At 41.0% G+C, this 71471-nt stretch overlaps 3 protein-coding genes across 7 annotated transcripts in view; 1 reads left to right on the top strand and 2 right to left on the bottom strand.

Moving 5' to 3' along the window:
- Window positions 1–4472: 4472 nt before the first annotated feature.
- On the bottom strand, window positions 4473–36040 carry shdb (Src homology 2 domain containing transforming protein D, b). 2 transcript variants are annotated; one of them, XM_012864793.3, is made up of 8 exons: window positions 35658–36040; window positions 34626–34992; window positions 30777–30927; window positions 27180–27401; window positions 14958–15035; window positions 14217–14394; window positions 9946–10065; window positions 4473–5995 (listed from the first exon to the last, which is right to left on the bottom strand). In XM_012864793.3, exons 2-8 carry the CDS (start codon window positions 34953–34955, stop codon window positions 5809–5811), a joined length of 1266 nt encoding a protein of 421 aa, XP_012720247.2. In that variant the 5' UTR covers window positions 34956–34992; window positions 35658–36040; the 3' UTR covers window positions 4473–5808. The 2 variants fall into 2 exon arrangements, with proteins under 2 accessions (XP_012720247.2, XP_012720248.2); XM_012864794.3 differs by lacking the exon at window positions 14958–15035 and having other exon boundaries at window positions 35658–36039.
- Window positions 36041–41483: 5443 nt separating this feature from the next.
- Window positions 41484–57466, top strand: ankrd24 (ankyrin repeat domain 24). 2 transcript variants are annotated; one of them, XM_021317609.2, is made up of 22 exons: window positions 41484–41568; window positions 42797–42927; window positions 43865–43953; window positions 44064–44128; window positions 44241–44298; window positions 44464–44534; window positions 44651–44757; window positions 45486–45658; window positions 46073–46095; window positions 46349–46441; window positions 47986–48108; window positions 48207–48326; window positions 48441–48570; window positions 48677–48855; window positions 50821–50984; window positions 51344–52125; window positions 52201–52496; window positions 52642–52875; window positions 54526–54702; window positions 54794–54961; window positions 56388–56453; window positions 57055–57466. In XM_021317609.2, the coding sequence occupies exons 1-22, from the start codon at window positions 41497–41499 to the stop codon at window positions 57121–57123; spliced, it is 3390 nt and encodes a 1129-aa protein (XP_021173284.2). In that variant the 5' UTR covers window positions 41484–41496; the 3' UTR covers window positions 57124–57466. The 2 variants fall into 2 exon arrangements, with proteins under 2 accessions (XP_021173284.2, XP_035997160.1); XM_036141267.1 differs by lacking the exons at window positions 54526–54702; window positions 54794–54961; window positions 56388–56453; window positions 57055–57466 and having other exon boundaries at window positions 52646–52862.
- A 2352-nt stretch (window positions 57467–59818) lies between these two features.
- Window positions 59819–71471, bottom strand: part of shc2 (SHC (Src homology 2 domain containing) transforming protein 2) — an 18406-nt gene continuing 6753 nt past the window's right edge. The window contains exons 3-13 of one of the 3 annotated variants that reach the window (XM_036141268.1): window positions 68892–68952; window positions 68246–68365; window positions 66772–66825; window positions 66580–66631; window positions 66309–66435; window positions 65650–65830; window positions 64897–64990; window positions 63624–63791; window positions 63188–63534; window positions 62930–63081; window positions 59819–61204 (exon numbers count right to left, since the gene is read on the bottom strand). In XM_036141268.1, the coding sequence (XP_035997161.1) occupies window positions 62953–63081; window positions 63188–63534; window positions 63624–63791; window positions 64897–64990; window positions 65650–65830; window positions 66309–66435; window positions 66580–66631; window positions 66772–66825; window positions 68246–68365; window positions 68892–68952 (1333 nt within the window). In that variant the 3' untranslated portion in view covers window positions 59819–61204; window positions 62930–62952. Of the gene's footprint in view, window positions 61383–62929; window positions 63082–63187; window positions 63535–63623; window positions 63792–64896; window positions 64991–65649; window positions 65831–66308; window positions 66436–66579; window positions 66632–66771; window positions 66826–68245; window positions 68366–68891; window positions 68953–71471 lie in introns of all 3 variants that reach the window. The other 2 variants (XM_012864789.3, XM_036141269.1) reach the window with 2 other exon arrangements.

The following is a 71471-nucleotide window of genomic DNA, read 5'->3' on the forward strand; positions in this document are numbered from 1 at the left end:
CGACAGGGATGTGTAAAATCACCAAGAGAAGAGGCATATGTAACCTGGTAAAGTTAGATATTTATGTCTTTCTTTGTTGTACATTTGAGTCGTGAATCTTTCGTGGTTTCATGAAACGCTGTACGGCTCGGTGGCGATCACAGGTGTTCATTCCTCCGATCTTATCGGGCGGATTAACAGCTGCCGTCCCCTGATAATCGTTGGCACCCGCCAGATCTGTCATCCCAGCACCCGTTCTGTCTCTGATGTGACAGACAATGAAACTTCCCCCTACATAAAACCCAGAGAGCCCTCGGATGAGTTTCAAAAGGTCGAGGCAATTTGTTCGAAACACAGAGATATAAACAAAATGAATAGAATACACAGGAAATGTTTCACTGTGATGCAAATCAGCTGAAAGCAAAAACTCAAACGCAGTCACCAGCTAAGCGCTAGACAAAAAAAATCAGAGGAACATGAGCGTAGTATACTTGTTTGATTTTTACACGCTGCATCGCTGCTGTCGTTATTATTCATATCCTTCCCCAGGGAGGCTCGTATGAAAAATGGGACTGTATCAGCCCCCACCCTGCATGTCACCATCTCACTCTTCCTCTCTCTTTAACACACACACACACACACACACACACACACACACACACACACACACACACACACACACACACACACACACACACACTTGTTTGGAGTCTTGTTGAGGAAGTAAAGCCAAGGCTGTTCCTCCCTTCCCTCCCTCATCTAACTGCTTGCCCCCCCTCCTCCTCTCCTTTTTTCCCCCCTTCCTTCACTTTTTCTCCCCAACAAAGAGTGATCCTTCTCGTCTCCTTTCCGTCACGCGGGTAATCAGCCTCTGCTATTTCATTTGGCTCAGTAATGAAAGCAATCCCAGTGCTTTTCACAGCAGCGCAGCCCAAATAATGAGCGCTGCCTTACCCTCCTCCTCCTCCTCCTCCTCCTCAGCCACACCTCACCCCCTCCCACCACCAGTCCTCACCCTCTTCCTCCCAACCCTGCTGTTAATGGATGGAGGAAAGCAAATGTGACTGTGTGTGTGCGTCTGGGCACGGGTATGTGAAGCACGTAATCTTGCCAAGTCCTTTGTGCCTCTTTTCTCCCTCACTGGACTGTAAAGGAGTCTATTGTATAAAATTTGATCAGCCAAGCTCTTAAACAATTTGGAAATGTTTCTCTCTTTAAATTAATCAAGCAGCCAAACATGTTTCCCCTGCATTAGTAGTTCCCAGCCTTTATTGCATGTGACCTGATTAAAGCAGCCTCTGCTATAAACATTCAGACTGTGTGTCTATAAATTAACTTAGTTTTCCTGACAATATAGCACAGAGTGGTTTGAAAATCTGTGGTTCTTCTCAGAGGGAAAATGCAAAGCATTTTATTTATAGCTCAACAAGGAAAAGAACTATAAACAACAAATTTTGATATAAATCTACAATTAGGTCAAACGTGTGCTATCGCTACATCATATTGAATGTTACACGGGTGTGCTGTATGAGTCATTTACTTTTTTAGGACAGAACGCAAATGTAATCCTTGTATGGTGCTAATTGATATTTCAACTATTTCTGACAAACAGAATATTCAAACACCATCTCCCAAATGGATTACAAATCCATTCAGAATCTTTTTTGCATCTCTTGATGGATGTTTTTGACATTGCTTCTGGAAAATTTAAGCTATTTCAGGTGGAACCTCCTCGGCCATTATTCGTGTTTTAGTGCCACCCACAAACTGTGGCTAAGTCTCAGTATAAATATAATTTTGGTTTCCATTTATCACTAGCCTTTAGAACATTGTCCCCGTTCAAAGCCACACAATGTGCTAAACATGCCTTCATCTTTTTTGTAGTGAATCTTGAGCCACTTTAAGAAACGGCGCTAAAAATATGATCTAAACATACTTTTTCATTTAAAATAAGTGATCCATACCACTCACTGCTTTTGATTAAAATGCTTTCCACATGGCAAGTAATTTACTGCACCAATTGGTGTAGAAGAGCAATAGAAAACCAGCAGGCCCAACAGCCATGCCATGCATGCTGCTGATTTGGTGTAATTAAATCATTCGTTACAAGATGTGTGTTCAAAACAATAGTAGTAAAGTCATTCATTCTGAGAAAAAGCAGGTGTTAAACAGATGGTCTTCAAGTGAGGAAGACGGCAGCAAATGTTGTACACGCTGGTTAAGGTGCATTTGCCTCTGAAAATCTGATTAAAATGGTACAGTGTGGATTAAAAGGATCAGTCAAGAGGGAAACATGTATAAATTGAGATGTTAGCTGAAGAGTTGTGCAATATTAATTGAATGGATTGAATTTTAGACTTTAGACTCAGCCAATGTCCAACTGCTGGTTCATCAAAGCAGGCCTTGAGCCACATGCGAGTACTGGAACAATTAGAAGAAAAAAAAAAAACACATGAAGCCCAACTATCAGCAATAAGACTATGGAAAGTCCCATTGTTGGGAAAAAAAAACTAAAAGAAATGTGCTGTAGACATTGCAATCTGTTAAAGTTATAATTGGTAATCCTGTTCAGAAACACTTTTTGTAATACTGGGTAAAATGACCCTTCCACCCTGATAGTAGTTAATACATTATGAATTCTCAAAAAGGTAAAAAAAAAAAAAAAAAAAAAAAATTGTTTTCTGTGGGAGCTGCCAGCCTGTAAAAACTATAAGCAATCTCTGCCGTTCGGTCAGAAGGGCATGGATTTGACCGAGTTTTGTTCCTGCTTCCATATCCCCCTGTCCCTCAAGTTCCAGGGAAATCGCCTTATCTATTGGTTATCCCACATGCCAATCATTGTGATGCGTTCACGTAACACCAGTGTCCATGCTCATTCCTTTATAGTTTCCGCTTGCTGGCTGCACATGCGCAGTTCTAGTGTTTTTGTATCCGGTTAGCGTAGCAGTTAGCTTCAGTGTTAGCTGTTCATTGTAGTTCCATTGCTCTCACCGTAGACTTTGAAAATGGCAACAACCGAACTGTGTTCATGTTTATGAGAAGAGGAAGGTCTCAGTAGAAATAATACCAGAGTGGATTTGGGAGATTTTCAAGACACAATCCCAATGAAGAGCGGAAGAGTAAGTAAGCCCGTCTTGCGCATGCGCAGTTATTCCAAAAGGGACTTGGGGAAACTTCTGAAAAAATTGTCGACCCTAGCTTTAAAGAACACATTGCTTGGCATAAAGAAAAAAATGGTGCCAGATTTGATGAAAGCAAGACTTTTATTTTGGATCTACGAGTCTGAACAGTTTGTCGGGCCCTCAAGAGCCAGTGTCCTACAACCTTTATATGCAGCTCTGCTTCAATAAACCTGACTCGAATATTAGCTCATTAGCAGAGTACTGTAGACTGCAATCTAATGAGGAAGTCAGCCATTTGATTAATGTGTGTAGGGCAGGGGACACTTCTAAGAGTTGCACCGAACCTCAAGGAAGGAGTTTGAGACCACCGAATTCAAGCCTCGGCACAAAGTGAAGCACGGTGGCCCAGCTATCATGATATGGGAATGTTTCACATTCTATTGTGTAGAGCCGGTTTATCACAATCCAGGGTTCATGGAAATTTTGGATAAAAAAAAAATAAATACTCGAAGAGGTCATGCTGCCTTATGCCGAGGAGGAAACACGGTTGAAATATGAGTGTTTTAGCAAGTGGTTCCAGACCAAATCATTAATGCTTTGGAGTTTCCAGGCCAATCCTAGGAGCTTAATCTGATGGTAAACTAGTGATGTCAAACATGACCCTTGGCAAAGCAAAACCAAGAAATGGCGTGGAACTGTGGAATGCCAGAAATTGGTCGACTCCATGCAAAGACGTGAGGCAGTTCTCAGAAGCAGTGGTTATTTCCATCAAAACAGACAAAAGCCCCTGGCATGAAGTTTACATTTTTACAAGTTACTATTGTTTATTGGGTGTGTTTGTTTATTTTTCAAAAAGATGAAAATACACCTTTTAACAAAACAGGTATTTTCTTTTGGTTTTATTTTTTGACAAAAATAACTTCCCAATGCGACACTAAAGGCTTCCAAACACTGATTAAACAGAGCCAAAATGCTCCATCTGTACATTTGTATCTTCTGTTGTCATCTCCCAGCAAGACAGTTAAAGCCAATATATGCAGGCTGTCAGTTCTTCCACTGCAGACAAAACACGGGTTATCTTTTAAAGGCAATGCTTGTGTCAGCTGATGTGATTTTTTTTTTTTTTTTTTTTTACCTCTACTATGTAACCCAGCTATTTGGTTTCATAAAACTGCAGGGTCACCTGATTTCAACTTGCCTACCAGCTAGTTTTCATTCCATCTTTTCTTACATTGCCCTGTTCTCATTCTGGTCACACAAACGTATGTAAAAACATGCACAACTCCTTAACTCTGTTAATAAATCCCTTCAAATCATGGAAACGACAGATGTTTGTGCATTTTAAAGATGTAATAAATTTTAAAAAAAAAATAATCTTTGAGATATTGAGCAAAACAGTAAATCGTAGTAAAGTAATAAAAACTTTTGGTTTGCTATAATAAATTTTCATACTTCACTTTGTTGCAAATACAGATAGAACTCAACTTAGTAGGTCAAATAGAGTAACCAAAGCAATTTAGACATCTGGATAAGGAAACAATGACTTCAATAAAACTGCTAGCTCCAGTAGTGGGAAAACACATTTACCTAATACCAATTTAAACTTAAAAATACTGCAGCATTTCAACCCACTCCAGACGGCAAGATTCGAGAACAGCTTACATCCATCCATGTGATGAGTTGGCAGACAAAACTCTGTAGGAAGTGAGAAAATGACCGAAAACACTGCCAGCCTTTCTAGGTTTTTAACGTCTCAGTAAATGCTGAATCTCTGCCGTGTAATTTGCAGCTCTGTGTGCAGCGGGATCTGATTTTAAAGTCGGTGTTAAGACACCGGCAGAAAAAATGGCTGCGCAGGGCAAATGTAACTGCAAAAAGTGCAGACAACAAGAGTTAAAACTCACTTTTATCAAGTACCAGGACAATGCATTTTTTTAATACAACAATCAACAAATAACACTGAAATGTGTCGAGCGATGCTTAAACCGTACAAAATAGGCTGCCTTGAATTCAACGGGTGTGATTTTGTAAAAAAAGAAAAGAAAAAAGAAATCTGAACCATTATTGGTGTAGGTAAAAATCATTTGTCTTTAAAAATATCTTTCTTTCCATTACAGACTTGGCCTTTAAACAACAGTTTCCTGTCTTATTTAGTCCAATTCACTGATTTTATTACGGGGAATGAAAAATTAGCCCAATTATCAGTTTGCAGGGTTTCAAACCAACAGTTCTCTGTTTTAAGGTTGTAAAATGATTTAGGGATACATGGTAATAATTTACAATGTATCTTCTGCTCGTGGGTAAACTAAGAAGCAGTACATTCACAACGTGCAGGCTTTCTCGCAGCGACCGGGCTTCGAAAACTCAGCGCGTATCCAACGACTGAGAAAGAAAATGAAGTGAAGCAGATGCTCTGAAGTAAGCCCGCTTGGTTAAGCTCATAGATGAGGAGTTGCAGCAAAGGTGCTGATAGCTCTGGTACTGCATTTGATGGGAATTGATCCCCAAGATGTTATACACTTGGCACAGATGCAACAGCTGAGAGCATAAGTACCTCGTGTGCTGAAACACTACAAGTAATCCAGTGGAAAAAAAAAAGAGAGAAATATGAATCAGTTTCACTCCGCTGAGATTTCCAGGTCCAACATTCCTGTTTGAACGTCATGAAAATGAATCATTGAGGTCCGCAGGACAGAGTCACGGCCAATCAGAGGGTCTGCACCTGCACCGGGAAGAGCAGGGACAGATGCTCCGCGCCTCGTATCGGGAGTTTATGCGTGGTGTAAAAGTGGACGGCCTCGGGAATGGTGTCAAAGGGCGGGCTGTTCTGTCCCAGCACGTACTTCCCATCTTTGCACAGGGAGAACTTCATGTGCATAAAACCCTGGCAGCTCCTGTGAAGAAGAAAGAAGGAAGATAAATTTGAAGAATGAGTGGATGGCATCCAATAAAATAAATAAATAAATAAAAACAGAAACAAAGTGTGAGGGGAGAGGGGAAGCATGAAATGAAATTGGGAGCTCCTAACGTCACACAGCCTTCCACGCATTTGGTCCCTTGGCGGTGTGTGAGCCATAGCCTGGATTTATGTTTGCTTTTTATTTCACTCTGGGAACAAGAATCCAACAAAAACCTAATAACACTGACATAAATTAGGAGGAGAAGCTTTTTTTTGTTTGTTTGACGGATGAACTGTGCAATAACACATAAAAACACAACACAAACGCCAGGAGGGAAACACAAGGAGGCTGTAGACTGTGGGAGAGGCTTCGCTGAGAGCTACAGCTCCCCGTCAAAATCCATACAGCCTTGAAAGGACTGCTCCTTTAAGAGTCATCCAGCCAGCCATTATGTATGTCTAATTATAGCAGCAAAGCAACCGAGTTGCAGCTGGTCAGCAAAACTGTCATTGTTCGGTAAATTCAACATCAAAAGCATTTGCTGTCATGGTAATTATAAGGAATTGGCACAGACTCATTGCACCTAACGTATAAAAGAAACCCAACATCAATTTGTTTTCAGTGTCTGCACTGCAACTCTTTCATGACTTACATGAAAACAATCTCCAACACTCATTCAAGTTGTTGTTTACATTTCTTTGTAAGCTGGAACAGTTTTTACATTTTGTAATTTTCCAAGGGAAGATCAAAACAATATCCAAAACATTCTGATACTGTATGTATTTGAAGAATATAGCTGGATTGTGTTGTTTAACTATAAAACTCCTTGTATAAAAGTTTTATTGACATAGCAGTGGTATTTATAGTAAACTAACCAAGGAGGCAGTTAAAGCACATTGTTAAAGACCAAGATGTCGGTTCTAGTTTTGGAGAGACGTTTTTTTTTTTTTTAAATACACTTCTTGGCCTCATTTAGGCATTTGTTTTGATGACACAAGACAATTTATGAGAGATAAAATGATCAAGATTGTTCAACATCAGTGAATACATTTATGATTATAAAGTACACAAATTCAACAGCATCTTAAAAGTAAACAAGGCAGTATCTATTAAGAAGACCAAACAGGGCAATGTAAAAGTAGAAATAAATCACAGGTTGTTAAAAACACAGATTCTGCTGTTTTTATGCTCGCTGGTCAATGTTGTGTTTACTGACTCTTATAATCCTCCAACAGTTTATTTTCTTGACACAAATCAAACTGATCTGAAGGTGCGATGTCAAACTGAGCCTCACTTTAATATAAAATAGTGGTCATTTCTTGCTTTAAAAAAAAAAAAAAACTCAACTGGCTATTAGGCTTTATTTATGGCTAAGTGGATGAAAACTTTGTGGGGAAAAAAACTATTTAAGCATCCATATACATACCCAAGTTTCACAAACTGTACAGTAATCCATAGTTTTATCACTTAGTTGATAGGGACAAATATATATCACATGTCATATACCATAGCACTTGCAGCCATGGCTAAGTTGCAATGCTCGTCCCTAGAAGAGCCTTTACGAAAGTATTACTTAAAACACATAGGTAAAACACACTTAGCAAAATCCTATAAACATTTCCTAGTAAATTAATTGTGATCACATGACTGACTTCTTTTTAAAAACACGTTTAAGTTCATATCTGAAATGTCCCCAGTATGAATCAAGTTTGAATTCAGAACTCAACGGGAGCTAATTTTATGCAATAACATGATGGTTAATATTGGCAGAGATGACTCAAAAGCATAACACAGAGATGTTGACCTGAACAGGCAAAGAAGGAAACCTTTGAAACATGCAGGCAGAGGCAAACTCTGTCAGACTTTTGAGGAAAAAAAAAACACGTTTTCCAAGTCTGACTGAAAAGCACAGGGAAAAAGTGCTCACCAACTAAATTGCAGAATACAGTCAGCAGGTTTAGAAAGCTTATATGATACCAATCGAAAGAAGAAGCAACTCAGATACTTATTGATTTTTGGAACTGTAGTTTGCTTGTGTTAAACTTTTACAACTTTAAATGCAACTTGAAGACTGCCGTCTTGGCAGATATGGATACATTTGCACATTTGCTTATTTCAGCATAAAGGATGTCATAGGGCTTCTAAGGTATTACAGTGCAGGTTATTATAATATTTTGGAAGAGAATTTGCCTCCATTGCTGATGAAAGATATTCCTTTGCATAGAGAGCTTAAACAATGTGTTTTTTTAATAAACTTTCCTTTGCTTCCTCACCAGATCTGACTTTTTCCTTTCGGGTGACTGATTTTCTCTTCAACAGAAGCAAGTTACGTTTGCCACTTAGTTACTAATTTTTAACTAATTTATACTTTATTGGTGTAAAAACACAATCACTGTCAGACAATGTTGCAGAAAGATATAAATTGGACCCATTGGAAAATGCCTTGACTTTCCCTGTGAATTAACTTGACATTTACATTTAGCTGCTTACAATTTGGCTCAACCCAGTTCCATTTTATTCAATCCCAATCGAGTCAATAAAATCATTTATAAATTACAAATTCAAAAAAAATCTATATATTGCCTTATCCTACCTTACATATGTTACAATCTCTCTGCTTTGGCAGATCCTTCACATACATTACATGATGATCCAATATTATCTAATCACCCACCCCTGCACCCCCCTTTTGTTAAACTACATGTAAATAAATTCTCTGGCAGAGAAAACAATGTGATAAATCTGATTCAGCAGTACTCAAACTGATCACCTGGAAGATCTTAAAGTATAGAAATGCAATTATTTGTGTTGTCTCTACAACATGTAATGGTATTATAAAATTACACAATTCAGGAAAAAACAATAACTGTGTGCTGCAATTTCTTGTACCACTCCCTGTTTAGTAAGAAAATGTCCAAACAGTCTCTTAGTATTGAAACAATTCAACACTAAGGACGACAAATAAGTCAAGTCTCTTAAACTGAGATATATTAAAAATATTGGTTGATTTAGATTTTTTTCTGCTTAGCTCTCACTTCGACTGTTTGGTCTTCCGTTCGACCCGAACTGTTTTTAGTTGTCTCACATTATAAAATCCAACCATTATGTGGAACTTTTTAACCTTACGTTGGTCCTGCTGGTTCAGGCAACAAAAACATTCAACAGGTCATAAGATTCAAAGATCTTGACAAATTAACTTCTTCAAGCCTCATGGCTGCCAGTTGTGAAAAAGTCTCAGCATTGACCTTGTCCCAGAACAAACGTGTGTGTGTGTGTGTGTGCGTGTGCGTGTGCGTGTGTGGGTGTCAAAACTACTCCCCTTATTTAAATGAGTAACGCATGAGCTTGTTTATATGTCAGCACGACACTCCAACTCCACTCCCCTCATTCCCATTCCTCCCTATTCCCTGCCTAATTCCCTTCTTGGGTGTCCCACAGAAGGTAATTCATATTCATTAGTGATTATGTGGAGGATGATGTGTGCACTGAAGTGTGCTCTACCTGACTGATTACCACTTAGACGGCCCGCTGGGACTACGAAGGAAGGCCACCGAGGGGGAGGCCAAGGATGCCGAGAGGACAGAGTGATGAGGGGAGACCGGTGCGAGGTCGGCACAATGGATCACGATTGTAATTACAAGGGAGAGATTTGACCAGATAAGCAGTATTGTGCCTCGCAGGCAAGCATCAGAAGAGGACTCGGTGTAGCAGTGATGTTAAGCGAAGGCGATGGTAGATGGGAGAGGAAAGAGTGAGACGTGGAGAGGTGTTGGGGAGTGCAATATGTGATGAGGGGTTCAGGCGTCAGCACTTGTGCACATACACACAATAGAAGGAAAATGATAATGCGCAATTAAAGTGCAGAGCTTGTCATCAGAGATTGATGATGAAGATGGCGAGGCGTTTAACGGCGTCTTGTTTTTAGGTGTGTGTGCGTCTCTTACCTGAGAGACAGGGAGAAGTCAGAGCGGTTGTTCTGACTGTTTCTCACCAGGTAGCTGCACTCTTTACACAGCGTCAGCAGCGACTCTGCCTCTGAGCGCGACAGTGAGCCGTGGTACCATCTGTCGGAGCGCACGCACACACACACACACACACACACACACACACACACACAAACAGCATCAATAAGATATGCTAATGAGGAAACGTGGCAAACAAACAAAAATATATCTGTACCTTTCACTGATGGATGTGGAACATAAAAAGCTAAGAAGCTGTGGTGTTAGGTGCTTGTTATTCCCATTCAGTATTTTAATGTTTTCAATTTAAGTATTAACTTAAGTATTTTTATGAAAAAACTATTTTTTGTCATGTCACTCTGTCATAATGGCCAGATTTGTAAAAACATTTTTTTTTAAATTACTGCTTTGTCAACAGAGTCCCACACCTGAGCTGCGGCTCTCCTGCAGTTGGGCGATAAGCTTTACATTTTCGGAAAAAGGATTAAATGGTGTGTTTCGTGAACGTGTAAGCATTAGGATATTGTTTGATATCATAACCCTGCTTGAAACCTCTCCACTATTGTTTCTTTAACAAACCTTTGAGGTCCTCAGAGAACAGATCAGTACAGAAATTCAATTAGATAAAGGTAGACTGTTTCTTCATTTAGAGACTTCTGATGGCAACTGGTTACACTGAGTAAATGGTTACCACAGTTTCCAGGTTTTTATGTGCAAAAACTTTACAAAACCAAAACTTAATTAGGCGCTACTTTGTGTTTCATTGCGCATAATCTCAACAAAATCTATTAAAGATTATTGTTGGAAAGAGTCCAAATGTGTTGAGAGAGTGAACAGTGTTTCACGGCATTGTAAATTGTTAACTACCAAAACAAGGAGCATTCACTGAAGACTGAGCGAGAGGACATGCCCACCACAGGTTTACAATTATGTTATACTGATTAAAACTCTGCTGAAACCACAAAGCCCCAAAGCGATTATAACGGAGTAACGGAGCATGGCAACTCTTCACGTGAACGTGTTCACACGACCACATGCTGCGTGTCTGCATTTACATCTGTGCTTAAGGCCTGTTGTACTCAAGAGTTTCATTAGGAAAACAGCTCTTTATGTGCACAGAGACGGGACATAAATTACTCCAATGATGTTTGAAATTAAAGCCAAGGTAAATGTGAGTCTTCAATGCTTCGACTTAATTAGTCCAACCTCTCCCAACTCTGTTAGGTTGAAACAAGTAGCAGCTTCGTTTAAATTTGTTCCAGCCCATAATAGATCAAAGCAGAGCAATAAAAGTGTCTTTGGTTTTTTTTTTTAATGGGCTTCTTTCCACCGCTCTGTCTGCCCTTACATGTTCGTGACCAGTTTTGCATGAAATGTATTAAACGTGCCCATGAAAGTAATGAAACATTTACCGCCTTTTCTGAATGTAATTGCATGCATAAACACCTGCATAGACAGCTTGTGTGGGGCTTTTAACCCAGGGCTAGTTTGAAACAGCGACCTTGCAAATAGGAAGCAGTAGGGGGCGTGCATGACCTCTAAGCCCATCCTTGTTTATGTCGGTCGGCGGCAGCACTAAACCCAGAAAGCTGTCCAGTGCACCGCGTTTAAAACAGAATCATTTTGAACAGGTGTTCTGGTTCTGGAATTACACCCGTGTAAGCACCGTGATTAATATGAACCAATTAAACCAGAGTTCAGAAATATTTTAAACTGATTTTCTTTTGCACCAGTGGCCTTTATTTGACATGAAGCCGACAGGAAACAGGGTTGAGAGAAAAGGGGAAGACGTCCAGGGACTCGAACCCAAGACGGACACACCTAGAACTGAGGACATGGGTCTTGTGCTTTGCCCCTGTGCCACCACTGCATCCAGGTTGATTATGTCTTTCTGAACAAGACTTACTGCAACTGTCCCAAACACAATAACAAACATTCTCGCTGCTGCGTACCCAGACCGAGGTAGCCAAAACATGGAAGCATCCGTCTTCAGCCGCTGAATGCGCTGAAGCTCTCTGAACTCTGATTATGTTAGAAACTCATATCCTCCCAGCTGCTGCCGCTTGTTGATTGTTGTTTTCCTCCTCAGCAAGTCAAGCCAATGTAAGGATTCTTCTCTGATAGCCTAAAACAACCTAAAAAAAAAAACGTGCTACTTCCTCCAAACGCTAAGCCACAAAGTCCAGGTGCCATTTGGAGGTGTGCACTTTTCCCCTCATTTTGGAACCACTGGGGTCAGCTAATCCTTAATCCAGGCCAGATTAGGCCTGTAATCCAGCAAGCCTCACAGATAGAGAGCAGTATGCACTGAACTGGTGATTGCAATAGTTCTTAGTTCTTGCTGTAGAGTTAATTTTTTGTATTTGCTGAAAGGACCTAATTGAAACCAATAACTGTTGGTGCACTTTTATTTATTTATTTATTGAGAAATTTCTTCATTCTGTTTTTGTTTTCAAACCAATTTAAGTTTGAAAGTAACAATAATACAAAGTTATTGCCCTTTCAGCCAAGGTGTATAAGCAGAGGTTTCCAAACTTCTTGCCTCACACAGTGTGACTTGCACCCGCAAAAAGATGTACACAAAATACAACCCTTTGTCTGGAAAATTGTCTTTTACTCTGAACCAGTAAATAAGTGAGTTTTCCGTGTTCTACGATCTTCACCCATCTCACCCTCTCCCCAGAATATACCCTCATCCTTGTTGCCACCGTTGTGTTTACTGTGGCATTCATATGTCTACTTTAGGAATGCTTCATCTGCCTGTTTGTCTCATTTTTAAGACAGAGGTTTAACCAATAATGTACCTTTGTGCAGCTAATAAAATGTTGGTATATTAATAGCATGACCTAAGCTTTGGCTGTTGACCTTATACTTTTAAAGACTTTCTGCTGACTTGCTCACTTTTGTTGGACAGCTGGATTTTATAATTTGGATAATATTAACTTTTAGTGTATGCAAAATAAGAGCATATGTCTCAAAATAACTTGTTTATCATAACAGAACATGCCTTTTACACCTTCCAGACTTTAGTTGTATTTCTATATTTTGATGTTCTGTTTATATGCAAGCCCTTTGCAGCTACTCTGGAGACTCGTAAGTGACAAAGCTCCTCTTTTCATCAACAACCTTAATCCAAATCCAAAGCAAAAAATAAATAAATGTGTCCATACTCAAACTAGTAAGAGAGACCACTGCTACTATCCTCTCTCAAAGTGACCTCCATGGGCTGACAGAAGAAGTGCTGTCCTCTGAAGCAAAGAGACGGGTGCAGTCGAACTGTTTGTTTATGGGAGGCAAGCAGGTTCTGTAAGCAATAAAGACCCATTTGTGGATTCTGATGGATCCTTTTGGGGTTCGTAACATCAGACCGTCTTACTGTAATCTTCTTTTGTAGTTTAAAAAATGCAAAATTAGATTGTCAAAATAACTTTTCCCTTGACATCTAAGTTTGAAATATAATGTTTAGGACTTTATCACCATTCAGTTTTATAAAATGAGTGTATTTTGATCTTTTCCCTAATTGAGTGTAGTTTTTTTTTAAGTTTGCAGATTAGTATTGAATGGACTAGAGTCTGTGTGTGCGCGATACAAACATTATAAAGGAATAATATTTGTTGACAAATATATAGCAGGTGTAAGGATCTTGGACTTTGCAAAGATATTAGGCCTTTCTGACGGAGTCTCACTGCAGCAGATTGTCCCAAATGACATAGATGATATTGATCAGGTACTAAGGGTTAATGAAAGAGTTGCTATTACTTGGATAATGGTCAAAAAAAAATTAAAAAAAATGAAACACAGAAGGAGGAAAATATGGATTTATTGCAACCGATATTGCAATTGCAATATTTAACAAAAATATATTTTCTTATGTTGTGCAGCCCCACTTCTAAACAGCATGATCATGTAAGGTAGCTAATGTTTGCTATTTATCCCCCCCCCCCCTTTAAATCAGTCTAATTTCATAAACACGGTTGGAAAAGACAGCTGTATGTGTAAAAAGGCTTTGGACCAAAGTTGGTTCTTCCTAACTAAATATGAATGCAATCCATTTGAGTTTAGCAAATAGGTGTTAGAAAAGTAAAGTCAACTGAATTAAAAGGCATTAAAGGCAAGTTTTTTTGTTCTTTTAAAATAGGTGAAAAAAAACTTTTTTACAGCCCTAAATTCATTACAATCTAGGTTGAGCTACATTTTGGATGTGCGATTTGTGATTTAGGGTTTCTGTGTGTTCCAGAAGACAGCATACATACACCTGTTTTTCCAGAGGCAGAGTGGGGTCTACTCGCTCTCCCACCATGGTGGGGCTTTCATGAGCTGTTCGGAACTTCAGCCCTCCTCCTGCTGCTAGCGGGCTCGACCTGGGACCCGCGGGACGCAACCGCTCTGTGGGCGACGATGAGCGGTCCCATTCTGTGCCATCAAACTGTGCTGTTGGCAGACGGGGGGGACAGAAAGAGTGTGTCACGTTATTTACATGGCAATATGATCAAAGGGGATTAATCCACTCAAGCAGACGGGAACAAACATCAGATAACAGACTTCTGCACAACCACATAAGCAGGAAAGGGGAGGGGGGGGGGGGGGGGTTGGGGATTAGCTGTTGGAAAGGTCACATTGCAGGTCAGCAGGTCAGGGTCTGAATAGACATTTACCAGCATCGTCACATTTTTTTTTAATCATATTTCCCTACATTTGGTCCATGGCTCTGTTTCATCATGCAGCGGCACGATTTTATTGATTCCACAGCAAAAAAAAAAAAAAAAAAAAAGACACAGACATCCTGATCACAGAGAGTCTTTACACCCCTAACGCCAGCATTCAACAGTTGCTACAGGCAGGTGGTGCTGATGCAGACCACAGAGGGAACAGCAGATGTAAAACAACAGGGTCGCCGAGGTCCTGACACACGCATGCGTTTGTGTCGAGCAGATAAAGAAAAGGCGATGATGTGGGTGAAACGGGGTGCAGGGATGTTCAGGGTGAGAGGTCACCTTGCTCTCTGACGGGGGGTTCCTCCTCCAGCTGACCTACTGGGGCAGGCCAGGGCAACTCCGTCAACTCCCTCATTTCTAATAGAGGAGGGGGGGAGTGGAGAGGAGAGCAAGAAAACAGCAGATGGGCTTTTACAAACGTTCACCAAAAAAAAAAAAAAAAAAAAAAAACGAGGCAGGTGACAGAAAAGAGGTGATGATTAAGAAGTGAGACTGAACATCAGAGGAGGATTTTAATGTGAAGCAGAAGGAGCGAGCGAGACGTGAGAAGTGGAAGAGGTAGAAGAAAAGGGGAGCCCTGTTGAGAGCGGAAGTGAGAGGCGGTTCAGGCTGCATGTGTGGAGATGACATAGCCGTCAAGAAACTTAACTCTGCGTCTTGTAAGGAAAAAAAAAAAAGAAAAAAAAAAAAGGAGCGGTAATATAATCTAACCCCTGTACCCTTGATAAATCCCACACAAGAAAAACACAGACTCAGAGCCAGTATGTGCAGTAATAAATCAAGACAGATAAGGCTAAAGGAGGCAGGAGATAGAGCAGAGGGATGGGGAGCGCCAGCATCGCATTTATTTATAGTAATTTCAACTTTAGACGTCAAGAAGTTGTCTCTTAGAATTACATGTAATGAAAACAAAAGTGACTTCAAATGAAAGTCAACCCACAGCAAAGTGTGACAGAGGAACTGAGGTGTGTGTGTGTGTGTGTGTGTGTGTGGGGGGGCATTCGTCTCATTGTATTCACTGCACAGCAACAGAAGGTGCACTGAGAGAAGGAACTGAAAATAGCTCACGATACACCATGGTTGACTGCTGTAATACCAGTCATTACTGCTGCCTTCTGCGCACACACGCGGACAGGTAGCTACATTATGTATTTGTGTCAGTGCCACAATGTAAATCTGGCTCCCGCTCTTCGGGAGCGCCGAGTTGCAAAACAAATAAAAGGAACAGAGGGGTGACGTCTTAATGAGCCGACTAATCCAAAGACCCCCCAAGCCGGGCGACATCAAAGGCCAAATTGAACGGGCGTTTTGAGACAGACCCAGGCTGTACATACATGTTCCTCTCCTTCCCCTGGTTAATTATTGAGCAGGCAGACACACTCTGCCACTTTCCCGAGCTCTCTGTGAATTATTGATGCATGGCGCAGCACAATGGCCCCCATCTGGAGCGAACTGCACCTCCGCTGATGCCAGGATTAAAGTGTGGCCTGGCGCTCCTCGATGGCGGCAAAGCACGCAAAACACGGGTGTACGCACAAACACCCCTGGGACCACCACTGCCTCCCTCTGCTGTTCGTTAGCTCACCGCCACAATAAATTTCACACCTCCAATTCCCAAGAACAACAGAGAGAGAGAGAGAGAGAGAGAGAGGGACGTGGAGAAAGATGGGATTTAAATGAGTAGCACACAAAAGCAATGGCAGGGTAACCAGAACATTTGTGAACATGGAGTGAGCCAAGAAAATGTATTGTTGTTTAAAAATGTGATATAAGACCTCTGTGTTAAGGATTCAGATTGTTTTTTATCTCTAAACTGTATTGTTCCATGATCCTCTATTATTGAATAAAAAATGGTAAATTTCAGACTGGGTGGTAGACTTAATTTTCATGAATAACCTCATTAGAAATTAACTTGAAAAAAGTAAAATGATGCAACTTCAGTCAGTCGAAAGCAGGTTTATGATCAATGACTGCTTAGCTTTACATTAAATAGTGTGATTGAGTTCTGATTTTCATGAAATATGAGAACATAAAACATATAAAGCCTAAAATTGCACAACATGACATATGGAGTTATTTAGACAGACAGCACCATTTAAATAAATAATTCATTTAATGACCAAGAGTAGAGTCCTCCAAGAAGTTGCCAAAATAAATCATCTCCTCCCTATAGGCATGCTCACACATGCACTGTGACTATCAACTTTTCAACACATTTCCAGGAGGGCTTGAAAACTGAGTCATTCTTAAATGAAAACATCTTTTATGGACTTTATAGGTTTAGCTCTTTGTGAATCATCTTCAAATTACTCTAGTATGAAATACATCAGCTACTATGAGCAAATGTCACTGCTTTTAGACAGTCAGCTTCTTCTCAGTCTGAATAAATTATCTAAAGAACAACTGGGTTTCCCCTAAATGACCCTTGGCCCCAAAACCCACCTGGTCCCACAACCCCCAACACACACTGAGACAAAACAAGCTGCTGTTACAAAAGGTAGTCGTTTTATACTAAGCAACATTCAAAACTTTACTATGTTATGTGTCAGGTTGCAAAGTGTTAGAAAAGTTTCCATGGACTTTGGGGGAATTTACAGATATTTAAATTCTTATCCTAACAAAAAAACAAAACAAAAAAAATGTTCTTCAAAATTGTCTAAGATTGGAGTAGAGGGAAAAAAAGTTATACAAGAGGCTAAAAAAAATATCCCATTTTAGGTAGCTACCAGCTACAACTCACATTTAGCGTCTAATTTAGCAACTTTCTCTCCAATAAATCCATTGATGCACAGACAGCTTGTACTTATCAGTGTAAATGTGCATCTGTCCAAATGCTTGTTGACACAAACAAGTCAGGCTGCCAATGAAATGGCAGGAACTCAATGGATTAAGATGAGGTGGAAAAAAAAAAAACTTGCTGAACTTCAAACTGAGCATCATGATGTAAAAGAGAGGGAACTTCAAAGACTTTCAACGTGGCATCATTGTTGCTGTCTGATGGCTGATCTGAACATTTTAAAATCAGCTGATCTACTGGGATTTTCATGTACAACCATATGACAGGTTTACAGAAATTGTTCTGCAGCTGTACAAATGAAAATGCCTTTTAGATCCCTTGGTGTCAAAAGAGAACAGACAGAAAAGTAACAGTAACTCAAATAACCACTTGTTAAAACCAAATGATGCAGACTACCTGAATACACAACTTGTGAAACCTTGAAGCAGATGGGTTACATCAGTCTAAGACCACACGGGGTGCCTACCTGTCAGCCGAGAACAGGAAACTGCAACTACATTTCACACGGGTGCAACATTAGCCCCATTTACACTACCCTTTTTAACCGATTCATGCCGAGTTCGGACCGAGCTTGGATCAGTTGACCGTGCCGAGCTTAATTCTGACGACCGTTTACACATCACCCTAGCATGGTTCCTTGGTTTCTTCGCCTCCTAGTGACGATCTGCGGTACTACTGCTCTCTAGGATTGAAGGAGGGAATCAAGCAAATAAAATTGTGGCGCCCGTAACATTCAGGAAGTTATGCTTGGTTATAATTGTGATATTTCCTTGTTTTATGGAGAGTCAGGCAAAGAAAGCAAACTTAAATTTACTTGACAGAATCGGCTTTTGGGAAGTGGATAAGACAAACGATAGTCTAATCAGAGCTTACAGATGCAGGAAACAACGACAGACGTTGAGGTTCATCACACTGCTAAGCAGAATCATCCCTGGAAATAGTGTGTCACGGTAGGGAAGCTAGTATTTTCATGAATGTCTTGAAATGTCAGCTGGCTGTAAGGAGATGACGCGGTCTGCTCATGTGCTCTTTGTTATCAGAGAACCGAGCTAGAGAAAAACCGAGCCGAGCCCTATTATTGAACTGGTCTAGATTTAGCGCGGTTTGGTTGTGTCTGGCACGGTTCAGTTCAGTTGCGTTCCATTTACACTCGATAGTTATCTCAGTTACTGAGCGGACTGATCTCAGCACAGTTACAAAAGAGTAGTGCAAATGGGGCAATAATGTCAACAATTACAAACCAGAAAAATGTTGCCTGGTCTGACTAGTCTTCATTTCAGATGGTAGAGTCACAACTTAGATCCACCCTGCTTTGTTTCAGACTGGTGGCAGTGGTGTAATGGTGTGGGTGTTATTTTATTTTGGAGAATTATTTTGGGTATTATTTTACTTTGGAGAACACATTTTGTCCTCCAAAGCATATTTTAAATGTTTGTACCTGTACTGCTGCTGACCATACCTTTTTGGAGCACAGCACCCATGTTTCTGATGGCTATTTCCAGCAGCAGGATCATCCACCATGGCACAAAACTCAAATCATGATAAACTAATTTATTGAGCAGAATAGTTATGCTCAAGAATTTGCAAAGCTCCTTTGGGATGTGAGGGAAACTACAGATTTGAATTTTGGATCTGTGGCTGAGAAATTTGCAGAATCTGCATAATGTCATATGGATATGGAGCGACATCTGGAGAATTTTTAGAACAACTTGTTAAATCTATGCCACGAAGACCCTAGTTAATTATGAAGAAAAAAAGAGGGTCTAACAGTGACACTTCATGAAGTAGCTGTTGAGCAGAGCCAGTTATTAGGGCCGCTACATCTAAACTTGATGACAGCACTGTGTCCCAGTATGTCCATCTCTTGCATTAGCATACATTTTGCTTGCATCCTGGAAAAAAAAAAACATGTCTTAGGAAACAAAAAGTGGAATACATTTACAATATAACTCATAAAAGTCCCTCTAATTTTTTTTAAAAGAAACTAATTTTGCATGTTATCCAACTTTATTAATGAAATTGTGACCCACTGAGACATGAACCTCAACTCCATTGCCATGTTAGAGCCACACGCCTGCAGATCCAATGCTCAACACTGGCAGTTATTTCTGAGGAGGAAACATCTGGCTCATTCCCGTCTAATGAAAGCCTCGTTTCATTCAAAGACTGTTTGTGTTTTGAGCCTTTATCATCAGACGGTAAGGCTGACAGTTTCTGAACACAGACATACTTACTCTGAAATTTATGTACACTACAAATATTTTAATACTAAAACAATGAAGTGTTCTTTTTTTCCCTCTCATTTCAACTTGAGCTCTGAAACAGGAGACAACAATTGGCAGTGGCATGTCAAAATTTTTAGCCTGCTGCCTCAACTGCCTGCATGGAGCTGCTAGTGATTAGCAGAAATTATTGGAAGGGGGTTGGAATGAGCGGGCTTATTTGTGCTGTGGACGGAGAAAACATTGCTTAAGGTGATAGATAACTGACTCTTTGGGCTCACCAGCTGCTTTATGTGCGTTTAAAATTGTGAGAGAGCAAAGACAATAGAACGGCTACGTTCGGTCGATTAATGAAGACATCTGTCTCTACAAATAGCCCCGGCATCTCGTCTCCGCAAACAAAGACCTTCTGTCACGAGAAAAAAAAAGAAAAGCACTCATTTGTGCTGACAGTTACATGAAAAGGCATGAGCATTTGTAAAAGTACATCTTTAATATTCTGAAGTTGCATAATTTTAAAGCACCATGCATGCTTTCTTTGAACAAATTTCACAGACATTCATAACTTATTGAGGTCGCCTTTTACATTTCACTTTTAAATATCATTTAATTGATTCTTCAACTACTTCTCCAAGTGGAGGATTACCCTCTTGTTTATTTTTTTTTTTTACATCTCCCACTTCTATCATCTCTTTTGATATCTTCCATATGAGATAGTGAGAGTGAAAAACAAAGACATGGCTTTCTATTTTAAGTCTGCAAGGGTTCTGGCTGAGAACAGGGGGAAAAATGAAATCAGAAAAGTGACACAGGGTAAAGGGCTAGGGAGAGAGAAAGCAAGATGATGACGAGGAAAAGAAGGTGGGAGAAGAGTGAAAGGGGGGAGACCTACGGTTGTGCCAGTAAGTTGATGAGTTGCCGGTCAGATGGCCCAAGGGTCTGCTTAGAGCCGCAGAGAGCACATCAAGCCAGAAATGGAAATCTAATTTTCTTTTTTGTTTTTTTCCCCTGCTAGCATGTTCTTACACACACAACCCCCCTCCCCCCTCCCCACACACACACACTCACACAAATACACATGATGGAACAACAATTTCTTAGAGCACACAAGACAAAGCTCTTACTGACGCACCAACCCACAATACTTAGCCGTTTTTTCCCAGCGCCTGTATAACCAAGATTTCAATAATTGAAATATTAAACTGATATTGTTACAAGAGGAAAAGCCAAGGATTTTTAATGTTAAGTTTCAGATGCACCAGAAAAATAGCACTTGGGTTTGGTAATCTAAGAAGGACAATGTGATAATCCTTTTAAATAATATATTTATTACATGAAAATTCTGCAAATACTGGTAATGACTTTAAAATGGCTATCGCAAGCCGTTTCGGTTATTAAAGTTGTTGGTTGATGTTGCTGGTCACCTCGCCATCTTTTTTGAGAGGCTCCCTACTGCCGTCGCAGAGCGCCACCATTTTTACAACCAGTGTCAGAAGTTCTGGACGTTTTGGAAATTTCTAAGAAAGCTAAACTTAAGGTCAGTAGATGTAGTACCTGCAGTTTAATTGCCATCCCTTAGGGATAAGCGTAACATTGGTAGATGTGAAACCTGGCGATTTCAGGAGTGACTTCTGATGTGTACGTCCAGCATTGATTGTAAAAATGGCAGTGGCCTGCCACTGCAGTACGGTACTCTTGTCTTTTTTTTGGGGGGAAGGGGGGGGGGTATAAAATGAACTTGATAATGTCTTCATAGTTTACCATAAGAAAGAAAATGTAGTTACACAAATCCAATGAATACGATCTACCACTAGAAAGTTGCTAATGATTTTTCTGATTTGACTATCAAAAACCCTCATTTTATCAACTTATAAAGAAGTCAATTTAAGAGTTGAGTCTAGTGTGAGATGGTCAAATAGAGATCAAAACCACAATCAACTATATCTTTAAGTTTTTAACATTATATGATTAACTCCTCAATATCTGAGTACTGAACTAATAACAGAAATAAACTGACACATAATGGTTGAATACAGTAAGTACATAATAGCAATGCATGGGTAGAAAATAGGGGTAGTTTAATAGGTGAAATGACCCAGAACCACCTTTTCACATTTAACTTATTGCACTTCTGTAAATAAAAAAGAAAGTAAGCAGCCCCTGTTCAGAGTGCAGGTGTACTTTTGTGCCAAGGACAGATTGAATTACAAATTTGTTATTTAAATCAAACAAACACCAACATGAAAACCAGTGATTTGCCTTAATTCCTTAATCAAATTTCTAATTGACTAAACAGAGGAAAATGTTTTAGTCCAAAACCTGAGGCGTTCAGGTAGATAGGCTTCCGCAATATTTGGCAACATCACATCACATGTTGAGATTTCACAACCCACAAAAAATCTAAACTTAAAAAATGGATACGTTTAAATAAAGACATTACTTGTTGAAATAATATTATGCTCTACAAGCATTTCTACTCTTATGTTTTTTACTGTCATTTCTTTCATGCATCAATTGGTATCTGAACCTGCAAGTGTTTTTTTTTTTTTGTCTTAACCTTCCTTTTTTAGACACACGTTCATCATACTGCAGAGTTTCTATGAATAGTCCCGGTCTTTTGCTTTTTCCTAATGAGCAGCTGCAGTGGAACAAGTGGAGGATAAGTGCTTCGCTCAACAGCAACATACCAGTAATTGCTAGGGGTGGCAATGTTATTCCTTCTCCTCCTCTATCCAGCTGGTTTCGGGCTGTACATCATGGGCTCCCCTACGCCAGCACTTACTTGCATTGGCTCAAAGCTTTTGTTGTGGTCTATAAACCTTAAAAACCTTAAAAAAAACACCTGAAACACCCACTCATCTGTTCATTAGGTGCAGCCATCAGGGAACTAATAAGACGGTCTCTCTCATTAGATCCCTAATAACGCAGAATGGCTGCAGGGCCGGTCGTTTAATGCAGAACCGTCTATTAACATCCAGGAATTAATGACTGCTGTAATCTGAGCTAGATGGTGACACCTGTTCTTAGTGTTTAAAACAGTCTATAAGTCAAACCCTGAGGCATGCAGGGATCATCTTCACAGAACTGCTTAAAGTAAACTCCATATAAAAAATGGAATAGGTCTAAATAAACTAATAGACTCCAGCTATGTATATATATATATACTGTGATAGACTGGCGACCTGTCAAGGGTGTAGTGTACCCTGCTTCTTGCCCAGTGAATGCTGGAGATAGACACCAGCAAACCCCACGACCCCATGAGAGATTAAGCAGGTCATATATATATATATATATATATATATATATATATATATATATATATATATATATATATATATATATATATATATATATATATATATATACACACACACACACATAGATAGATAGATAGATAGATAGATAGATAGATAGATAGATAGATAGATAGATAGATAGATAGATAGATAGATAGATAGATAGATAGATAGATAGAGTCTTAGTTTATTTAGACCTATTCAAAAAAATAGCCACAACGTACAATTTTTCACCCCAGCGATTACATTTAAGAGTGGGTAAACCACAAGAATTATAATCACAGAGATTCTGTAGTGATGCTTTTGCATGAATAAAATGAATACCACCCCCCCACACACACACACACACACATCTTCGCATGTGCCAACATGCACACGTGCTCCTTTTACACTTCAATGAGGAACGTGGTACTAATCATAGCTGTAAAAAAACAAAAACAAGTTGGAAACCTACGTACGCATGCATGAGCTGGAGAGCAAGTGTTGATGAGGGGCTGCTGGCAGATTGTGATATCCCCTCCACCGCCCCCGCCGTTTGCCCACCCGCGGCAGGTTATCTGAGTGAGTATGTCACATCAGCAGGGAGGGGAGGACCGAGGGGAAAGTCCCGTCACTGCTGGAGCGATGGTGTGTATACGTGTGAGAAAGTGTGCCTGCGTTAGGGAATGACTAATGGTGGCCTGCCACAATGGCCCTGAATCCCCACCACCACCACCCTCCTCGCCGCTCAACTCACCACACCTCCTGACCATTAATACTCCTCCCCGCTGAAAAGCCAGGCCTCCACAAACATCCACTCACCTGCCAACAAAAACCAAAACATTGACCGTCCCTGTTCACAGCCTCTCTCTATCCTATCCTCCGTATCTTCCCATCTGCATCACTAAACCGCCATTCTCATCCCTTTGTTCTGTCTTCTGCATCCATCCGTTCTCTGCGCCGTCCTTTCCATCGCTTCTCACCCTCGCAATGTGGGCCACGCTTAGCAACGCCGACAGGGTCCAAGGGAATATGGCTTAAACGCGAGAATGGAAACACACAGTTTGCGTGTTTACACTTCAGTGCCTCGGTGCGGCCAGATAGACCGCAAGCCGGCTCGAGCCGACTCCGGATTGGGGAAATAAAACAAAGGGTCAGGCAACCCGGGCTACACGATTGTTTTCCTACACTTCACGCTCTAATGGCAGTATGAGTACTGCCCTGCAGTGATGCATAATGTATATGGCACAAAGAGGAGACATGAAACAAGAGGGAAACACGGAGCTACAGCGAGAGGGCGTGCAAATCAGGTGAGAGATGACTTTGGCTCTTAAACGAACGTCCATGCATCTTCATTCGAAATTGTCTGTTCTGTCCAATGAGCCACAGTGCCTCTTTGCTCCTCTGCTGGTTAGGCCGATTTGAGTTTTAATGCGAAGAGAATGGATTTCTGTGTAAAGGCGCGGATATTCAGACAATGCTGTGCTGACCGTGACTTTCCTATTAACACAGGATCAGTCACACACGTGTAGGCATGTAATTAAGGGAGGGGAGGGGAGCCGGAATGGAGGTGAGCAAGAATGAGGCGAGGTTGATTTATTATCCCATCACCTTGACCTTGGTGACTTGGAGAAACAGCTCAATTAAGTGGACTTGGCCTGGCATCCTTTACACCTACTTTACACCTTTACACCTACTTCCTGATGATTAATCCATCAAGTCCGTTTGCTTTGACCATCCCGTTACTTTAAAAATACTATAAAATATTTTTCACCATATTTTTTCCCCCTTCTGAGAACTCCCGCTACACGGATAGCAGCAAAGCCCCCGTCAGTCCTAATGAACATCTCAAAGCTTGTTTAGACCATGGTCAGCCACGTGTCTGAGCACCAGAAATCAATATTCTTCCAGAAATAGCTCACATCTAAAAAAGAGAGAAATATAGGTCATCTGGGCTTAGACAGTGAAGGTCACAGCACTCCGTTCCTAGTTAAAAAAGCTGTTAAGTGTAATGATGGGGGAGGAAGTTACTTTTTTTTAAAGGTCAGGACAGTTAGAATATTATTTTCACCGTGTACTATCAGCAGAAAGGCAGTCTGGGAGCTCAAACGAAGGGTCTGACCTTTCAAAGAAGCTCATTTTGAGGCAGGATTTAACCATTCAACAATTCAATAATTCTACAGAGCGAGCCCCTTCAAAGACACGTTTTCTGAGATACCATAGAGTTTTCAGTCATTGAAAGGATTTAAGAGCCTTGGTCTTTTGTTGGCAGGGATTCAATCTTGTGCTTTAAGACACTTTAATACAATGGAATATTGTCAATAAATGCAGAAGGGCTTTTTGTGAGAAAAACTGAGTATTGATCAAGCTTGGCAGAGCTAAACTAGATGAATAAACAGCAAAAAAACAACAACAGTGAAATCAATGAATGAACATGTCCTTGTAACTAAAGTGCCTCACAAAAGCATTCATTGCTTTTGAACTGTTTTTATGTTTTGCAACATTACAGCCACATATTTTTCCATGCTTATTGGAATAGTATTAGATTAGTATAAGGATAGCACAATTGTAACAAGGAGAAAAACATGCTTTTCATTTTTATTTTATTTTTTTTACAAATACAACTCTGAAAAGTGTGTTGTCTATTGAGGTTCAGACGTTTAAATCTGATACCCTCTAAACAAAAATTAAACTGATTGCCTTCACAAGTCACCTAATTACTAAATGTAGCACGTTTGTGTAATTTAATCTTAGAATAAATCCAGCTGTTCTGTTTTAATTTCAATTTATTGAACTCCAATTCACAACAAATGTCTTCTAGAGGCACTTTACAAAAACGAATAAGTTCAGTGAGCACCTCGGAAGTTTGTTAGAGAACGTTAGAGTATCAACAAGCATCATGAAGACCAAGGAGCACAGCAGACAGGTCAGGGAGAAAGTTGTGGAAACTCTAAAGCAGGAAGGCTATAGCGTTATGTCAAGCTTTGGGCATCTCACTGTTCAATCAATTATCCAGAAAAGGAAAGAGTACAGCACACATTTAAGGTTTAATTAGCTGAGTTTCCCTAGATAAAAATAAATCTTCTTACCAACTGGCATAATAACCCGAACCTGACTGCACTATTTGATAAATAGGATAAAATTGTAATGTATATAATTGGCTTTAAATCCAACTGTATGGTCACACTGAATTAACTACATTTTTGTACATAAATCAGATTGATTTATTCAGTGCCTTGAGTCAAACTTTGTTGTGAATTGGCATCATATAAATAAGCTGAATCGAACCACTAGCTGTGCAGCTCTAAAAATCTGGCCTTGAAAGACGGGTCCAAAAAAAAGAGATAGTTGAAAGAATGCCATGAGAACACTGCAAATCACCCTGAACACACCATCCTCGCAGTAACCCATGGCAGAGGCTACATCAAGCTGTGGGAATGTTTTTCTTCAGCAGGGACAGGGGAGCTGGTTAGAGTTGATGGGCAAATGGTCGACACTAAAAAAAGAGCATTGCTGGAAGTAAACCTGCTAGAGGCTACAACAGATTTCAGACTGGGGCGTAGGTTCACCTTCCAGAAGAACAACGTCTCTAAACATAGAACCACAGCTACAACGCAATGTCAAAGATCAAAGCAGATCCAGTTGTTAGAACGGCCCAGTTAAAGTCCAGAAAAATAAAATTGAGCATTTCTGGCAAAACCTGAAAATCTTTTGTTTGTAGAGATTCTCCATCCAAACTGAGTGAACTTTGGCTATTTTACAGCAAAGAATGGACAAGAATTTCCAACTTCAGATCTTCTACAGTAAAGGTACCGAAAGGAGATTTGACAAAGTATTGACCAGGGGGGGGGAGGGACACAAATAAATGCCTGACTTTCTATTATTTGTAAATTAACTTGAACACAAACTATCCCTTTCCTTCCAATTCACAATAATGTATTCACCTTACACTGATCTATCACATACAATTCTAAAGAAAAACAATGGCATTTTAATTTTAATGTGAAAGAAAGTTGGAGGAAAAAAATGTCACAAGGTTTGTGATGTATGGGTATGAAATTTCAGGCAAACATTTTCTGGGGACCTTTGACATTTACAGACCTGCCGCAAAGGGCAGATGAGCGCATTGAAATGAGCATCATCTGGCCTTTTTCATTAAACATGAGCTTTGTTGTTCGCATTCTGAGCATGTAGTTGTTCTTCCTACCTGCAAAGGCTTTGGAGATGTGGTCCTTCTTCCATTCCCAGGGTTGGTCGTACTCGTCAGCTGGCCTCTCGTCGTCTTGCGGCAGCCTGCTGGCCTCCTTGCCCTCCTCGTGAAGTTCTCCGTACACATGACCCAGGCGCTGCCCTCGCTCGTCTTCATACGGAGTGTCATAGAGCTGCATCCCTCCCCGCGTTCGTCCACCCGCGGGGGTTCGTTGTAGTTCTGTCATAGCCCAAGCAAAAACAGGGACGATGAATAAATATAAAGGCCGTCGGTCATGGATTTCTCTGACGTGTCATGTTTTACTAGTCAAGAAGAAAAACGGCTCTCACTAAATATTTGTTTGAGGCAATAATAAAACAACGGAGAGGCTATTCATCATTCAAAATTTAAAGTAAATAAAAAGCTCGTTGATCTCCGACATGCCTAGAATTAGAGAAATTAAAATAATTATGTTTGCACAGCTTGCAGCCGGCTCAGACACCAATGTGGTGGGCCTTAACAAGGAAGTGGGCTTAGAGGCCGAGTGGGAAAACTGTACTCTCTCTCTCTCTCTCTCTCCCCCATGTCCATCCTGCATTTAGCCAGCAGATATCCAGCATGGCTCACAGCAGCATTTGTGTCTCCTTGCTAACATTTCCATCAATTTCTCAGTGGGGTCCAGACAACAAATGGTTCACAGCACCTGCACATGTTTCGTGGAGTCAAACGTGGCCATGAGATAAAAGGCTGTACGACTGCAGTGGTTCTAAATGTTGCCTCTGTAAGCAACAGGACTCTCTAAATCTCCAACAGTGTTTTGAGCAAAAGAAAATGTACTTTTAAAAAAAAAAAAAAGGTTGCTGGAACTGTAGTAAAATAATATTCATGTCAATGTCTTTGTGCAGCACTCTGCGTTTGCATAAAAATGGAAAAGGACTAAATATAGGGTTAGCCGTAACAATACGTTGCTTTCAGGGGGCCGGTTATTACCATGGTGACCGAAAGGAAAGACCCTGACGGAGAGACCCTGAGGTTATAAAAAAAAAAAAATGGTTGAGGGGAATTGAAGAGGAAGGAGGTGCAAGGCTAGGAGGGGAGGGAAAGAGGAGGGAAGGATGAAGCGCTGTAGATTCAAGAGCAAAGGGAGTAGGAAGAGGAAAAGGAAGCCAGGATGAAACGGGTGGAAGAAAAAGGCACTGAGAGAGAGAGAGAGAGAGAGAGAGAGGGAGGGAGGGAGAGATGGCATGAGAGATCGAGGAGGGCAGGGGGATTGTGGTCTGTCAGCATTTGATGTTAAGTCATAAAGACAGAAGCACAGCAAGGCTGAACGCTGCTCTACCTGCGCTGGGAGCTCGTGGTGTCGCAGCAGCATGCTGACGGAGAGGAGACGAAGGTTGAAGGGTAAAAAAAAAAAAAAGATTGGAGGAAATAAAATGAGAAATTGAAAGGAGACACGATGGAGGAAATCACAGCCAGGGGTTCGAGACTGTGGGGAAAGACAATTTGACGGGGACTGAAGATGGAGGGAAGCTATGACAGGAGGGATGGGGAGTGTGTTTAGGCATGCAGATGTGTGTCAGCGGGGGGACCGGTCTATTATCTGCAAGAACTGAACTCACGAACCATGACAGAGCGGAGAACATCTCAAAATTAAGCCATTTTAAAAAACCACATACTGAGTGAGTGATAAATATTATTCCAATGTCAGACTTTGCTACTGCTTTGATGACTTTTTATGAGAAAGAGAGTAAGATAGACAGACAAAAGCAGGCTGTAAAGTGACACGCTCAACTCAAAACCCATCACCACTCTGAATCTAATCTCTCAAAGGGCATCAACCAGGTGACATAAAAAAAAAAAAAAAAAAAAAAAAAAAAAAAAAGGAAAAAGGCTTGCCTCAAGGTTGCTACAGATTAGGCTCCTTTCACTTATTCCCAATATTGTGACCTCCCTTTCACTACCAAAAGGGCAGCAAAGTGACAGCGATGAGAGGGCAGAATATATAGAGTAGACTTTCACTAAAGGACAGATTAAAGAGACAACCTCAGGGGGCAGGGGAGAGCCCTCGAGATGGAGAGATGGAGAAATGGAGAGAGGAGTAGCGGTGGTGGAGGGGCAAGCCTTTACACTAACTGACTGGGACAGAGCAGGGAGAGAGCGCTGGAGGAAAGGGTCTGAAAAAGATGTGGCAGAGAAGGAGGAGAAATGGAAAACGATGGCGTCTGTGATAGATGATGTGGGAGCAAACTGCAAGGGCATAAAGGGGGTTTGAGCCTGGACTGTGAATAAACACTTCATGACGCTGAAAGCTCCCTCAGCTGTGGTCGACAGAAATCCAGTGGAGTGAGGCGTCGAAACACTTTATTGGTGAATTGTTCACCAACTATCAATCTGGAATTAGAAAGACGGTCTAGTCAGTCCTCTCATAAGCCAAGAGGGAATCATTAACATGCCTCGTTTTGCTTATCAAAGAAACCCCTAAAAAGAGACCATCGTCCAGCTCCACATTTTATTCATGAGTCATCTTCAGATTCAATAAAATCTCTGACATTTAAAAGCAAAATGTCCAAAAGTAGTCCTTTCTATTGTCCATTCATTCAACTATCATCAGTTATCTTTCATTTATGACCAACATCTGATACAAATAAGATGAATCACATAAGACCACAGGAAATCTATCAGATCAGTGACCATCAAACTATGCATTGCTTCCCTTTAACAACAACCACAAGACATCTTTTGTAGAGCTTACCAGCACAACATAAAATAGAGTATTATTCAGTCTACTTTTTTTTTTTAGATTTCTAGTTGAATTTAACTGGAGAAGCTTGGTTTTCACCTAATCCTTCCACTTATTTATACTCTTTCACGTATTTATACTCATTCTTTCCTGATGGACATTTAAACTGGACATTTTAATTTCCTTCTGAGAATGATAGCATTCTGGTTATGATCTGATTATGGTAGTACGACATCATTAAACACAAAGATAAATGCTTATAAAAATACAAGAAGATAAAAACTATGGTTAGTAAAACCAAATCTGGTAACATTAAGTTATTTTAAATTATTTTATATTTGTCAGGTTCCACAAATAATGTCTTCTTTCCTGTCTGCTATGAATCGCTTTTTTTAAACCTTCCCTCTTGTGCAACTCTGACTCTGTTGTAGTGAAGCAATGCACACGACGACTCGGCTAACCACAGACTTGTGCACACACACAATGTGCAGAGAATAACTACATTAATCCCGACAAATTTACAACCTGTCCTGCTTTTTTTTTATTTTAAACAGCTTTTCCCACTATTTGCAATCGACGGTTTTGATCAATAATATATTTCCAAAGTCTGTTCAGCGCAACTAACCCTACACTTTTTTTTTTTTTTTTTTTTTTACCAATATCCATGTTGAATTTTGTTGCACTGGTCAAGCTGATCAGGGTCAGAGGTTAGTAGCAACAGGGTTGTATGGACAACGGACCTGAATCCGGAGAGAGAAAATGCTGCAAATCACAGAAAAGGTAACCGTAAAACAGTGAAACCGCTTCATTTGTACCAACTATTGTGTTCATTTTCACTGCTCACAACTCTTCTCCACCTTTATGAGCCCACTGACCTGTTATGACCCTTTGAGCTTCATATGGCTCCATGTAGCCGTTATTCTCGCAGGGGACAGGACCGAGATCTGGGTCTGGTCGGTGTTCCAGTCGAGCATCGAATGGATCGGAATAATCTGTGTCCCCTGCCATCGGGGCTGACGGCACCACCTAGAAGATGAAACGAAAACCTACTAATGAAGCAGAAGCGATTTTAAAAAAAAAGGTAAAGCTAATTTAAACCCGAGTAAGAAAAAGGGAAAGAAAGAGCTGACTCATTATAATGCATTCGAATCATTCAAAGAACTGCATAGCAAGATAAAATTCCAAAGTGGCTCTAATTAGTTGGACTTTTTTCAGCTTTGTGAGAACCACACTAAAGTTTTAAAAGCATCATTATAGTTTTTAGAATAATTAGGAAAATGCAGCCAGTCTGTTGATGTTAAATTAATTAATGCAGTCCTGCGCAGACAACTCGTCAAGACTCAAAGTTGCAGATCTAGAACTACAGACTTTTAATCAAATCTTAAGATAATGGTATTAAAACATGCTCTTAGTTATAAAATGAACAAAAAGACATTTAAAATTTTGTAAACAATTGGCCCGTGATCAGTGTTGAACCCTTTGATCCATTTACTGTTTAAAGACACTCTGCATATCTTGGTTGAAGCCTTCGGCGGTGAAGGAGAGCCCATCCTGACGTTTTTTTGTTGTTTTTTTTTTGCTTCGAATGGAGTGAACACAGATAAAAGAGGGAGATATGTGGTAGGTAGGATTTGTTCCTCCATGCAAGCACAGGAGGGAAAAAGCAGTGGTCACCTGGCAGAGCGACAGCAACACAGCCAACCATATGGTCACACAAACACATGCATAGACAAAAACACGTGAGAGCCCGCTCTAGAAGCGCGTACATCCTTTGTCTCTCCGTCTCCCTCACAAAGGAAATCACTGCAGAAAGGCCCACTTCCCAAAAATCCTGCTAAACACGTTCACGCCCTTGCAAAAAAATTATGTCCTAATCTCTCTTTGATTCGGTTACAGGTTATGTATTGATGCACAGGAATCTGTTATATTAATTAGGTGGTTGTTCCCACGGATCATGGGAAATTATGTGCATTGGGGGGGGGGGGGGGGGGGGGGGAGAAGGGCAGTCAGGAGCGCTATCGACTTTAGTAGGAGAATTACTTAAATCCACTTCAGGGTTTTTGCCCTTTCTAGCACTTTCCACGAGCTTGTTTGTAGATTAAACCGCTACGATGAGGACCCCGGATAGTCTCCGACTTACTCAGCGTTTTTGAGTTAATGTGTAAATGATGTCCTTGCAAAGCCCTTACTTTTGCACAAATTGTTCTTTTAAACATCCTCCTTATTTGCTCCCAAAGGTTGAGTAAGATTGTCTTTTATCGTGCATATGACGCAGAGCGAGTAAAGAAGCACACTCCTGATGACAAAAACAGCACTAAAGCTTGAGAAATACCTTCCCGTGGCCCTTGGAACATCTCCTAGCGGTATAATGAATGTGGCCCTGCAACATGTGCCTGGTGATGGTCCCTCTCAGCTTGCAAAACCAAACCTCATCTATTATTTATGGACAGACATAAACTCAGGGGACCATGGTCCCCTCTAACTCAATGGTCCGCTCAAGCTATCCATTTTCCCCCCCTGCGCCTATGGTAGTAAATTTATGTGGTGTGTAGGATGTTACGTGATTTATAGAAACGATTCATATCTTCTGACACACATTCCCCAAGAAGTTGTTGATTGAGCACGATCATTAAAGTTGTCACAGTGATAGAAACGGGATGAAAGAAGTGGGAGTTTTTAAATCTTTTGGTTGGCTTGTCTTTATGACTCCAGCCCACTTCATTTAACAAAAGGAAGATCTTATTTGACACCATCTCCTTTGTTCTTTGCACATTTGTAAAGAAGTTAGAGAAGCACAGAGAAGTCAGCAGAAGCTCGATTTTCTGCTTAACTGCTTAGGGTTGAGTAGCCAGTTGGAAACTCACAAAAATAACGTCAGAAAAAGCACAAAATGCTTAAAAGGAAACAATGTTTTCTCTGGAGGCATGTCGGCTGTTTATTCAATCTACAGAGAAACAGGCTTTATTGGGAGTTGTTCTTTTTCTTTCCATTTTTCCCTTCAGAAGTTTTGTCTATGTTTCTGTCTCGTTTCGAGGAACAAAAAGGTAAAAAGTCTGCTACATGATGGCAATTCGTGCCGACATTTCATTCTCATTTGTCACCGTGGATAGAACTAACATTCAATTTAAACAATCGGTCCTCTCCATCAACAATTTCTTAGTCAAGTTTTTCTACTTTCAAAATTAGAGGTACTGTGTGGAACTAATTCGGTGCAGTCTGTAGCTCGTGTTTACTTCCTGGTTTTTGAGAGTTCCCAGGGTTTCCAAAACAGAGTGCAGATTTTGGTATTTTATCTTGCAAACATAGAAGCCAGTAAGAGAAGCGGATCAGAAATAGAACATAATACAACATATACTTACTCTGTTTAAGTAAAAATTCAGTGATGTTTCACAGCAGCAGCAGACCGTTGTGGAAACGTCATAGGCTGTTGCGTATATGCTGTTCCAATTTGAAACACTAGGTGTCATTATTACTTATTTCTCCTTTAAGCTTCAGACCCCATGCTATTATTGAACATCCTGGATTTAGAAATGTTGGGGGCCTTTTGAAAACTTAGATTCAGTGTAAAGGTCCACCTTTCACAATGAACTACACAGAGACTACTGTGCAGAGACGGTTTGTTCATCAGGGCGATGCACTACCAAAGAGAGAAAGAGAGAGGAGGGAATTTATAAGTTAAACCAATCAATCTGCATTAAATGTTACATTGAGTACGTCGCCTCCTGTGTCCCACCTCTTTTTGGGCGATTTCAACATGGTTGAATATCGCCCTGATCTCTCTCATAGACGTTCACGTTAAGAACGTTTTTTTCAATACGCAGGCTCTGCAATGCATTCTCTATGGCTTCCGGGAGTGCTTGCACTTACGTATTTACGTCATACAGTACGTAGATCTGCTGGATTACTGTCAGGTGTGAGAAGAAGAATGTCCGAGTATGAATAAAGTTTGATATAAAAAAAAGAAAGTGTGAGAAATGTACTGGAGCATTTAAAACCACACCTACAGCAGCAATAGAAGTAGAAATGGGAGAAATGCCATTAGCTTTAAGAAGAACAAAACTAGAAATAAATTATTGGCTTAATTTAAAAGGTAATAACTCAGATCATCCAACTTGGGAAATTTTAAATCCATGTTGGGAAAAAGAAAAGAAAGAAATGAGGCGTTTTGGATGGACAATTGAAAATAAAATAAAAGAATTTAAAATAAATGATTTAGAAATTACTCAAACAACACCAATATCAATTATACCACCATGGATTTTACCAGAAGTGACAGTAGATATGACAATAATGGAAAAGAAACAAGATAAATCCTACATAATGTTAATTGTAAGTCCAAACTCACAAAGCACTGATGGGAAACAGGGTTTACGTAGCTGTCAGTTTACCCATTAGATGGATCACTTTAGCTATCACTGCAACTATTGCCACCCGCTGACACATTTGGCAGGAGCCGCCACTGCTACTGTGTATATAGAGCACATGCTGATTGTGCTTAATCCTAATACTAGTTGCTAAAGGAAGTTTAACTTCAACTCTGTCAACTCTGCTCCTGATATAATTAACTGTTGATGGAAGGAAGGCTGGAAAAATATGCTTGAATTTTTTTCTAATTATTTCTAAGTGATAAAAATAAGTAGGTCAAACATTCACAAAATCTGGACATGTGAAATCAGCTACAAATCTCTGATCTTTAAAACAAAAGCTAAGAATCTCTGTCTTACGGGCTCCTGTTGATCCTCCAAAGAAATGGAGCTGAGGAGAATCTTGGTACGTCCCAGCTCCTGGGAGTCCACTTTGATCAGCCTGTGTTTAGGAGACTTCACGTCCACACTGGAAGACTTCATAGGAGACCCGTACACCGGTGTGGAGGGGTCGAGAGTCCCAGATTCCTCTCTGGACCTGCTCTCGGCATCCTCATAGGGATCCTCAAAGTCCAGGTCTCTCTGGAGGCGGTAGGCTTTGAGGAACTCGCTCTCTGTGTAGTCTGGTGTAGGTGGCTGTGGGGGCACCTTCCTACCAAAGCTTAGGTAGTCCTTCAGCCACTTGGCCATGGCGCTTCAGCTTCCAAAATTGGTGCTGGGCAGACGACTGTGTGCGAAATGTTGGGAGAGAACAGATTGGAACAGATGCAAGGTTATTGCTTGACCTTATTTCAGATGAGGCTGCATAAGATAAGAACTGCTCTGTGTAAGGACTGCTGATTAAAAAGAAAAAATCTATTTCTATTTTAGAATCGGCCACATTAATCCTGAGATCCTGATCCTTTCATGCCAATTGAACAGATCTACCTCCTCCTAAGCACAGAGCAACAGTCTGTGTGCTACTGCGTGCCTCCATGTGACATTAACCTACGGAGACAGCTGGGCTTCATGGGCTCCTTTTGTTTCAACCCTGGGAGCAGAGCGTCTGGCAACTGGACTTTGCCCAAAGGCTTCAATTACATCTCACTCCCCTGCAATAAAAGTCCGACGATAGCGCGGGAGTGTAAACATACAGACAAAAGAAAGACCAAAACAAGATTCCTAAAAAACAAAACAAAAAAACTCATCTACAAAAGATAGCTTCTCAACTCCCAAACTTTGTGCCATAAATGTTACAAACGCAAATCAAAGTTTAGTTTTTTTTATTGATCAAACTGGCTTTGCTCAAGCTGAGAGAAAAAAATAATGCTTAAACTTCAGTTCCACAAAAATCACCAAAACATTGACTCTAAACCCCGCAGAAAGCTGCGCTCCGAACGCGCAATAGCTCACCACGCCAATTCAGTCCCTCGGCCACTTCGGACGCACAAATCCGCGTTTCTTCATGTCACTGACGATTAAAAGAAAAACACCCAGGAAGGGCTTGTAAATCCTCGCCGTAAAGCTTGTCGAAACCTCAGAAGGATGAGAATACAGGAAGATTCTGAATCCTTTCTTCCAGGAACCCGAGCGCACCGAAATCCATCAGGAGTTCCTTCTGAAAAAAATAAAAATGTGCGAGTGAGGAGAGAGCGACGACAGCTCCGGGAGAGAGGAACAACTCAACCGAGCGATTAAAGGGGAGGCGCTTCATTCCCAGAGGAGTATCCTCCTGCTGCCTTTCGCAATCAGCCGAGCGTTCATTCATTCAGATGTCTGTACACATCATGCGCCATGCAACAGGAAGCAGATCCCCCCTTTTTTCAGAGCCATAATGAGTGCAAGCAAGTGGCGAACAGTTGGAAAGAAAACTGAGTCTACTTGCAGGAACATTCTTCAAAAAGCTGCAAATTATTTATTTGCATGACATCACTGGCGGGTTTTCCACGCATAACGTCAGTAAATGTCATTGTGTTTGCTTTGACGAGACAAGCCACGAGGATAGGTGTGGAAAGGATTGTGTAAAACAGGGAGATCCGGTCATTAAAGCAAATAAATAAATAAATAAACAATGCACAGATTAAGATGTGGACATAAGAATAAGACAATATGTCAAAGGACTGTTGATCTGTCCAGTCTAATTTTTTAAAAAGAGGGTTTCTTTTAGTGCACCCTCTTTCCTCGATGTTTTACATTTGCCCACTTATCTTCTCCCACGCGTCACATTATCCTTTGTCCAGCCTGCTAAATTGGATTGTATGCAACACTGAGTCAGGCCCATCTGAGTCTGTTAAAAGATCGTAAATGCCTTTTTTCTTTACGACTCTTGTGAGCTCACTTTCTCCCAGGGGGCGGGTGACTGGATGAGGTCATGGAGCTAAAATCCACCCCCCACCATTGCCATCACCACAGCCATCAGCATTAGGACATTCCCGCCATGCATGCCTTGCATGTTATCTGGAAACCAATGCTCACCAAGAAAAGTAATGGTTCTATATAAAAATAAATAATAATAAAAAAAAAACCTCTGGATATCTGATATGTGATTAGGCTAACTACTGTTAGCAATATGTGGTGAGAAACCCTCCAATGTACAACTCCAGCCTGTAGAGACTTTTCTGTTTATTCTTTCAGGTTCAAATGGGGAAAAATGAGTAGCTAAAGAGCTAAATTATGTGTAAAAAACTTTTTTCCCTCCTTTCTCTTTGTCCTGTTGTACTATTGTTTTAAAATGTCTAATTCTGTGGTAGTACTTGGAAAACTGCATATACCACGGCACACGATGCCTTAGAATGCTTTCAAATGCAAAGCTGTATGTTCCAGTATGACTGTGTTTTCCATGGCATACTAAATGAATAAAATAAATTGATTCATTGCATACTATGTTACCTAGACACAGAGACATCCTTAAAAAAATAGAAAGTTGTAATAGTTTCCCCATATGTCAGCAAAAATCCCCTTCTTGCTTTTTCTCTGCCATAAAAGATTTTCATTTTTTTTAATGGTACATCTTTGCATGTTGCAGCAATCATTCCCTTGTTGCCCCTTTCCCAGCTGAGAAATTCTCAATCTTTTATCCGCTCTGCCCAGCACCTTCTTTAACACTCCCCCCTTCACAGAAAAGCAACGTTGAGGTGAGGATTTCATTTATGTTTCTATCCTGGCCGGGGTGAGAGTCGGAAGTTTGTGGATGAGAAGATTGAAACTAACCAATGGATGGAAAAGAAGGGTGGTTGCAGGTCAGGCAAAAAGGAAAATCAGCAGCTCTCAAAGCAGAATAAGCAGGCGCGGAGTGTCAGGCAATCAGATTTTCCTTTTTATTATGTTTTTATCATGGAGAAAGAAACAGTCTAATTACATTTCTTTGAAAGGCAACAACACAAGAGTGCTGAGGAATGTATCAGGGAACTAACAACACGGCCTCATTATAAAAGGCTAAATATGGAAGTGACATTTCCCATGAAGTACAGGCTTAACTGTGATGCTGATGTTTTATGGAATCATTAATATCCCCAGTTTTTTCTCCCTGGTTCAGTGGGAGGTAGATATTAATTACATAATAACACACAAAACAAAAGTTGTTTTGCAAAGCTTAAAATTTTAATCAAACTGTGCCAAAAAGATGAGTTGAAGAAGAAAGAAAGAAAGAAAGCAAACCCGGGGACTGAATGATTTAATCTACCTTGCACTTACTGCCCTCTTTTGGTTGTTAATGAGAATTGCACATATCCTTTTAAAAATAAATTCTTGACTGCAAAACTTTGGATAGAACTCTTTAAATGAGGTTTGTTGTTGCATGGTATTGCACTAAAAAACTAAATTGAATGGGATTGAGATAGACATAATAAAAAAAAATAATAAAATAAAAAAAACAAATGCGGCCTCTTTCTTCTTCTGCATTATGTCTTGAGATTTCTTGTCAGTTGGGGCTATGTGAATAATTGTAATTACAGAAGACTGTTATGTGTTCAAATAAATTGCAAATATATTTGCTGAATGCACAGATTAGCAACAATTGTGGAGTTTTGCACTATATAAAAACAGTTTCAATTTCTAAAGTAGAAATATCATTACTCCCTCAGCAGTCAAGGAAAAAAAGAGAAAACATATTTGTATCTGTATCATATCTGTAAATGTGGTCTGTGGATTCTCGGGAACTCTAGAATAATATTGAGCATTGAGCTACAACTATACCAGTCCATATTTAAGTTGTTTTGCCTGTTTGTGCTGCAATTTCATAAACTTTTTAAGCATGTAGTATATGACACAGATTCAGATCTGTTAAAAAGCTAAATTTCTCCCGACCTTCATACAGTGCCTTGCAAAAGACGAGGCACTGTCTGTTTCCCATTTATTTTAATCTTACAGTCACAATCGTCATAAACATTTTTGTCATTGCAACTCAGGGTATCTGCACACCTGTGTCCCTGACCTGCTGCTGTGATCTTTGGTCTTTTGGTCTGATTCTGGTTGTTCATTAATATTCCCCAACAAACTTCTGAGGCCTTCGCTGGACTGCAGTATTTAGATTGCACTCGACAGACAGTAACTCTACAATATTTCCCATTAGGCAACTTCTGAGCTTTTTGATTGCACTACATTTTATTTAAGAGTATCAATGTAAAAGGGAAAGAACTCAAACACCCACAACACTTTTCAGATTTTAATTGTGAAAAAATCTCGTGCATAATTGTGCTTCCAAATCTTAATTCATGTATGTGTTGAACCATCACTTAAAATCCCAATAAGATGTATTGAAGTTTGTGCTTGTGATAAGATGTGGAAAACATTTCAAGAGGTATGAATAGTTTTGCGGTTCACTGTAAAAAAAAAAAAAAAAAGTACTCCAAGCGTGACAAATGTATACTTAATAGGATAATGTAAGATTTCCTTACGCAAATATATAAATAAAAAATTAAAATAAAATAAAAAAGTCAAAGCATGCTGTAGCTTCTGCTTCTCAATTGAATGAATTTGACAATTTCACTACTGCAACTGAGAAGTCAAGCAAACAGGGTTTCTCAACAACAACAACAACAAAATGGAAGCATATGTGTTTTGAAAGGAAGATACTTTAGCGTTTCGTAAATATATTTAAAAATGTATGAAACAAGTCAAATGCCAGAATTGTAACATTAAGAACTTGGATTTTTTGTGTGTGTGTGTGTGTCCAAAACCTGTTAGTTTATATATTTATTGTTTACTGTTCGACTCTGATAACTAGGATGTCACTTTCGAGTCAACTTTTCTGTCTTTTCTTCAGTTTTTTCCACTTACCTCCCACTTTCTAACATCCCGGGCCCAGCTGTTCCACCATTGGTCAAACTCACAGTGACGTTGTTGACACATCCCAGCATCTCGGAACCCAGGAACTTTCCAGGCTCTAACCCAAACTGAGCTAATTAGCGTTTCAAAGTGAACAAAAACAACACGTTCTTGTTATTCGGTGATAAACACACACTGACGGTTTAAACACCCGGTTTAAAATGAAGAAACAGGACATTCTTCGCTGCTCGTGCGTCGTAGTGGGAACTCGACAGCTGCAATCTATCATCGCCAATCAATCGCTGATCCGGCGATCTGCGCGCTTCTGATTGGCTGATTTTGGACTGGGGGCGGGCGCAGTTCGTCTGTCGGCCAGACAGCAGTGAATTCAGTATCTGACTGTGAGCAGTTGGTGTGCCAGTGAAACCCCCATTTGGGACTGCACTGTCCTCCACAGGTAGGCTGCAGGTTTCCATGTTAGCTTATGCAGATGATTTATTCCGTTGGTTGTAATAATTTAATGTTTAACCTTTGTTTGGTTGGTCCCTTAAAAACGTTGGTGACCCTTATATGATTTGGCAGTACTGTGATGAGATTAAAATGATAATTTATTGAAACACCATCAAATACATTTTTGATTAATGACGTTTTTTTTTGTTTTTTTTTTTGGTTTGTTTTTCAGCAATCCAGCCCAAGACATTATGAAAAGTCTCAAAGCAAAGTTTAAAAAGAATGAGGTAAGAGGCATCTCTCATCGTGGAGAGTGATGAGGATTACAAGTGGGTATACAGGAGTGTATCTCTTTCCATGAAAGTTATTCATAACTTAACTTACAAACTAGTTTGCATTCTGCAATTTATAACTATGACTTGAGGGGGTGGCATTAGGATTTAGTGTCACTTAACAGCAGGAGAGCAGGACTGCCACTAGACTGCTGCTATAACCAGTGTTCTCAGGTAGCCTTCAATTATTAACACGTAAGCCATGCAGCCACTCTAAAAGAAGTCCTGACATGTCTGTTATTCTTTTCTTAACCTTTGGGGCCACTTTGAAAGCAAACAGCAGATGACGGAAAAAAAAATATATAGCATTCAGCTGCAGGCTGTTAGACTGCAGCCAGGCCTCTATACAGGCTCACAAATCAATAAACCCCCAAATTTAAAGGTATCCTTCCCCTAAAATGGTTTACTTGCTTTGTCGGGATGTGTTATTGCTTATGCTTTTACAGAGACCAAATTACAAGTTTAGTGATCACAGCCATTAACAAGATTAACCGATTCGGGTGAGCTTGATTGATGGTCTGTTTAGGGCCAGATATGCAGACAGATTCAGCACCTCTGCCACCCAAAACGGCCGAGCAAAGTCCAGCTTATCCCACGTTTCTCTCCCCTCCACCCCTCTCTTTTTGCTGAGTCCTCGATTCACATGGGCCTTGCTCTGTAGCTGCAGAGAAACAGATCTCACTATGCTGCAGGAGGGAAGTGGCGATTGGGAGGGGGAGCACTGTGCAGGACTTGACAAAAACTAATGGGAGAGGAGAGGGGAACTGCTACAGAGAAGAAGGAGGCAGGGGAAAATAATCAGGTTAGAGAAATGAGGACAGGAGGGATGGGAGCTGCCGTGGACGGACCGGCTGTGTCGACGCGTGCGGTTGGATCAAGACGAAAGGAGGCTGCTTCCGAATGTGGACAGAGGACGCCGCTTGGGGATGTGTTGTGAAGGCAGGGGAGGGACAGTGTTGATGTGTGTACATGACAGTTTATAGATCAGCAGAGGTAGGGTTTAAAAATAGCATAGATTCTCTGCTATGCAGGTCTCTGCTGTGATGTTGCTCTGACCTCTGGAAGGCTTTTTTTTTTTTTTTTAAAAACCCATTGATTTTCCTGAGAGAATCTGAAATGTGACGTAGGCATGTAGCATAGTGGGAAAATTGTATTCTCCAGCAGTATTTAGTTGGGTTTGACCCCCCCCCCCCCCAGCTAGCCCTATGGATCCCCAGCAGCCTGTTTTTAGCCTAATGAAGCGGTTGTGTCCTTGTCTCAGCCTGCTGCCGCTGCCAGTAGGTATCCTCTGTCTCTGTTTATACAAATCTTAACTGTTTGTGTAACATATTTTGATTTGTAAACTGCGTTCTGTAACCAATAAAACTGGTCGGAACTGTTAAAACAGCAAAAGTTTCTAAACAGCGTATCGGACATCGGGAGGCACAGTGCTGGTCAGGTGTTTATGTACACTCATCATCGCATGATTGCCTTAGTAATTTAGGGCTTTTAATGATTCATTTGAACTGATCGTTTCTTCAGGGTGGAACAGTCATGCAGGAAAAATATTTTGTTTATTTTAAAAATCAAGAATGTAGTGCACAATTTTGAATTTATAGATTGTTTTCTCTCATCTACACAGGGAGAAAATTATACTTGTCCCCATTAATATTTGGTTTGTTGTCATTGAGTAGGTTAAACCCTAACCATCCACTCTTGTACCCATCTATACTGCCGTGTACTGGCTGTATAATTGACCTCTCCTGTTTAGACCTGGCATTTAACCATAGTCTATTACCTTTCGAGGAAGCTAATCATCACTGCTTTATCCATTTCCGAACAAGTTCTGGTATGAGTTTGGAATCGTTTTCCTGTTGGAACATCCAGCTGTTATTTTGTCCATTTTGCGCAAGGTATCAGTACTACTGGCAACAACACAGACCCTCACAATGATGCCACTAATACCACGCCTGACTGATGGTACAAGGTTCTGAGGTTTGAAAGCCGTATATTGACTCCTCTAAACATACGCCTAGCCTATTGTGGAAAAATAGCTACATCTTTGTCTCCTTGCATCAGAAAAGTTTCCTACCAAAGGTAATCGGCTTGGCCCAACTGCATGTTTCAGTCATGCTAGAAGGGTTCTGGGCCAGTGGCCTATAGCTTGATCAACACTTTCAGTCCATGGTGATGTTTAGCCTCTACCACAGTGGGTAGAGCAGCTGGTGTCCCAGCACAGTCCAGTTTATGACAGACTTCCCTTTCATCAAAGGTGGTAGTTTTGGTCAGGTAATTGAAACTTGGACACAGTTGGGTGGTTTTGATGGGACAATGATCCAGAAAACATCAAAATTGGTCTTAGAATGGATAAGATAGGCCAACTTTAAACCTCTGACATGCATGCCTATAATCAGTGTGCGTATGTAAACTTCTGACCACCACTGTATAAAGTATGATCTCAGTTTTCGATGGAACAGTGCCGACCTGGGGGGGTGATGAATCTTTCTTTTGGCTTTCCCCCCTTAGAGTCAAGACTGGAGCAAAGGTGATGAAAGGCTGCTGCAGGCTGTGGAGCAGAATGAACCCGACAAAGTCTCTGCCCTCATCGTCAAGAAAGGTCTCTGTCCAACCAAACTGGACGCTGAGGGCAAGTCTGCGTAAGTTGGACGCTTAATCGTTATCTCATACAAATGTGAAAAATGTTGCTATTGGGGTTAATTCTTTCATTTACTTAGACTCTACATATGTTGTATGTAGAGTCTAAGTAAGTACTCTTCATGCTGTACTCTTCATGCTGTATAGCATATCATATATTCCACATATTATAATGGAAACTTTCATTTTGCGTCTAGTAAGAAAAAACATAATTACCTGAGCACAAATCTTCTAAAAAATAAAATAAAAAGTTTAACAAAATAGGTTTTTGCTACTACTGCTCACTACTTACATTTGCTTATTAAACCTGTTTTCTTTGGGGATAATAATTTGGAGATAGAATTTCTTCCTTTGTTGTCAGTAGTTATTCCCGCCTTTAGTGACCATACACAGTAGCTAGCAATAGTATGAATGTTTCCCCATTTTTAGATTTAGAACAACATAAGATTCTGCATAATTGAAAAGTGAACAGAAAAATGTTCATGTATTTCAAATGTTTTTTTCTTAACAAAACTAAATTTGGTGCCTTTACTCTGACACCCCTGAATAGAATCCAATGCTGCCGGTTGCCTTCAGACGTCACCTAATTAGTACGCAGAGTGAACTTCTGTGGGATTTAATCTCAACATAATGACACATTGTGAAAATGAATTTCAAGGGATATGAACACTTTTCCATTCACTGTGAACCTTATACATTTCTACAGCATCTACATTTTCTCAGGAGTTATAAAAAGCCGTTTAACATTTGTCATAGATGCCGTCTCAAATAAAATGTTAACAACCCAATATTAGCAAATTCAAATATATCTTTCCTTGTAATGTGGAGACTAAAGGTTGCCTGTATGAAAGCTGTTAGGTGAAAGAAATCAGGAAGATGGATAAACGCTGACTGTACTTTTCATATAGTATGCATTGACTTGTTTGTCTTTTCCGGCAGGTTCCATCTCTGTGCATCCAAAGGCAGACTGGATTGCCTGGAGGTAATCATATCCCATGGAGCAGATGTCAGTGTCACCGACGGGACTGGTATGATATTTGATTATGGGAAGCACATAATATCCTTCAAGCAAAGGATATCCTTTGCCAGATATGTAAAAGTGTATTTTTATTTTGTGTCCGTAACCGACTGACTCCAGGTTGCAGCGCACTTCACCTTGCAGCCAAAAACAGCCAGCCAGAGTGCTTAAAGAGACTGCTGCAGGTAAGACTCAGTGAAGCCCCAGATGATGTATAAGTTCTTTAAATCATACAAAATAATATTGCCAATTTTCTTTTAATTTTTTTTTTTTTTTTGTGTATGTGTGCTGCATTAGGAGAGACTAGCGGTGGATTGCACTGACGGTATCGGCAGGACAGCATTGCATCATGCAGGTATTTTCTGCAAATATCAAATTCCTCTTTGTTTATGGTCATACAATTTTTGCATCCAAGATTAATAAGACTTTAACACCAGTTGATCAAATAAGATAATAATGCTGTAACATTGTTATTGTTGAGTATGTTTTATTTATTCTTTTCCTGTTTTTGATCCCAAAGTGATCAATGGCTGCTTGTCCTGCACTGAGACACTGTGGGACTTTAAAGCCAGCCTGGATGTCCAGGACAGTGTAAGTTTGAGGACTTTGGCTACACTATGCGTTGTTTGGTCTTGTTAATGGATCTATGCAGTGTTGAGTTTAAGTGTGTAATTCTCTAGGTGATGCTTGAACTGCGTCTTTTTTAGGACGGGGCGACGCCGCTGATCCTAGCGGCCCAGATGAGCAGAGTTGAGCTGTGTTCATTTCTATTGGGTAGAGGTGCCAATGCAAACATAAGCGACAACCAGGGAAGGTACTGTTGCTGTTCCTCAGATTCTACCCCCAAGACTGAGAGTTTAGTGCGGTAGCAATAAATATAACATCTTTATCTCCAATAGTCAGAAACAGGATGCAGGGAGAGTGCCAATGCTATACTTAACCACTTAGGTGTATATAATGCAAATTTGAGGAAATGGAGATCCAGCCGGTGTCATAGACTTTTACCCTTTTTACAAAAAGCAACTTGGAGTCAATAATTTGATGCAGTTCCCCTGAATAAAATGCATAAAATAAAAGTAATCTGTTTTTGCAACATTATTAAACTGACTAAAACATCTGTATTTTGTATACTACAAACAACACATAGTATGTGTCTTCGTTTTAAGGATTCTCAAAGTTTTGAGACTGACCCCACTGTGGATCATGAAACTCCTTCCTCAAATGATCTCTCAGGATATTAAATATAATTTTTAAAACGATTTAAAAGGCTATACCGGCTGCTCTGACCCACAAAGCAAAAGCTATCAGATGATGGTCTTTGCCCAGCAAAGAGCATCATTCAAAATGGATAAAAAAATTCTAGTATTGCTGTTAAAGCAGTTTTTGCTTCCATGATGCTGTTTATTGTTCAGGTGAGTTAGAAAGCTGTGACATCCTGTCCAAACTGGGGTATTTTAAGTGTTACAAATTATGCTTTTTTTTTTACCTCTTTAGTGATATTGTCCTACCCTGTTGTTTATTACATTTTTCTTCGGATTGGAGGTCGGCATTGATGCTTGCCTGCGAGAATGACAGTGTTGAGACTGTAGAGGCTCTGCTGAGAGGTGGCGCAAACACAAAGCTGGTTGACCAACTTGGGCATAAAGCAGCTGACTATGCCACAGCTACAGGCAACCAAAGCATTGTCCGCATGTTGCAGGATGGAGTTCCCCCAGGTACAGTACAAGGCCTTTGGGTTTTCTTTTTTCTTTTTTGCAAGTTTTGCATTGGACATAACTCATCCCCAGACAGCAGCTGTAATTGGTAGATTAGGAGGACAACAGTTTGATTGTAGAGTGGGGTAACAAAAAATGAAGCAACTTCTTCCGCCCAGTGGGAGTCGGCCGACATATGAAAACCGAGGTGACTAACTGGATTGTGCCTAAACAGATCGGCCTGAAAACAGGATGATGAAGAGAATTTCATTAGGCCTAAATTTCATTATTATTTAGTAGATTTGCTGTGAGATTCCTGAATAGGCCACACAAAGAGGAAATAAAGAGTGCAAGGGGCAATATACTGTTTGTAGTTTTATTTAAATGAAATTCTCACTTTTAGTTCATTGTCTTTTTTCCCCCATGCTTACGTAGTTTCTGAGGGCACAGGCGAGGAGGTAACGTTGCATAGTTGTAGGTTGCAGCACTGCTTCCATCTATGAAATCATGAATCATTTTTTGGCCCATCATATTGTGCATGGTTTCCAATATGAGGTCATCTTTTTCAGTGTGCTGCTTTCCTTTTATTGGCTTCCTCTCCTCTTTGTTGCTGGGACCTCCTGGTATCTTGGTTTTCTTCCATTTTTGCTTTGTTTTAAGTTGAGCTTGACCTCTGCTTGTTGCTGACCCCCACCCCCCACCCCTGCACAGCCCATTCAAATCCCCTCAGGTGCTTCATCAGTGCAAGGGGGGACCACCCCCCGCAAACGGAAAGCTCCTCCACCGCCTCGCTCTCCTCTCCAGGTACTGTAAAGATCATTTCGAGGAATATCAAACATTTATGCGTTTTAGCACATGCTTGGCCATAAAGTGCATTCATCATGTCGCCGTGCTTTCCTCTATATTTGCACTTAAAGTATAGATGTTTAGAAAGACTTTAGATAAACTTATCTTTTATTGCAGTTGAAAAACGTGTTTTGGATAATTCTGAAACCATGTGTACCTTAATAATTACCATCCCTGCTGCTAATATGTAATGCACTGTTTTACCTAAAGGAGAGCACTTAGTCTTCTCCGATAACATTTGGCAAAATATCTTTGACTAATCCTCCTTGCACAGTCTCTCTAGATCACTCAGAACCCTGGGTGTTTTCTTATGGTTTCCTCTCTTCAGTTCTCACTTCAAGTTTTCTGTTGGACTTGGGTCTGGGATTTAGATGGCCGTGGGAAATGGTTGATGTTGTGTTTGATGAACCATTTGTGAGTTGATTTGGACATGTGTTTTGGATCAATACCCAGGTGAATTAACAGTGACAAACTATTCAATTATTCAGTTAACTAGCATACACCACAAGGGTTTTACTTGAATGTCCGGCTATTTCAAAGAGTGCATGATGCCATGCCCTCCAGCAATGTTCTTAGGACCTTAGGAAAAGAAACAGTCCCACAGCATTAGTGATCCTTCACTATGGTTATTACTGGGCATGAGGTGCGTTTCCTTTACATTTTTTCAATCACTCTTCTTTCTTTCAATAAGCTCACAGTTCCAGGTAAAGTCACAGCAACATTTGGCAAACGCATATGTTTAAATAGCTAAATGTGAACAAAAAGTTTTTTTTTTTCCACTGACATGCCTTCCAAACAGTTTTAAGCAGTTTTCTACAGGTGAGCTTTGAAACATTTTTTTTAACCTTTTAAAACTTAAAATTTAAAACTTTCAGTTACTGGTCTGACCATAGATGTTATTTTTTATCCTTTCCTGATTTGTGAAGATTAACACACATCTGCCTACTTGAATTATATGTTTTTTTTGTCTTTCCCATTTTGAACAAGGGCTAAAATAAATTGGCTTCTGTATCAAATCAATTTTTATGCACTTTGGAAATAGGAAGTCACGGATTACTAATTAAAAGTCACAACACAACCTGGTCATCCCACAAAAGTATAAATTAGACAACATCGTCATTTAGGTTTATATTATAGCAATTGTTAGGTGCTGCACAATTAGTTCATTTCCAAATTAAATTACTTCTTATCATACAACTGTTTTACACCTATTAAATTTACTCAGATTAAATTTTAGATTGTTAAAACATTTTCAGTGTGAGATTATATCTCTGAAGAGGAAGATGAATTTATTTTAAGTTTTTTTTGTTTACTAGTTGGGTCAGTAAATGTGGAGAATGCTGTATAAGACAACCTAAACATTAATAATTCATCAACTCATGTAATATATCGGTTTTACCTTTTAGTTCCTCTGGTAAACAACATTATTGTCTAACATATTTGATAGGCAATTTCATCTTTCCATTGACACGTTCTTTATTTTTCTTATTCTAATCCCAAAGATCCAGGACCTCTCAGCAGGACCTGCCAAATCTCCGAGCCCAGCTTCCCCTGCCAAGTCCCCCGAGCCCCAGAAATCCCAGTCTCCATCTCCACAGCCCCCTGAAACTCAGCAATCCTCTCAGGTAAAACTTAGCTTTCACAAACTTTTGATACTTTTTTTTTGCATTCTTCATGCTGTATAGCATTCTGTTGGATTTCTGTGTTTGTATGTGTGGATTAGGCGGAAGATGAGGAGGTGTTTGAGGAGATCCGACGGCTGCGTCTTGAGAGAGGCCGTCTGCTTCAGAAGATTAAGGCCCTGGAGCAGCAGCAGCAGAGCGCCTTGTCTGCTTTGGAGGAGGTACAGATTTATAGAAATAAGTTGTTCCCTTTGCTTCTTTTCTTGAGTCTGTCAAATTTATACCTAACTTAATAAAGAATAGTTCTAATCCCCAATTACATGCATGTGCATTAGTTGTCCAAACTAAAGCAGCATCTGAAGGAGGCAGAGGCGGAGAGGGACAAGCTGCTGGAGGAGCTGAAGGGGGCCCATGGGATTGGGACCAGTGACTCAGAGGATCTGGATGAAATGCTGGACTTCCCTGGTATAGAGTCACCAGAACTTTCCCAATCTAGAAGTGCAACACGGATAGACTTCCCTGCATCAGTCCAGTCTGGAAGCTCAGTGATCTACTTTTGTTTTCCCTGCAGAGAAGCTCCTCTCCAAGCGCTCCAGAGCGTCCCCGGCCCAGGATGACGCCTCCTCACAAACGGACGCAGACTCCAGCGGCCCTTCTCCAGCTCCTGCAGACCCGGGATCAGTCGCAGAATTGCAGAAACAAATAGAGGAACTAATTTCACAGAACTCTGAACTTGTTCTTAAAGTGCAGGTAAGGCAAAATGGCACATATGTATCAAATAGCTGCCTTCCCTGTAACCCACCGCAAAACATCTTAAAGGCCAATAAAATACATGAAGTGGCTATAGAATAATTTCATGAGGGCATGGAGATAGTCATTTAGTTATTGAGAGATTAATGTTTGCACAGGTTAAAATAGAACAAATCTGTGTCAGATGGACCATTTTCATAAATATCGGCCTTCAAAGGATCCTTCTGCTTGCAGTGAACAGAATGCCGTATCGTTGATATTTGTGTTCAGGTGATGTTTGTTACTTGTTCGCCACTGCAAATGTGACCAACAGGGATCCAAGCTCAGAGTTTCTGATTAGCTTTGCATGACAAAAGACATGAGAAAAAAGAGACAGGAGCTCAGAGGTCAGGAGCAGAGGAAGGAGTCTGAAATGGATAGAAATATGAAGCAGAAGAACTCTTCCAGAGGCCCATAAGCAAACAGTGAGGTGACTTTGGACAGGGACGGGTGGGTTACTGCTTTAAAAGGTTCAGAGGTTCCTGAGACATGTCAGGAATAACATTTTTACTTCACTTTTAGGAAAGGGAATTTTTTGGAAACGTAACATAAATATATTAGTTTTTGAACTAGGCCATTTTTGCTCTAAAACAGTCAAGGCTGTAATAACCTCATGGATTTTTCCCAACCAGAAAAAAATGAGGGGTTCTCGTGATAGAAAGGGCATAAAAAAAAAGTATATGAATATAAAAACTCTAAATAAACATATCTTTGTTCCAGTATAAAATGGCAGAAAAGACTTCAAGACTCAAGATGCCCTGAAAGTGCAAAAATGATAAAAATTTTACATTTTAACTTTTATGAGAGTACATATTTTGCACCTAATAGGTAAAAGTGTAACTGTATTTTAAAAAGGCCTCAAAAGATAAATTACCAGAACTTTTTCTGAAAAGAAGAGTGGCCAATAATCCAGCCAGAAATATCCCAGAAGCCTGATGCTTCCACTATGCCTGTCAAGATTTAGGGTGTTTTTTGGACTTTCTAGAATCCGCCCTGTCGCCTCTCAGCCACCATCCTATCAGCTCTGTCCTCTCCTCAGCCACCACTCCTCTCTGCAGCTCCACCTGCTGCACTAATTAGAGTCAACTCTGTTCACCTGCCTACACACACCTGCCTCTTTCATCCACGCTCTGCCACAACATATCGCCTTGCCTCATGTGCACTGCCGCCTTGGCACTCTCAGTTTTCTGTGTGCTCAGCCTGTTGGACTCTGAGTCTTTGCCCGTGTTCATCCCTCACTGACGTAAGTTCCAGTGCCTGCATGCTGCTCAGTTTCTGCCCTGTTTTCTGTGAGGTCCAGCTGCCTGTTCGGCCCGTTCTGGTGGGTCGCCGATCTGCACCTTCTGTTCTGGTCCGCTTCCTGCCTTCATCATTCTACTCAAGTCTGTCACTGCCTGCATCTCCTGTTCAGTATTGGTTCTGCCATTCACCCCACCTGCATCCTTTGGCCTGCCTGCCTCATCTGCCATGATTCACATTCTGCAATAAACTTAAAAAAAAAAAAAAAAAATCTCTGTGTCCGGCTGAATATCTGGTTCTCCAGCAGCATTCATTACAATGCTGGTGGTTTCTCTGAAACTTACTAATGAACATGGAATCAGTTGTTAGCGAGGGAGTTTGTGTTTATTTGAGCTTTTGTAGAAAATCTTGATTTAAAGGAAATCACAATAAATTTAATGTGATTCTTTTGTTTAAATATAATTGAATATGTGCTATGGAATAAATAATTTAAAGCCCAAAGACTAAAATGGCATTCATAAGTGTGAGAAGCCACTGTTTGGTATGTCTGCAGTGTTTGCCAAACATTATTCATCACTTGAGCAACAGTAGAAGTCCATTCCTCTGTGTCCACAAACAAAACAAGTTTTGTTCCTAAGAGAGTTTAATCACCGTATTCTAAGGTAGTTGTGTGTGTGTTGTGTGCAGATGCTGGAGATGTTTGAGAAAGATGACACGGACATGCAGACCACCGGCCCAGATATGGTCTCCATGGCTCAGTACGAGACTTTAAGGAAGGAGTTTGAAGCCCTTCAGGAGCGCTTTGCTCAAGCCCAGGCTTCACTGGAAGCTTGCAGCGTGTCTGACGAGCAGTGAGATGCCTTTATTTATTGTGTGCTACAAGTAGCTTAGAGTAGTCATTTATTCTTAGATCTGAACATCTGCTAAAATCCCAGCCTTGTTTTCTATAAGGCCTTGTTGAAATAGTAAGGGCATATGTAGATTCAGAACATGTTTTTTCACCTTGTCAGTTGAACACAGCTACACCAGGTTATTAATGCAAAGGTATATACTATAAATATTCCTGTCTTAATAAAGAGGATAATCTTTGATTACAGCTTTACAAATAAAAACGATCGTAAGGCTATAAATTGACATTTAACCCTCTGTAGTGAGGTGCTGCATGTGTTCCCTTCACTTTTTCCTGCGTTTACATTATCCCCTCCTGTAGGAGCAAAGGCAGCTTCCAGAACGGAGGCGAAGATCCAGAAAGCACGGCGGCTCTCAAAGAAAAGCTGCGTGGGTTGGAGGAGCAGCTGGCCTCCTCTCGGTCTGAGCTGGAGGAGCTAAAGGAGCAAATGCGTCTCGGAGTGCTTTCTGTGGAGTGTGCCGAAGGAAACGCCGGCGCAGCAGCTGCTGGGGCTGAAGAAGAAGAAGAAGAGGGTGCGAGCCAAGACGCGCAGCAGCTGAGAGCCAGGGTGACGGAGTTGGAGGAGAAGCTCGCAGAGAGGCAGGGCGAGGCTGCGGGTCAGGGCAGCCGGGACAGTGACACAATCAAACAGCTGAGGGAGAAAGTGAAGGAGCTCCAGGCTGCTCTGACCCAGAGAGAGTCTGCGCTGGAGCAAGAGGGAGAAAACAAGAGGGGAGAAGCAGAGACGGTAAAGTCCCTCCGCGAGAGAGTTGCTGAGCTGGAGGCAGCCCTGGCAGAGAGCAGAACAGCAGGGAAAGAGGGAGCAGCAGCAGGAGATGGGGAGCGGGTCCGACGTCTTCAGGAGCGCTTGGCTGAGTTGGAGGGAGAGCTGAGGCAGTGCGTCCCCCGCTCAGAGCTGGAGGAGGTGCAGGTGACCCTTGGACTCCAGTGTGAGCAGCTTGCCAGGGAGAGGGCAGACGTGGCCCGACGGCTCAACAATGCCCTCCTCGAGCTGGAGAGACTCAGACCTCCTCAATGTGGCAATGAGGAGGACGACGAAGAAGAGGAGCAGTCAGAGAGCTCAGAGCCCTCCGTCATGTCAGGTTTGCTCCTTTTTTCTACATTAAACGCACTCTTGTCTGGCGACAGTTCAGCTTTCACTGCATCTGTCCGGCCAGATCGGTCCAGGCGAACTCTGGCAGCAGTGACGGAAGAACTGGAGGTGGCGAGGCAGGAAGCCGCTCAGGCTCTGGATTGCCTTTGTGCCGAGCGGGAGGGCCGGGCGCAGGACGCCCTGCAGCTGAAGGACGCTGTGCCACTTTCGAAACATAAAGAGGCGCTGTCTGCGGTGTCGGAGCAGCTCGCTCAAACTCTGCAGGAGCTCCAAGAGGAGAAGACACTAAGAGCTCACGCTGAGGAGCAGGCGGCTAAGCTGCAGGACGCCGTTCCCAAAGAGGAACACGAGAAGGTCAAGGTCAGTGCAAAGCAGAAGGCAATAAAATCTGTCACGCTGGTAACTGCTTGTGTTTTTGTTTCATTAGTTCCTGCATAATATTCAAATTCTCCCCCAGACAGATCTTCAGAGATTATGACATCCAACCTGTTTTCTTGTTTGAAAGGAAGAGCTCCAGCGCGCCCTGCAGGCCAGTGAGAAGAATGCAGCAGCAGCACAGGAGGCTCTCGGCGAGAAGGAGACGGAGCTCAGAGAGCTGAAGTCCCAGAAGGCAGCAGAACAGGGTCTGATCTCCAAGGAGGACCACGAGGCCCTGCGACTCTCTCTGCAGGGAGAGATCAATGCCGCCACAGCACGGTTCAACGACCTCACCAGGAAACATGAGAAGACGTGCACGGAGGTTAGTGCAGTATGCTGTTGGGTCCGTCATCAGTTCTCTTCAATGCCTTCTCAAGCCTAAGTAGATGTTATTGTTCTGTGACATACTGAGCTGTGCTCGTTTCAGGGCCTCTTTATAGCCTTTATATTATTCATCTATTGTTTTTCCTCTTCATTACCTGCCTTTGTTACAGTGATTACGCTTTGATGTCCAAACCTGGTGTTGAATCAGCATTCTGAACTATTTTGCAACATCTTAGGCTTTGGTGTTCTGGTATCAATACTTGATTGCGACAGAGATTTCCTACAACTGAGTCTCAAACTTATAAATCCAGCTGTTCTGTGCAGAGCTTTAGAAAACCACTGAATTAAAGGTTCTCATCCTGAGGACCTAGGAACACAGCAGGGATAAAGGAGTGAAAACCGTTGGTTGGGTTGTAAAATGTTTCACAAGGTTTGGGCACACCACAGAAAACTATTCAATTCATCACCTGAAAATGGAAAGTCTGAAACAACAACAAATACACCAAGCCATGGTCATCTACTCAGACAGGCCTGGCATGTAGAGCATTAATCAGAGAAGCAGTGAAGAGGTCCGTGGTTGGGAACTCTGGAGGAGCCTCACAAATCCACAACTCGGGTAGGACAATCTGTCAACAGGACATGATTTAGTTGTACAGTCCACAAACCTGGTCTTTGTGTAGCCATTTTTAATAATGAGCCATACGATATCCCATTACAAGTTTGTCACAAGACGTATAGAGAGCACTGGTGCTTTGGTCAGACATGGGAAATGATATCTGGTGGAACACTAATACTGCAAATCCATCAAAATAAAACAACCTCAGAGGGAAAGATGGTGCTGGTAGCATCAGGCAGGGGAGCTGCTTCTCCTCTGCTGGGACAGTGAAGCTGCTCAGAGCTGATGGGAAGACGCACGGAGTCAAATACAGGGCAAAACTGGAAGAAAACCTGGTAGGAGCTGCAAAAGATATATCATTGGCCTGTAGAGAAAGTTTCCAGCGGAGCATCGATCCTAAAATAGTTTATATCAAAGCATATTCATGAGTTAGAATGACTTTTTAAAGTTGAGATTCAAACACGACTGGAAAATCTGTGGCAAGACTTCGCTGTTCACAGATGGTCTGCATCCAATCTGATGGAGCTGGAGTTATTTTTGAAAAGGATAGGCAATAATTTTACTCTCCACATGTGTAGGTAGGTAGAAGAATATGCAGAAAGATTTGCAGCTGGACTTGCACTGAAAGGTTGTTCTACAACGTATTGAATCAGCCGTGCTTAGTATGTGTATGTAGATGCAATTGTATACATAAATGCAACTTAACTTACACTTATTCATTTTTTTCAGCAAAAAACTCTAAAAACATGGATAATTTTTCCCACCATTTAAAAACTGTGCACTACATAGTGCACCATTGTTAAATAGCGTTGGTCTTTTCATATGAAATCGGCAGTAAACATACGCTGAGGTTTGTGGTTGTGATGTCACAAAATGTGAGCAGAATCTAAGAAGTACATTGATATCTTCTGCTTGTGAAGATGAACGAATCCTACAACTCTAATCAAAAAAGAGGCTTCACAGGTAGAAAAACGTGGATTGGTGACTGGAGACGGTTTCTTTATTTGACATGTGGGGGCCCTTCTGGTCCAGGTGTTCCAGGTACAGAGGGAGGCGCTATTTCACAAGAGCGAGAGGCAGGCAGCAGAATCTCAGATGGTTGCGGTGCAGAAGCAGCTCTCTGAGCTACAAGCCCAGTCCACCCACATCCAGAAGCTCCACAAAGACATCCAAGACTCCCAGGGTCTTGTGAAAGAGAAGGACCGCAAGGTAAGAGACTGCAGCTCCAGTCTCAACAACCGCTGTTCAGGTTGTGGTCCCAAAGTTTATCGTAAACCTGTTTTTGTTGACGTGTTGTTAGATAACAGAGCTTTCCAAGGAAGTCTTTCGGCTAAAAGAGGCCTTGGGAGCTCTCTCCCTTCCTCTTGGAATCCCATCTGCCCCCTTGTCCTCTTCCACTCAACATGGTAATCCAGGACAGCAGGTGGCGCTGCAGAACAGGATTGGCATCCTCACCCAGCAGCTGCAGGTGAGCAAAAATGTGACACTGGTTGTTTGATGTGAGGAATGTTGATATAATTCAAACAGCGTTGTTGTATCAATGTTAGGGATGTTCCAAGTACTTATTTGTTGCCCCCCAAAATAATCCAGTGTATGTGCATGATAACTCAGTCAGTAGCTACGTTTACATGGACAAAAGTCATAGGAATAAAGGGCTGATCGGAATAGAAATGTGTCATGTTAACAAACCAATCAGAATATGATGATCGGATTAAGGTGTTACAGTGTAAAGCGCTTTGAGTGGCCGGTATGATTAGAAAAGCGCTAAATAAATTCAGTGCATTTACCATTTAAATCAGGCCATTCTAGAGCTGTGAGGATGTGTTCTCTGGAGTGACACGTAATCCTTCTGTCAATGCAGAAATCTGGGTTTGGCAGTTGCCAGGGAAAATAAATTATTTTTTTCAGGAGTTGGGCTCAAGCCCCTCTGATCAAAACAACTCTTGGCGCCAAGACGTTTTGGCAAATTTCATCCTCCAAACCTTGTCATGACAGTTCGGCATGGTGTATTCTTATTCAAAGATTAATGTGCAACAGTCCATAAAGCAAGGCTGATAAAGACACAATTAAGCTTGCGTGGCGTAGGAGAACTCACCTTATCCTAATAGAACAACCTTAGGATGAAAATTAGAGCAGATCGTCTGGTCCTGCATCCGTGTCTTCACAAATGCACTTCTGGAGAGATGGTCAAAACTATAAACCACGAGGAAAGTTTTCACAAAGGAGTTTAAGGTGTGATCGCTGCAACGGGTGGGGGCAACATCATTACAAACCCTATGGATTAAGAACTGAATTTCACTCAGTTCCATTGTATGTAAAGGCAAGCAAGTAACTGCTTTTGGCAATATACCGTATTTTGACATATTTACATACTTCAATAAACTCACTTTTTGTACCTGCTGATAATGTGTTCATGCAAAGCGTTATGCTGGAATGTTCATGAGACTAGTGGATACATTTACTCATATTTCAGTGCTGTTCAAGTTGATCAGGCTCAGACAAACTTAATCATGGAGACAGACAAGGAGTTTAAGTAGAAAATACATTTTTGCTTTTACTACAAAAGTCGTTGGAGGGTGCAAAACATGTTTTTTGACATAAAACCCAGACTTGTTGGGTCAACAAAATAATAAGCATGGTCAGTCAATAACACAGATTTCCATGATGTGAATGTGAAGATAGGCTGTGATTCTAGTAGGACAAATTGCTGCATGGCTTGCTGAGAGGGTGGCAGACAAAAATAGAAACAATACATCAATAACTGGGATAAAGAGTTTAGTCAAGAACTCCAGCACCGATAATTCAAAACTAGGATGTCCCAGTTCTATACGTGGGTTGGATCAAATCAGATAAGATAATCTGGCTCTTAACATTGCAGTGATCTTTTTCTGCAGGATTGGGAGAGAAAGCACAAACAAGTGGTGGCTGTGTACCGCTCCCATTTACTGGCAGCTGTACAGGTCAGTGGAGGACACATGAATACGCACAGACTAAAAGTAAAAATTGCTCATTAAATGTATATTACATGTTTTCAGTTCAGCATATGTGGTTTGTGTGTTTGCTTTAAGTTATGCATGCAAAGAGTTTATGTTTTGTTGGTTGAGAAAATCAAATGTTTCTACGGCAGGATATAAGAAAACAAGCTGGGAGAAAATCAGATTGAGTTGCAGTTTGGCCCATTTATGATATTTTCTAATAAAAAAAATATAACTTTGTATAAAAGATAACTTTACTGTCTTCACCAGCTTCCTAGACCTCGTTTGTATTTTTTAACTAACTAATTTTTCCTGATACATCCATGGTTGACCAGTGTCCAAAATAATTAAGTTTAAGTTTCCCATGTAAAAAAAAAACAACGAAATTAACAGTTTTACACACCTACATTTCCAAGATTTCATATTGCAAATAATTTAGGCTGAAAAACATAATGGAGTAGCTAAAAAAGTGCAATGTATTGATCTAGAAATGTGTGGGACATTAACTCTTCACGTCAAGCAACTGGACCAGAGTTCTAACATATTATCCGTCCCTCTTTATGGACTTTGTAACTGTGGTCAGCAGGGCCGCATGGATGAAGAGGTGCAACGCTTGCTGCTTCAGATCCTGAAGATGACACAGAAGGGAGACTGAAGTGTCTGCAAGTCCCTGCAACTGGCAGCACACACCTCCAGCTCTTTCACTGTAATCTATAGGACCAAGATAACGGAGACCTCAATCAGAATGCCAAACATAGCCAATCTGTAGTCAGACATTGCTGCCTGAGCATATTATAAAGCTTAAACAACAGCCCAAATCCATGCATGAGCAAAGCAAACGTCAAGGGACTAGAATGTGGAGTGCCTTTATTTTTGTTTTTTATCTGTAAGGGGTTGATGATAGAAGAAATGTAGATAGAGTGGATATTTTGATGATGATTGTGTGAAAAGTCTACTGATTTTACAAGAAGTTCTTATAATAAAAAGGAAAACTGCTCTCCCTTGTGATCAATGATTTTTTTTTTTATACAAAAACTGTTGATTGAGGACGTTCTCCAAGTTCTTTGTCTCTTAAGGCTCTATGACAACCAGCAGAAAGGTGATCAGAAGGTGGATGGTTAGAAACTGCGAAAGACTGGACAGCTGGGGTCCACCAGTTAAAGTCCCAGTGGTATAAAGCAAACTCCACATTTTTTTCCTCCTTTGTGATGCTTTAACAGGCCTTTACTGCAGCTGTCTTTAGTCGGTGCTGGTTTGTGGGTCTTTCTGCCTTAAGTTTGGTCTTGAGCAAATTAAACGCATTCTCTATTAGGTTGAGGTTTGGTGATTGACTCGGCCATCTTCACCGTGGAAAGGATCATCCACCACTGTTGTCTACCGTGGACTTCCTGGCCTCTTCGAGTTCCCAAGTTCACCAGTGTACTCTTTTGTTTCTCAGAATGTACCAACCTGTTGATTTGGCCCCTCCTACCATTTCTGCTATCTCTCTGATGGATTTAGTCCGTTTCACCTCTATGGAGAGCTCCTTTGACCACATGCGTGTTCCCAGCTTCAGCTTCCAAATGCAAACGCCACACCTGGAATCAACTCCAGACCTTTAAACTACTTAATTGATGACAGGTTAAGACCATGAAGGTTTATTTATTTTGCAGTCTTCTTAGTCAATTGTCTGATTACTTTTGGTCCCTTGAAAAAGAGGCAGCTATGTATTAAAGAGCTGTAATTACTAAACCCTTGCTCCAATTTGGATGTAAATACTCTGATTACAGCTGAGAGTCTGCACTTTAAGCCCATATTGATTAGATAATTGTATCCTGAATATGTTTTCATAAACAGCTAAAATAACAAAACTTGTGTCACTGTACAAATATTTCTGGGTCTAGCTGTAGACGTGAATGGTACATCTCACTGGCTTTTCCATTTTAAAGAAGGATTAAGAGAAATGAGCCTCTGTCATCCAATATTCATACATGACGGAAACAGGAAGTCATGGGTTGCAAATTTAAAGTTTCTAGATGATGGTATACCTAAAACAGTCAAACTGTTTAAAATGCTTTTGTTAAAATTATCTTAATATAAATTAACTGTGTGACAATAGGGGTTTTGTTAATGTAATAAAAGGAAATCCTTAACATGGAACAAAAGCATAATGTTTTCTATAATCTGAAAAAAAAGTGTATATATATCGATAGAATGGCTTTTTACACCTCTTTTCTGGGGATGCCAGTAAATGTGGTTGTGGAGGTGCAGTAAATGGACTACAGTGTTCACAACTAAAAAAAAACACTTTATTTGTACCCTTTTGTAATTCATTTTATTGACTAAACATGAAGGAAAAAACGTAAAAATTCCTGAGAACGCAAAGGGGTGAAAAAAAAAAATCCTTTAAAAAATGTTTTACATTCTGACCTCAACAAAAGCTCTGCAGTTTCTCATCTGTCTGTTCTTGCGGGAGGCAAAAAAGAAATAAAAAAAACAAAGAAAAAGTACTACAAAACATGGTGAGCAACTTCCTGCTGCGCCTGAGGAGAAATTACAAACCTTTATAGTGTAAGTACAGAGGTGTAGACATAAACATGGCCTTCAAAGTAATGAATTTTCCTGAGTCAGGACAAAAGGAGGGATTGCACATCTGTATCCCTGTTTTAGGGTAAATCACTGCGGAGGAGAGCAACCGGTGACAGACAAAAGGTATAAGGACATTTTTTCTGAGGGTCTCACAAAAGAGATCAATAATAAAGACAGCTGAAAGACTGATTACGTAAGAGAAAACTGGAGCAGCTTAAGTGGCATTTTATAAATATAACAGCTTAATTATCCTGAACTGTGTTTATCTTTCATTTGCATGGCAAGAAAATTTCTTTTTTTTTTCATGAGCACATAACTGCACATTATATACACTCTGAGACAAATGCCTGCCAGTGTAGTTATTAAGGCACTGGGGGAAGAACACGTGTGCAGGTACCCCTCAACAGATTATAATTGAAAAAATGATTACAGTAATTTAGTTCAAAAAGTAAAACTCATAGATTAATTAAATCCAGATTGACACATTTAAATTGTTAAGTCCTATAGTTAATGAAAACCCCAAATTATGGTTCTCAGAATCGTAAACATAGGACACCAATAAAAAAGTGTTTTTTCTTTAATATGTGGGTCTGCTGATAAACTATATTCATGTACTGCGGTACTCAGCACTTGATTGGGGCTCCTTTTGCATGACTGCACCAATGCAGCATGGCATGGAGATGATCAGCCTGTGGTTCTGCTGAGATGAGAAGCCCCGATTGCTTTGATAGCTGCCTTCAGCTCATCCACATTGTGTGTCTGGTGCCTCTAATATCCCTTTCAACACAGCTCTCTCCATGTGGTTCAGGTAAGGAAAGCTGTCTGTCCAACCAAATACCGGGTTACCATGATCATTAAACTGGGGTATTTGTACTTTTAGCAGTATGGGGAGGTTCCAAGCCCTGCGGGAAAATGAAATCTGAGTCTGTATTGGCACCCCGAACCGTCACTGGCTATTGAAACTTCTCTCCGGACCTCAAGCAGCCTATGTGTCGTCAGTCTTCTTCCAGACTCTGGTACTTTGATTTTCAAATGACCACTGGGCAACATCCCAGTCCTTTTCCTCTTTTGCCCACGAAAGACGCTTTGGGCATCGTCTCTTCTTCAGGAGTGGCTTGACATGAGGAACATGACAGCCATAGCCCGTGTCCTGGATACATCGATGTGCACCTTTTTCTACCACAGTTTTTCTTTCCACTGAATTTTCCAATAACGTGCTTGGATACAGCACTCTGTGAACAGTCAGCTTCTCTAAACCTTTTGTGACTCTTTCTCCATGTGGACGATGTCAATGACTGTCAAGTCAGCTGTCTTAGCCATCGTTGTGCAGGTCATAATACCATGGCCATAAAATAACATGTGTTGATTTTAATTAATTCTAAAAATAATAATTCTGCTTCAATTACAAATTTTTTTGGAACCATATTGTCAGGTTTTCATTAATTTTAAGTCATAATCCTCAAAATTGAGTATTTCGCTTTGTGTGACGAATCTATAGAATATACGAGTTTTACTTTTTTAACTGTATTAACTAATTAAATGTAAATGAATGGTATTAAAATTTATGGAGATGCACCTGTACAGTGAGTTAAAATCGAAGACTTCAGCTTTGACCCAGGATGTAGGCTTTATCACTGAGTGAAGTCTTCTCAGTAGGTGGTCACGGGCTTGCACAGGTTTATCAAATGCGATCAACTTCTTACTAACAGCAAACCAGACAAGTAGAGATGAAAACTGTAGAAAAGCTTCATTTGATCCTGTGGCAAAAGAGAAACTACAGAAGCGTGTGCAGTTCAGACGCCCAACGCTGAATTGAGCTCAGTGTTTCTCCTTTGTGCCTTCTCAGATACTGCAGACCGGTGTAAAAATAACAGTCCGTGCATCTCTAAGAGAGAGAGAGAGACTTGTCTTCATTTGCTTCTCGTACTCGTAAATTTACAGTCACTTCCTGCATCTCTGCAGAAATCAGCTTCTCAATCTGAAATCTCTTGATTTTATATCTGTACCAGAAAATTCCTTTTCAGTTTTCCTTCTGGTGACGTTCCCCATTGGCAGAAAGAATGGCCGCTAACAACGAGGCGGTGGATGACTGGAAGCACTTGCTAGTTTTTGACGCTCACTGATGTGCCGTTGAAAATCTGCATTCTGGTTCGCTTAATGTCTGCATGCTGAGGAGTTTGAGACACATACGGAACAAAATTTGGTTTAGCCTGGCAGCCAGAGGGAAGAAAAGACTTTGCTCGATTCTCTACTTTCATTGGAAGTATGTCCAAGTGTTCTTCCGGGATGGAAAATCATCCATTCAGTTTTTAGGCCCAATGTTTCCCTGGGTACAGAAGACTTCATCTGTGGGAAATGATGGAGAGAAACAGATTACGGTCACTGAAGAATCATATATATATTCTGTCTGGTAAGAAGCGTCAAAGAGATTTGCATTTCATAAACAAAATACTACAAGGGCAAAAGAGGTAAACTGCAACTAATATATATATATATATATATATATATATATATATATATATATATATATATATATATATATATATATAAAATCACTGTGAGATGACACATAGTGGTATAAGGCCTTGTTTTTGATGGTCCACATGGGCTCCATGGTCCTTTGGATACAGTGTCTTGTAAAGGTTTTCATACCTACAAATTTTGATGTGGGAAAAGGAAACAGGAAACAGTTGTCTGCTGTTTTGTGTGTGTGTGGTGTGTGTTTGTGTGTTTTTACAAAGGAATCTGAAAAATGTATTTGTTTTTAGTTCCTTCTACTCCATTCATTGTGTGTACCCACTTATCCGGGCATGTTTACAGGGTGGCTGATGCCCATCTCCAGCGTACATTGCCTGAGAGGCGGGGTACACCCTAGAAAGGTTGCCAGTCCATCACAAGGCAACGCAGAGATAGACAGGGCAGACAACCATGCACACACGCACAGTACATCTTAGGAACAGATTCCCGTAATAGTCATCTTTTTGGACTGTGGGAAGAAGCCGGAGTACCCGGAGAGAACCCACACATACACAGGGAGAACATGGAAACTCAATGCAGAAAGACCCTCTGCTTGCAGTAAATCATCTGATTAGCCAAATAAAATCCACATGTAAATAATCTGATCTAATTGTATATCCAGCTGTTCTGCAAAGGCCTCAGAGATTTGCTGGAGAATATTAGTGAAAAAAGGCAAGATCAAAGAGCAAGCAAGACGGCAGAACTTGTCAGGTATAAAGTCTGAGAGTGGTTTTAAGCAGGATTAAAACCCCAGGCTTTAAACACCTCATAGAGCGCTCAATATATCACCCGAAAATGGAAAGAGTATCGTACAACTGCAAAACTATCAAGACATGGCCGCCCACCTAAACTCAAAGTTACGGTCAAGGCTTTAATCAGAAAAATAGACAAAATACCCATGGAAACTCTGGAGGAGCTGCAGAGATCCAGGACTTAGATGTAGCCATTATGGGAGAGTGCTGTGATCATATGAGACCAAAATTGGCGGTACCATGCTGATTTTTTCTCTGCAGAGACAGGGAAGCTGGTCAGAGTTGATGGGAAGAATAAAACGCAAATATTGGTGAAATAACGTGGTCTAAAGATTAAAAACCACGTGTCATTTCCTTCCATTTCAATGTTATAGGTGGCTTTTCTGCAGATCTATCATATAAAATCACATGATAGAATTTTGGGGTTGCACTCTGAATTGCTTTGTAAACCTCGTCTTTTGAGTTCCCAGATAGTTTGCCGGTTCATATTTTAGGCAAACCGCCTGAAAAGCGGCAGCTGCTCTGATTGGTCAGACATGAAAAAGAGTGGCAGTTACCTGCGGCCACTGTTTTTAATGCCTGCAAACGTCTCTTCTTTTCAAATCAACAGATGCCGTAGCTTACCATCTCACTCCAAGCCACGCGGCTCATTGTTTCCTGCGGACAGCTTGTTTAAGGTGAAGCTCGCTTTCCGCTGCGACGATTGGCAGCTCGTTCTTCAGGTGGTACGTTATGAGATGGCTTATACTCTCAAACAACATGTCTTTCGTTCGGACCTTCAAGGAGAAACACGTTTAAAGGTTGGGTGAAGAAACATCTCGGTGTCAGGAGACAAATCGGACTTTGGCCCCGCCGGCCTGACACGGGCTGAAGCAGACTCACCACTCCCTCTGGGTCCACCAGCAGCAGATGTTTGGGCAGGCCACAGTGCATGCCTGTTAGCACGTACTGCCCGGGGTTGGTGGTGCTCTCGCGGACGAGGAAATCTCCATCTCGGACCAGGAGCTTCTCCGCGTCTCGCCGGCTCATGCGGCTGTGGTACCACGTCTCCCTGCGGAGCTGCTCCTCATTCGGGGCCACCGGGGCTCTGCGTCTCGGCGGGCTGGGCCATTGGTCCTCTAAGTTTCGAACACCCCCTCCTCCGGCCTGAGAGGCAGAGCTTCCTTGCGCACTGGAGCCAGCAGCCCCTCCACATGCCTCATGAAGTTTCAGGGCATCCTCGAAGGGCCCTGCAGAGGGACAGCAACGTTTTACAGAGAGAGGTTTAGCTATTCTGCTTCGCTTTTTCCACTGTAGCTTATCTTTCAGAAAGACTCACTCATATCAAAGAGGTCCTTTTTGGGACTGTCATGTGCCCTGATCCCTCTATGGCCATCAGCTCCCTGCGTAAGTGATTCAAGGTTTTCCAGACTCTGCGTGTTTACATACTGGTGCTCCTCATAGTCCTTGCTTCCTGGTGGCTGACCGTCAGCACACAGGTAACCATCTGATGTGAGAAAGCAGCAAGACACAATCCACCTAAAACCACGGCTCAAACAATTCATGCGTGGCACTTTGCTCTTCCAGTCGTTTGAAGCATTTGTTTTATTAACTATTGTTGCTGAAGCCACAGTTTTAAATTTTGACTTTTTAACAGTGGTTTATAAAAAGTTAAACCCATCAAAAAATGTCATGCAACCTTTCAAACAACTGTAATACATATTAAAAAACAACCTCTATCCATTTTCAATTACAGGTAGCATAGAAAAACACGAGAAAAGAAAATGTTGTTCTGGTCAGCTATCCCAAGACTTTAAAAAAAAAAAAAATCAATTGTTATCATTTATTGATGTATAGCATCTAAAAAAATACTAAATATACGGTTTTTGCTTTTTGGTAAATTTAAATGTCTCCCATCATCAAACTAAATTTGTTAACAAGCAACGATAACCTGAGTAAATACAAAAAGCTGTTTATGAGCGATGATGTCACTTATGAAAGGGAAAACCTGTCTAAGCCAAGCTGGTGTTTTATAAAAAAAAATTAACAGCCCACTTCAGAAATCATGAATTATGAAAAACTGTGGGTTTTTTTTTGTTTGTTCTTTTTTTTTTTTGGGGGGGGGGGGGCTGAGTTCAATATTACTAGTTTAATTGGTCTGATTACTTCCTGAACTTTTCAATCAAGAAATTCCTTGGCTAGAACATCCCGAACTCCATGAAATGAGCTTAGATTTGTCAAAAAGCAGCACAAGTTGTCCAGGTCTAAAGATATTTAAGAACAGATGTGGAGCAAAATCCACAGCATAAAGAGCGATGGCCAATTATTACAAACGCTTCATGGAAGTTGTTTCCACCAACTGCATCACAGTTTTTAGGTGGAACAGGAAAAATCCTTTTTCATATCGGGCCAGATGTGCTTGGATGGCTGTTTTCCTTTAATACATGAAATCATCATTTGAAAATCGCTTTTTGTAATAAGTCACACTAATTTTGTTAGCGACATTTGTTTGATGGTCTGAACATTTAAGTGTTAGAAATAAAATAAAAATAAAAAAAACAGAATCATTTTCTTCAGCAGCAGTAGCTACTTTCTGCCACAGGGTGTCTCACCTGAGCTACAGGTGGCGTCAGTGTCCCAGTGAAGCTCGTAACAGAGCTGACCCGGTGGGTAAGACCCCTGCTCCCTCCTGGCCTGCGAGCCCATCTGTTAAAACAACACAACCGCACCAGAACAACACGTTTTAAAAGACATCTGCGTCTTTGTAACGCCGTAAATAGTTGTTAAGTCTTCTCCCTACGGTTGGAAACATTCCCTCCGGCACGTCAGAGTACAGTAAGCAAGCAGCGTAGAGAGAAAATGATTCCTTTTTTTTTACACAGTCATACATGTCTCTAGCATTTATGGTGCAGGCACATCAGGATGACAGCTAGAGAGCATATACCGGGAGCGCATGTGCTCTAATTCTGTTTAAATAATGTTGGCAAGGAGCAGACAAACAAATTAGTCCTTGAGATTTGCTAAGCCAGACACTCTCTTCCTTTCTGTGATAAACTTTAATCATAGACCAGATGATACAGACCAGATGTAGTCTATATGACATCTCAGCAAATATTAGATTGCAAGTTGACTGTCACGCAACTTCAGCGTTAGTGCTGGTTAAAAACTATAAGGGGAGGTTGACATTCAGTCAACACATGTCAAAATTAAGAGCAAGTGATCATGCCAACCTAACAGTTGTGCAAATGCAGAATTTGGCCTGTATTGTAATCTGCAAATGATCCCAGAACTGTTCTAGAAGCACCCAGAGAAAAAAACACAAGCCTGACCAGATAAGATACTGCTTCTACATTCATGAAGCTCACCTGAACTGACGTCTTGCTCTGTGGCTGGGTGTGGATGTGACCCAGGAGGGTCCCGCTGGCCCTCAGCCTGGAGTCCACCACCCCCCCAACGGGAGGCTCCTTTCCAGGGATGCTGTTGTAGTAGTCGTGCTCAGATGCATCCTCATCCTCGCCCCACATCGGCTCCTCTGTCCTGACGGGCCTGGAGTCAAACGCACGTCGTCTGAATCCATAACTAAACGTCCCAGTAAAAAACAACTTTCTAGATAAATGCTTCTTAGTGCGGCTTGGTGCCAAAGTGGCTCAGAAAAGGAAATCTGAGTTCTCAGATGGTTTTGTCTGGACCTGTACGCGTCCAGACGTGATCTACAAAAGTTGCTGCTCGTGACAGAAAGTTGGATTTTTTATTTGAAGGCAGAAAAGAGGAGACAGCCAGACTCGGGTTTCACCTGCGTCTGCAAAAGCATCGCTCAAAACTTGATGCTCGGTCAAAGTGTGAGCCTATCTGAGCATTCAGAGTTTTAAATGAACTCAAGAGGAATGAATCGACCAACTGAAAACGGAACAGCAGAACAGGTTTTTCCAAAGTACCTAATATGCTCTCTGATTTATAAAGGAGGCCTGGAAAGCCTAACATTTCACCCTTTTTTTTAGTTTTGCATGTTCCAGGACTGTGTTACCTGTCTACAGATGAGATGGTTTTAGGGGGGCTGTGTAGATACTGTTTGAACTGCAGCTCAAAGGCCTGACCTATGGTACTGATGACGCTCTGGGCTAAACCGTCCGAACACTCCAGGATGTGACACGCTGCAAAAAAATCCAAAAGGTCAGTAATTCATGCAGGAAAACAAACAAACAAAATGTGTGTGTGTGTGTGACAGATAACACTGCTGATAAATTTAAAGCAAATGCATATAAATACAGTGTGAACAGGAAAAAATAAAGGTTTACCTCTTTGATTTACTGGATCTTTGGCTACGTATGCAACATAGTCTGGTGTGTCCTGCAGCAAAGAAAATGGAAAGCCCAGTTAGACCAAACATAAATCAGAGATCATCAGGTAAATGTATTTGGAAACTAGTAAAATACAATAATGCTGATGTATTAAGATGGAAGTGTCAATTCCAAACAGCAGAGACTCACCGTGTCTCCTCCAGAGGCAAAGGAGATGGACTGCATGGGGTGGTGTGCAATCACCTGCAAGAGACACATGTGTGAAATAATGATAATAATAATAATAATAATAATAATAATAATAATAATAATAATAATAATAATAATAATAATAATACATTTCATTTATAATGCACTTTACATTTCAAATAAAATCTCAAAGTGCTACAATGGCAGGGGGTTAAAAGCAGTTCCCAAAGTGTAATAAAAACAAAAACACAATAAAACACCATAAAAGCAAAATTGAAAAATTGAAAGTGGTTTGCATGAGATCATTTCATAATATGTAAAGATATCGAACAACTGAAGTCATATATTATTTTAAATTAAAAACTTGACTGCAAATCCATGGAGCAACAAGACAAAAAAAATCAATAAATCAATCAAACGAATTCATTGTAATTCTGCTGCCTACGTAACATTGAGAAATGTTTTAGGAACATAAAATACAAGTCGATAAAAACGTGAAATAACTCTTGAAAATGAAGAACTTCGTCTTAGCATCAGTTTAGCCTTGAGACAGAAAGCTGAGCAGCAGTTTGGTGGTTGGGCTTTTATGCTGTCGCACAGTTTGCCTGACAACGGCGGCTGCCATATGGAGAGCGAGGGGGGGGGGGGTCTTTGAAAGTGTTCAGAGCTCTGTTCCTGCAGCTGTCCTGAAACGGATCCTGAACAGAGGTTAGGCACACCTAAGCGTCCTCCTCAGCTCCCCTCACTATCCACATACTCCATATTGCAGCGTGGGTACCAGGCTGAGATCCAGTATATGGAGACACTGACAACCGCAGCTTTGTGAATGCTGGCCGGGAGTGAAATTCGTTCCTGTTTTCCCAGAAAGTGCCGTCTCTGCAGGGCCCATTTCATGAGCCCAGTGGTGTTCTTGGATTGGATGAGATCTGTACTCAGAAGGACTTAGTGCAATTCACTCTTTCTGCTGCCTTCCTGTTGATGCTGAGGGCCGTGTGTTCAGGCTACAACCTGTGGAAGTTGTCGACTACCTTCTCGTTTCCGTCCATGTTAAGCACCAAGACGTTGTCTTTGCATCAAGCCCCCAGCAGTTTGATTCCCTTCACATTTACTCATCACTTCCATGATTGTGTGTGGCATCAGCAAAAAATAATAACATGGACTTCCTCGTGTATTGATGCAGAGTTGTGTCTGAACGGTGGGAAAAGCGATGATCTGAGAGCACAATGTTGAGGTAAACCCAGCAGTGAAATTCAGAACCCAGAAACAAGAGGCAGTACGTAGATAGAGCTTCTCTAGTACTCTTAGGATGGTAGTATTAAACACTAAGGTTTCTAGCAAGGGGCTCTTTGCTGTCCAGATGATTGAGAGCTGTGTGTAGTTGGGTTTGGCATCTTTGGTTAAAAAGCTGTTAAGAAAATATTCACTCTACTCCAGCTCTTGGAATAGTCTGTCAACTTGTAGTAGATAACTTTACCTGCCGTGTTGTCGGGATGAGCAGGCCAAGGCCATCAATAGAGATGTTGACAGCAATGTTCATGCCTGCGAACCGCAGGTTACTCTTTCCCATGACTGACTGCAGAGCTTTGCTTGGGACCTAAATAGGAAAAAAATTTAAAAAAAAAAAATAAAAAAAAAAAAATATATATATATATATATATATATATAGGCTATATTTCACATTGCTAGTCAGGAAGCCTGGATCTCCATAAATTGATTTTTTTCAGCAAATGCAAAAACTGTTTAAACCACTGTTTAATAAAAATAACATTATCTTTACATACTTTTGAATGAATGTTTATCATTGCAACCACATTCAGTGCAGATGCAAAGGCTGGTCAATGGAGGTAACGATTTTGAAAAAAAATGCAAAAGAAGTAATGAAGTTTGGGCCAAACAAGGACAATGATTGGACATGTGTCACCACTTATGTGGTTTGAACTACTCAGGTAAGCGAATAAAATGAACTGGAGGTGGCAACGATCATTTATCACCCAATATATATATATAAATCAATAATTTTCTTAACTGAGTGGACCACCAAAGTCTGTGTAAAATACTCCTTATGCCACTTAGATGACACAGATGCAAATATTAACGGTAGATTGTAATTTATTACTGACCTTTTTCCTCCAAGCCCCCTTTCCTCCAGGCACTGCCTCACAAAGTCTGTTGATGGCTTCCCTGATTAAGAAAAGGAGGAGAGGGTGCAGGTTACGCTAAAGAAGACGACACTGGCCACTGATCGCAGGCTAGTCATAACGCAAAATGGTGTTTCAGGGGTAAACAGTGTTGTTTCTTTGTAATCATGGATAAATATAGAGTTAAACTTGAACAAATGGGCCCATCTCTCCAAAGGTTCCAGATCTGTTGCACGTAAGTGATCAACTACTGTTTTCTATCTGGTCTGTTGTTCACAAACTGATCTGTAAGAGGTGTTGTTGGATCCTCTGTTGGATTAAAGAAAAGCATAGCTATAACGTGATGCAAAATAGATGCATTGCTAGCTGTGTTTACATGTGTTTTGTGCACAGCATATTCTTCTGTGCAGAACTGATCTGACTCTGCAGCAAAACAGCAAAAACTCGTGGGAATGGCAGCCTAATGGCTACTTAAAGCCTGAGTTGTGTGTCTATGATGGTGGGGATGAGGCCTAATGTAAATGTGAGGGTATAGCTCGCCGTCTATCTGCCAAGGGGCAGTGGGTGCAGAAATCAACAGGCCCGCTTGGCCCTATCGAGTGGCTCGTAAATATTTAAAAAGCAGCGTCCCGGGCCTCCTCTCGGGTAAAGGTCTTCTCAGGGATTTTTGAAAAACACCACCACGTTCAAATGACTCATGCTTATGAAAGGAGAGCAAGGAGGAGGAGGGGGGAGAGAGAGTCTGGCTGTTGTTATTGTCTGCAGTCCTGATCTTATGTCAGTCCTGCTACCTAAATGCTGAGCCTCATTATAACCAGTGTTGTTATTAAACAGGATGACAAAGAGCCCCGCTGGGAAACGGCAACGTCTTCAGACTGAGGAGCTGCAATTCTCACAACCTTATAATTGGTACTGGTGGTCCTCCAGGATATAATATTCTTTTTGCAAGCTGATGTATGTTTTAGAGTGGAAGCTCCACCTTTCAATTGGCTCTTGCCCTTCTTTTACAGTCAGCATTATGTCAAACATGGTGGACTGAAAAATGGGCCAACCTGCTGTGTCTTGCAAAAAATATTAACATCAGTTGAACTTTTGGACATTTTGTCACATTTCAACTGCAAACCGGAATTTCTTTGTTTCCCCCTATGTGACGAATCAATATAGCCTCGTGAGACCATCCTGATCTCGTGAGCTTTCAAGGTTTCACTCGCAGATCAGTCTGGCTACTCTCCGTTAAAGAAAATTTGGAGCCGTTCACCAAACGAACGTCCAATCAGCGTTGGCTTTAAGGCGGGTTGAGGTGTGACGCAACGAGAAGCGCGACAGTTCAGTCTAAAGAACATGGCGGCTTCAGCCGATGAAACTAGCGTTAGTGTGGCTATCGAGCAAGTTTTATCGGAATTACAGAGTATTTCTTTGCTGAGCTAACGAGCCTTTACCTGCAGCAGCAAGAGTAGCTTGGCTTGTGGTTGTGTTTTCGTCGTCGCTCTGTTACAGAGCGACGACGAAGCATGTTGACGAGTACATCATATGCTTCATTGATCTGATTGGTTTATTTGGCCCGTCTATCACCAACATAGGCCAATCAGCTAACCAGTATTTTTGCCCCTTCCCAAAATTACTTCAACGGAAGGTTTCCAGATGGATATGCGAAGCAAATCTATCTGGCGGCGTCAGGTTAGAATCAATACAAAATAGTGCATAATTGTGACGTTGAAGAAAATGTAACAGAAAAGTCTTGCATGCATTTGGATTCAGGCCCCAAGAGTGAGTCCTTTATAGAACCGTCCTTCACTACAACAACCTCAGCAGCTTGTTGGGAATCAGTCTCTACCACCTTTGCACATCTTGACCTTTATTTCCCAGATTTCTCTGCTTAATATCAAAAGCTCAGTTCAAAATGATGGAGCGTGTCTGTAAAGATCAATTTTAAAGTCTTGCCACAGATTCTCAGTTGGATCTCGGTTTAGAGTTTACCTGGGTAGATTAACACGTGGATACGCTCGTTCCACTTAATGTCTGGCCATACGTTTAAGGTCGTCCTGCTGGAAGGGGAAACTGTCTACATCTGAAGACCTTTGCTGCTTCAAACTGCCTTTCTTGCAGGATTATATTTAACTCCATTCATCTTTCCATCAACTCTAACTACCTTTCCAGTGCACGCTGAAGAAAAGCATCTCCATGGCATGACACTGCCACCGTGTTTCAGTTTCAGGAGGTTGTGTTCAGGGTGACTTGCAATGTTGACTGATGGCTTTCATTCAACATTCGGCTCTTGTCTTGCCTCTCTTTTATAAAGGTCAGATTTATGATGTCCATCACTACTTGCATTGCTGACAGTTTCTAACACCTGAGCCGTGTCTCTCTCTGCAGCTCCTCCAGAGGTAAGATAGACTTGCCTCTTGACTGCTGCTTTAAACATTGCTCTTAGCCGTGGCTTGTTAAGATTGACAGATTCTTTTCATTTGTGATGATTTCAACAGTGCTCTGTAAGAAGTTCAACGCTTAGCCCTGGAGTGTCAAACTCATTTCTATATTGGGCCACTTTGGGATCATGAAGTC

Source organism: Fundulus heteroclitus, chromosome 9 (genome assembly GCF_011125445.2).
Source record: "Fundulus heteroclitus isolate FHET01 chromosome 9, MU-UCD_Fhet_4.1, whole genome shotgun sequence".
Taxonomy (NCBI): Eukaryota; Metazoa; Chordata; class Actinopteri; order Cyprinodontiformes; family Fundulidae; genus Fundulus; species Fundulus heteroclitus.

Bases quoted from the DNA above. Each gene is read 5' to 3' on its own strand.
- ankrd24 (XM_021317609.2), top strand. From the start codon at position 41,497: ATGGATCCCCAGCAGCCTGTTTTTAGCCTAATGAAGCGGTTGTGTCCT. The intron at 44,129-44,240 runs GTAAGACTCAGT...GTGCTGCATTAG, and splicing joins GCTTAAAGAGACTGCTGCAG to GAGAGACTAGCGGTGGATTG. The intron at 48,327-48,440 runs GTACAGATTTAT...CATGTGCATTAG, and splicing joins CCTTGTCTGCTTTGGAGGAG to TTGTCCAAACTAAAGCAGCA.
- shdb (XM_012864793.3), bottom strand. From the start codon at position 34,955: ATGGCCAAGTGGCTGAAGGACTACCTAAGCTTTGGTAGGAAGGTGCCC. The intron at 15,036-27,179 runs GTAGGAAGAACA...CTCCTCTATTAG, and splicing joins CATCTCCAAAGCCTTTGCAG to AAATGAGGGAGTTGACGGAG. The intron at 10,066-14,216 runs GTATGTATGCTG...GCGCTCCGACAG, and splicing joins CTGCCTCTGGAAAAACAGGT to ATGGTACCACGGCTCACTGT.